General features: G+C 40.8%; 1 protein-coding gene across 1 annotated transcript; it reads left to right on the top strand.

Annotated features, from left to right (window-relative positions):
* The first annotated feature begins 23,049 nt into the window (after positions 1-23,049).
* LOC142099593 (protein Wnt-7a) lies at positions 23,050-70,368 on the top strand. The gene is made up of 4 exons (XM_075183183.1): positions 23,050-23,839; positions 29,842-30,068; positions 42,973-43,244; positions 69,209-70,368. Exons 1-4 carry the CDS (start codon positions 23,769-23,771, stop codon positions 69,686-69,688), a joined length of 1,050 nt encoding a protein of 349 aa, XP_075039284.1. The 5' UTR covers positions 23,050-23,768; the 3' UTR covers positions 69,689-70,368.
* The last annotated feature ends 1,721 nt before the right edge of the window (positions 70,369-72,089 follow it).

The raw sequence follows: 72,089 nt of genomic DNA, 5'->3' as shown, positions 1-72,089 counted from the left end.
CTATTGCAGTTACCTGTTTCTCATCTGCACTTTGAACTGTCTCATGAGTTACCTTGTCATCTCTGTTTATTAATAAACTCATTATAATCACTTATCTCCTCTCCGTGGTCATACCTGAGAAATCCTGACAGTATGATCTGGCCATAAAACCAAGCCTGCTGCTGCACGGCTTTCATCTCTTTTGGAAAGGATTTCCAGGGAAGTGACCTACTCCGTTTTCAACATTAAGACCATGGCTGCTATTTCCTCCGAAAATTCCCTGTTCCAGTTGCTCCAAGTGGACATTCTTCAACTTCGCACTCAAATAGCGCAAGTATCTTCCTTGCTGAACCAAGTGCTTAAGCAACTTCCAGTTTCCACCCCTAATACATCCTGCTGTAAGGAGTCTAACTATGCTGCTAACATTTCATTACCAAATTTGTCTGCCTTTGACTCTCTGCAAGCAGTACCTCCCAATATTCCTGTAACAAATTCCAGGTTTTCAGGTGCTCCACGCCCTCACCTGACCGAAGAGGAGCGATGGCGCAGGAGGACCTACAAACTGTGTCTTTACTGTGCCAGTGATGCACATTTTTTACAGGATTGCCTGCTCCGTAGACTCCGACCATCTTCAACTTCTATCTCTAGCTCTGAGTTACAAGCTTCTGTCTCCATTCCAGACATGTTATCTGCTCCCATGAGAACCCGGGTTCCCCAGTTCAACCCAGAGGGGGCGCTGCCCTTCCAGTCTGCTCCAGAGGGGGCGCTGCCCTTCCAGTCTGCTCCAGAGGGGGCGCTGCCCTTCCAGTCTGCTCCAGAGGGGGCGCTGCCCTTCCAGTCTGCTCCAGAGGGGGCGCTGCCCTTCCAGTCTGCTCCAGAGGGGGCGCTGCCCTTCCAGTCTGCTCCAGAGGGGGCGCTGCCCTTCCAGTCTGCTCTGGAGGGGGCGCTGCCCTTCCAGTCTGCTCCAGAGGGGGCGCTGCCCTTAAAGACTTCTCCAGAGGGGGCGCTGCCCTTAAAGACTTCTCCAGAGGGGGCGCTGCCCTTAAAGACTTCTCCAGAGGGGGCGCTGCCCTTACAGTCTGCTCCAGAGGGGGCGCTGCCCTTCCAGTTTGCTCCAGAGGGGGCGCTGCCCTTCCAGTTTGCTCCAGTGGGGGCGCTGCCCTTCCAGTCTGCTCCAGAGGGGGCGCTGCCCTTCCAGTCTGCTCCAGAGGGGGCGCTGCCCTTCCAGTCTGCTCCAGAGGGGGCGCTGCCCTTCCAGTCTGCTCCAGAGGGGGCGCTGCCCTTCCAGTCTGCTCCAGAGGGGGCGCTGCCTTTCCAGTCTGCTCCAGAGGGGGCGCTGCCCTTACCGTCTGCTCCAGAGGGGGCGCTGCCCTTCCAGTCCGCTCCAGAGGGGGCGCTGCCCTTCCAGTCCGCTCCAGAGGGGGCGCTGCCCTTCCAGTCCGCTCCAGAGGGGGCGCTGCCCTTCCAGTCCGCTCCAGAGGGGGCGCTGCCCTTCCAGTCCGCTCCAGAGGGGGTCCTGTCCCTCCAGTCTGCTCCAGAAGAGTTGCCGGTCCATGCGGTCCAGCCCGAGTTGCCAGTCCATGCGGTCCAGCCCGAGTTGCCAGTCCATGCGGTCCAGCCCGAGTTGCCAGTCCATGCGGTCCAGCCCGAGTTGCCAGTCCATGCGGTCCAGCCCGAGTTGCCAGTCCATGCGGTCCAGCCCGAGTTGCCAGTCCATGCGGTCCAGCCCGAGTTGCCAGTCCATGCGGTCCAGCCCGATTTGCCAGTCCATGCGGTCCAGCCCGAGTTGCCACTTGGTGCTGTCTGCCCTCAGGCTTCTCAAAGTGCTGTCTGCCCTCAGGCTTCTCAAAGTGCTGTCTGCCCTCCGGCTTCTCAAAGTGCTGTCTGCCCTCAGGCTTCTCAAAGTGCTGTCTGCCCTCAGGCTTCTCAAAGTGCTGTCTGCCCTCAGGCTTCTCAAAGTGCTGTCTGCCCTCAGGCTTCTCAAAGTGCTGTCTGCCCTCAGGCTTCTCAAAGTGCTGTCCCTGCCAGGCCTGCCGCCCAGTCCGGGCCTGCTCCCAAGTCTGCGGCCCAGTCCGGGCCTGCTCCCAAGTCTGCGGCCCAGTCCGGGCCTGCTCCCAAGTCTGCGGCCCAGTCCGGGCCTGCTCCCAAGTCTGCGGCCCAGTCCGGGCCTGCTCCCAAGTCTGCGGCCCAGTCCGGGCCTGCTCCCAAGTCTGCGGCCCAGTCCGGGCCTGCTCCCAAGTCTGCGGCCCAGTCCGGGCCTGCTCCCAAGTCTGCGGCCCAGACCGGGCCTGCTCCCAAGTCTGCCGCCCAGTCCGGGCCTGCTCCCAAGTCTGCCGCCCAGTCCGGGCCTGCTCCCAAGTCTGCCGCCCAGTCCGGGCCTGCTCCCAAGTCTGCCGCCCAGTCCGGGCCTGCTCCCAAGTCTGCCGCCCAGTCCGGGCCTGCTCCCAAGTCTGCCGCCCAGTCCGGGCGCCCTGCCAAGTCATCTGCCCAGTATGGATTGTCTTCTGCCAAGGGGGTCCTACCCAAGTCCCCAGGGATGTATGTTCAACCCGAGCTGGCCGAGTCTCATGCTAATTCGAATTCACCTCCTGTTCAAGTCTTCCAACCACCTACCTTCAATGGGGATATTCAGCAATTTCGTGCTCTTATTAAATTCTGTATATCCTATTTTCCCTCTGTATCCAACCTCCTCGATACTCAACGAAAGCAAGTGTTTTACATGTTGGCCAACTTTACAGGGGAAGCTCTGGAATGGGCAGAGCCCTTAGTTGAAACCCAAGATCCCATTCTGTCTGATTTACAGCTTTTTACTGAGGCCGTGATCAAAGAATTTACACCAGCACCTGCTATTCTCACTCCCAGTGCTTCATCTATGCCACATGTTCTATCTCCAGCTACTCCCACTTTGAGATTATCGTTTTCTTCACTCCATTTCCAGCAACCCTCTAAAAACCATAAAAAGAAAGTGAAGAGGAAGAAGAAGGAAGATTCTCCTGGATCTCAACTCCCCTGTGGTGTGGTTTCTATACCCTTCCCGTCCTTGCATGAAGACTTCTCAAATACATGCCCAATTCTGGACTATGACTCTGACTTTTCTGACCATTTCTAGTATTTGGGCGTCTGGAATCCGCCCTTTAAGGAGGGGGTACTGTCACGATTTGCACTCTGCAGCTGCTGTCTACAGTGACTCTATTGGATTTGGTGTGCTTTCCACTTGTAGTACCACTGCCCACCAAAGGGGCCACTGTGCTACTTGATTATTCTCCTTGATCACTGGGAGTGGTTTCAGCTGCATGAGGCCTATTTATACCTGCCTGCTTCAAACAGTCTGGGCCAGATCATCAGGTCATTCTGAGGAGCATTCCCTGTGCTCAGCTTCTATCTGCTATCTGGACTCCTGCATCTTCAACCATTATACCTGGTACTTGTAGTTCTACGCTGCCTGTTGAAATCCACTATTTGCTGTTACCTGTGTCCTGGACTCCTGCATCTTCAACCATTATACCTGGTACTTGTAGTTCTACGCTGCCTGTTGAAATCCACTATTTGCTGTTACCTGTGTCCTGGACTCCTGCATCTTCAACCATTATACCTGGTACTTGTAGTTCTACGCTGCCTGTTGAAATCCACTATTTGCTGTTACCTGTGTCCTGGACTCCTGCATCTTCAACCATTATACCTGGTACTTGTAGTTCTACGCTGCCTGTTGAAATCCACTATTTGCTGTTACCTGTGTCCTGGACTCCTGCATCTTCAACCATTATACCTGGTACTTGTAGTTCTACGCTGCCTGTTGAAATCCACTATTTGCTGTTACCTGTGTCCTGGACTCCTGCATCTTCAACCATTATACCTGGTACTTGTAGTTCTACGCTGCCTGTTGAAATCCACTATTTGCTGTTACCTGTGTCCTGGACTCCTGCATCTTCAACCATTATACCTGGTACTTGTAGTTCTATGCTGCCTGTTGAAATCTACTATTGCAGTTACCTGTTTCTCATCTGCACTTTGAACTGTCTCATGAGTTACCTTGTCATCTCTGTTTATTAATAAACTCATTATAATCACTTATCTCCTCTCCGTGGTCATACCTGAGAAATCCTGACACAAGGGACCTGCAGGTTTCAGCCGAGGAGTCTTATGCTGTGCGCAAATATTGCAGGCAGCTACAAACTGCTTGGTATCAGTGCAGAGGGTTGGCCACCAATAAATCCTGGAGAGTACCTCGATGGTCTTAATAGCTCCAGCATGACCGGTAAAACATGAGGTATGAGCCCATTGGAGTATATTTGTCATGAATCGGGATTCTAGTCCTGTTTACACCACTCGGCGGTACCATATCACCGTACATCTCCCTCCAGGTCGAATGCAGCATTCTATCCTGGGACAAGTGTGACTTCTGTCTGCAGTACTGGAGACTGCTATCTTAGGTGAGTCATTTGCTAAACATCCTGCTGACTCTGAACACCTGATCTCATCCACCAATTGGCTTCCTCTGCAGACTATAAGAGTCTCCTTCTACACTCAGCAAGTGGCCAGTGCAACACTTTCCTAGTTCCTGTTTCCAGACCACCACAGTTGCTGTTGTTTGCTGCTTCACTCCAACTGCTGTATACAGATCTCAACCCTTTATCCTTCGTGTGAATTCAGCTTCATCCTGGTTGCTGCTTCAATCATCCTGCTGCATTCAGATCTCCACCCTTTACTCTCTGAGTGAATTCAGCCTCATCCTGCTTCTTTTTTATGGACTTCAATCATTTACTCTCTGAGTGAGTTCAGCTTTATCTTGCTGGCTGTTATGAACTGCAACCATTAACCCTCTGTGTGAATTCAGCTTCATCTTGTTCCTGTTATATGAACTGCAAACCATTAACCCTTTGTGTGAATTCAGCTTCATTCTGCCTGCTGAAATAAATTATTTGGTTATTTATTCCTCGTGTGGATTTGCCTTCATTCTATCTGCTTGTGTACAGATTCCAGCTGTTATCTTCTATGTGGATCCTCCTTTCATCAATCTATTCCTGTCTCTCCTATTGGGGTAGTAGGTTGTTGTTCTGAGTCATCCACTTTCTATAGCCATTTCTGTGTCTCGAGGTACCAACTTCCAGTTGTCCAGGGCCAGGTCCAGGCTTAGTCTGTTCAGGAGGTTGCCACCCCTGTATATCCTCTGCCTGAGTTCTGAGTCTTCCCAGTCCCAGTTGTGGTACTATATTTGCCTTAATCTCTGAGTTATTGGAGGTACTGAGTCTCTGGTCATGGGATCAGGTCCCCCCTGTTCCTCGTCCAGGTTCCAGTCCATCAGATCCAGATTCCAGGCATTTATTTCAGTACAGAGTTCAGTCCAGCATTCCTCCTCCTAACATCCAGTATACGGGATTAGAGCAAGCTCTATGAGCAAAGCATTCATTAGGCCTCCCAGTTTCCACTACACTTCTGCCACAGCTAGTCCCAGGGGTCCCGAGACGGATCCCAGAAACCCTATTGCCGTGACAATCTTCTTACGAAGAGATGGAGGAATGAAGGTCTTGCCTAGAGGGGGAATAGGAGAGGTGGTAGTAGATGTAAGCTGGAGTGTCACGGGGTCTAGGATTAGATAGGGAGAAGACTCCAAAGGTTCAGTTTTTGGAGGAATGCTCGAGACAGTGCATCTGCTCTTTTGTTCTTGGAGCCAGGTTTAAAGGTAATACGTAAGTTGAACCTGGAGAAATAAGAGACCAATGTGCCTGCCATGGATTTAGACATTGGGCAACACGGTGGCTGCTCACAAATTGACCCTAGTCTATGTCTGTTTGTCTGTGTGTCTCATGTTAGTGTCTCTTGTGTGTGTCTGTGTTAGGGAATTTAGACTGTAAACCCCAATAGGGCAGGGACTGCTGTGAGTGAGTTCTCTGTACAGCGCTGCGGAATTAGTGGCACTATATAAATAAATGGTGATGATGATGATGGGCAGTTTGAAGATAAAGCAGGTTTTTATGATCAGTGATGATGTTAACTGGGAATTGAGAGCCCTCTAGAAGATATCTCCACTCTGAGAGTGCTAATTTCATGGCTAGGAGTTCCTTGTCGCCAATCGCGTAGTTCTTCTCCGTGGGCAAAAATTTACAAGAGAAAAAGCACAGGGGTGAGACTTCCTCTCAGAAGGATCGAACTGGGAGAGTACCGCTCCTACCCCCACTCCTGAGGCATCGACCTCTACGAGGAGAGGTAATGTTAGGTCCAGCTGTCTGAGAATTGGTGCAGAGGAGAAGGCCAATTTAAGGGCTTTAAAGGCTTCAATTGCCTCCAAAGACCAGAGTCTAGTTTCAGCTCCATTTCGAGTAAGTGCTACAATAGGAAAGACTATAGTAGAATACCCTTGGATGAACTCTCTGTAATAGTTGACAAAGCCAAGGAAACGTCCAGATATATCACAACGCAGGAATATAATAGATCTCTGAAAATCTCGTTGAAGAAACTGCAACACCGCGGGAGCATTACAAAGGCCAAAGGGCATGATGAGGTACTCATAGTGACCATCTCTGGTGTTGAAGTCGGTCTTCCATTTGTCTCCCATGCGTATTCTGATTAATTTGTAAGCTCCCCGCAGATCTAATTTGGTGAATATTTGGGCCCCTTTAATTCAGTTAAAAAGTTCTGTCGCAAATGGAATGAGATAACGATTTTTGATCGTAATGGCATTCAAACCCCTGTAATCGATGCATAGGTGCAAGAAACCGTCTTTGTTTTTTTACAAAGAAAAAACCAGCGCCAGCTGGAGAGGTGGAAGGCCGAATAAACAAACGTTGGAGGTTTTCCCGAACGATAGTGTTTCAGAAATAGATAAGGGGTACACCCAACCTCAGGGGGGAATCTTGCCAAGCTGGAGCTCTATAGGACAGTCCCAGGCCTGTTGCGGTGGTAAAGTTTCGGAGCTGGCCTTATCAAAGACATCTGTGAAGGAGGCATAGTGAGGAGGCAGCATGTCTTAGGAGATTCAGAAGAGGAAGATACAACTTGTAGAAGTTTCACTTGAGTGAGACAACAGGAATGGCAGAGAGGACCACAGGCTAATATCTGGGATGTAGACCAGTCCACATAGGGGAATGTTGTCGGAGGCAGGAAAGGCCCAAGATGACCGGATTGGTGACTTGAGGAAGGATGAATAATGAAAGCATCTCGGAATGCAAGACCCCAACCTGAAGAGTTAATGGCTTGGTTTGGGAGTAGATAATTCCATTGGAAATTCTGCTTCCGTCAATAGCTGCGATGACAATTAGCTGAGGTAGAGATTCAGTGGGTAAGGACAGACGCCTCACCAGGGCAGCGGATATGAAATTGCCGGCCACTCCCGAGTCCAGAAGGGCCGAAGAACGGACTAGTCCCGAGGACCCCATAATTATAACGGGGATCAGGCAAATTGAACATTTGTTCAGATTTGGAGTGGGCTTTGATGTCCCCAGCCTGACCTCCCTGAAACAGGTTAGGGCTTGGTGTTTCCCTGATGCTTTGGACAGGAGGCGATGAGGTGACCTGACTCTGCACAATAGATACACAAATTGTTAGAAATCCTTCTGTGCCTCTCCTCGGATGAGAGTTTCGACAGACCAATTTGCATTGGCTCCTCGGTGAAAGTTGGTGGGAGCCAATCTGACGGGAGGGCGACGAGGAGCATCTTTCCCGGAAGACTTCTCTCTCTCTGAAGCAAGTGTCTACTCGGTGACAAAGTGAAATTAATGCATCCAAAGTTGTCGGGAGTTCCTGAGAGGCTAGGACATCCTTTATCCGGTTTGACAGTCCCTGCCAGAAGGTCGGAATAAGAGCCTTGTTGTTACGAAGTTCAGAGGAGAGAGTGCGAAACTGGATCACATATTGAGAAACAGATTGAGAGCCCTGACAAAGTCTGAGTATGCTAGAGGATGCAGAGGAGACACGGACTGGCTCATCGAATAATTCCCGGAAGGATGAGATGAAGGCTGCAGAGTCATGAAGAATGGGGTCATCCAGTTCCCAGAGAGGGGATATCCAAGCCAATGCTTGTCCAGAGAGAAGAGAGATGATATCTTGGCGGCTCCCTAACAGCAGGTCGCGGTCCTCTCAGAGGGTAACGGGCAAAACCTGACGGAGAGCCTGGAGAACAGTGAAACTGGGGAGCAGGAGGAGAAGTCCAGAAGCAAAGACTACTGATGAAATCCTGAGGGCTTGGTAGCGCCCAGAATCAGGAATACATATAGATAAGAGTCTCTGCAGCAGTGGCTGCTGGTAGAATCCTGTGGAGCTGGGTTAGCACCGTTGCATCAGGAACACAAATAGATAAGATGGTCTGCAGCAGCTGTTGCTGGTAGAATCCTGTGGAGTTGGGTAGCGCCGTTGAATCAGGAGCACAAGTAGATAAGCAGGGATACAGGAGTCAGTACTGGGACACGTCTAACCAGGAGGAGAGGCTTGAAGATCTGGCAACTTGGTAAAAAAGCAGGTGCTTTAAATAGGCAGAGCTGACAGGCAATTAGCCAATCAAGAGAATGCAAGAAGTAATGAGCAGACCAGGTGTGTGCATGCTCAGTTCAGCCCAGCAAGTAAATGCAGAGGGAAACAGGTGAAAACAGACCATAATGCAGGTGTAGCTGGTGCAATGTGTGACAGTTTGAGACAGCAAGTTTTATCACCAGCCAGAGCCGTAACTTAAAATTTTAGTGCCTGGAGCGTGAAACAAAAACGCCGCCCCCTTAGCCCTGAATTTTAACCAAATGGACCTGATATATATATAAACTGCGCCCCTCTTCAGCTTTGCGCCCTGGGCGGTCGCCCCTATCGCTAAGCCCTAGTTTACGGCTCTGTCACCAGCTACTTCCAGTGCAGCAAACTATAGACACAATTTATATGGTTGTGGACGACAATTAACAGTTCTTAATGTGAATAATATGTGGGGTAGCCAATAGCCAGAGGACAAAAAATAATAACCAATACTAGTAATATTTATTCTGGTACACCAAATCGAGATTATTTGTATGAATTTCAGCTGCTGCATGTATTACTTTTACAGTGTTTTGCTGTGCCAGTCCTATGCCTACTCCTAAACCAACCACACCATGGTGCAGAATCAATCGATCTTCATTGCCCCAGCTCTATTTATAGATTGTAAATTCTACAAAATATGTATATAAAAATAGTGATAGTGCAGATTGACATTTAAGGAAACGGCAGACCAAAAGTGGAACTTGATTACTGTATAGTCAGAACGTCACACATCTGCGAAGCAGCCTGTAACACAGAAGTGAGTGGAATTTGCACCATTTTCCTTCGTCTCTACTATGGAGGCACTTGTGGTGCCTGTTTGCCTGTATCAGTCATCATCATCATCAGTTATTTAATAGAGTAGTTGAGTATCAATTGAGTATCAGTCCAGTAGAGAAGGACAGACGTAAAAAGATATTAATACTTCTGTTGCTCTTAAACAAGCTAAAAACCCTGTCTCAGTACTGTGCTTCAGTGCTGCTATTTCTCATTTTACACACGTAAATCATAGGATTTTGGATGACTTTTGCAATGTCAAACTAAATTGCAGAAACTTTCCTAATATTGATTGTCAATATAAATATTTTGAAGGCTTTGCTATACTGATAACTACTCTTCCTGCAGCTACTATGTTATCAAGCATGTGGGGGAATACGGTATGTGTGATAATGGTAACAACTGTACAAGTGTCTAGTTTCAATTTCATTAACTTGACAGTTCAAACTAAAAAACAATATGATTAAAAGACAAAAGCAACTGTGTATGGAGTTTGAATCCATGTCTGGAACATAATCCTTGAATTTTACTCATCAATGTCACTTCTGGCTTGGGACCTTTATTAACAAATGCAAAATGAACGTAATGCGCATTTTCCAAAAAAACGCATTTATATCGGGTATACGCCTGTCTGTATTCAACAAGGAGCGGATCTGAAGATACCTCTGTTAATGAATACAGGTCTCGGTCCGCTCTGCTATAACAGACAAGACACTGCAGGATATGTCCAATAAGTAAATGGAATATCAAGTCCCAAATAAACGCACATTAAAAAAATTAATCAATTTATGTCACCTGTTAATAATATAGGGCCTGATTCATTAAGGATCTTAACTTGTGAAACTTCTTATTTCAGTGTCCTGGACAAAAACCATGTTACAATGCAAGGGGTGCATATTAGTATTCTGTTTTGCACATAAGTTAAATACTGACTGTTTTTTCCTAGATGAACTTTAAATTTCAGTGTACAAATAAGCTATCAAGTATTTGTGTGCTACATGAAAAAACAGACAGTATTTTCCCTATGTGCAAAATAATAAACTAATTTGCACCCCTTGCATTGCAACATGGTTTTCTCCAGAAAACTTAGGTAAGAAAAGTTACTCAATTTCTTGCTTAACTTTCCTTAATGAATCAGGCCCAATATTCCTATATGTTGATACTACTATAACTTAAACAACTTGATTACAACTATGCTTCACAGTACTCTGAGTACTTTTTTTTATAACCATCACCTAAACAGTCTAATAATAAAGTAATACAGTTCTAGTCTCTAATATTATAAAAAACGTTCATTTCAAATAATATACCACAAGCAAATGATATCATAGTCTATGAATTCCCTTTAATGAAGTCCATCCTCAGCAGAGCGAATTAGCATAGATGTATTCACTGGCCAGACTGTTGTAAATATACCTGTTACAACCGGACAGGAGGCACTTTTATTACAATGGTGGCACACAATTATAATGGCAGTCTTGTAACTTCAGTACAGCAATCAAAAATAGTAGTTACTGTCTCAAATATGTACTGGAAGGTTGGGTGAGGTAATCCACTTGTTAAGCAAATGTCTCTGTAAATCTAGTTCACAGTTTTTAAAATGTAGGATATACTGGGCAGTGTGTGAGAATACACAGCCAGTTTGATTACACAGACCTGTTTCCTGTTGTGTAGATAGTTGTCAGATCCAATCTGACTCATTGGCATCAGGTGTTGTCTTCAAGTCTTTTTTACATTCAGTATTTTGGCTGGCAACACACCTCAGCCCTCTGCAGCAGTCTGTCTCCCAGCAACAACACTTGTCTCACTTTTCCTCACAACAGCATAGCATAAAAACGTGTCTCTCTTCACAAAATGTCTTCTCAGTCTTCACTCACTCTGATGCTCCTCCTCTCAACAGTCTCTGTCATAAAACCCTGGAACTTTCCAGCAGTCTTACAGACTGGACTTTTTCTGGGTTATAGAGCTTCTCCTGTATTATTCTGTGACACAGTGCTGTCCCACGGGATCCTAGTGCCCAGCAGTTTCTAGGTATCACACAAACAAGTTAGACTGGGTACACACTACAGGAACATTCTAACGATGGAATATTTTTAACAATTTTACCAAGGAAAAAGTCCTGATCAGCATGCCGATTCCTGTGCACACTATTGAATTTTACCATGATTTACCGCCAGACCTGTGCTCTTCATCTGTCATAACCATGAGCTGAAATGATCATGACTCTGCACACTCCATAGAGATCTATGGACACTGCTGTCGTGAGTGCATACACTTTGCAGAATTGGAACGACATTCTTTCTTTGTTGAACAATATTTTTAGTTCAGTTTAAAAATCTCGTTCAACGATATGATGGGCTTTCGAACGATAACCGTTCATCATTGCAGCTTACACACTAATGTGACATCGGGCCAACCGGTCGTTTATAGTCTGATTGACCTGATAATCGGCTAAAAACACTTTAGTTTGTACCCAGTCTTGGAAGACAAAAACACAAACCACAGGCGCTAAAAGACTCAGGGCCTGATTCATTAAGGATCTTAACTTGAGAAACTTCTTATTTCAGCCTCCTGGATAAAACCATGTTACAATGCAAGGGGTGCAAATTAGTATTCTGTTTTGCACATAAGTTAAATACTGACTGTTTTTTCATGTAGCACACAAATACTTGATAGCTTATTTGTGCACTGAAATTTAAAGTTGATAATTGTGTGCTACATGAAAAAACAGTCAGTATTTAACTTATGTGCAAAACAGAACACTCATTTGCAGCCCTTGCATTGTAGCATTGTTTTGTCCAGGAGACTGAAATAAGAAGTTTCTCAAGTTAAGATCCTTAATGAATCAGGCCCTTAGTTTGGAAGAGATTAGGGATTATGGATTGCTAAAAAATATACCTGCATGAATATCACTCACCCTATCTATACATACATATGTTATATAAAATTGGGGGGAAAAATGAAGATATGTAGCAGAAAATACATTTATTTTTGTTTTGTCATGGTCTATCTGTGCCCATTTGAACATGCTTTGAAATGTACTCAGGTTTGTTCATTATTATGGGTGAAGCTTAGCGGATATGCGTAGATCTGGGCGTTGTAAGGAGAGTATGAGCCGGTTGCAATAATGTTCCTAATTCTATGTACAGTAAAAAAAAAATGAATGGGCCTATTTATCAAATACAGAAAAGCCTTAAATTCGGCAAAGACGTGAGTTTAGACTTGGCCGTATTTATGAAGACCTCTCTCAACAGGCGCTGGTAGAACATCATCAGTTTCTTAGGGTCTTGGAAAATAGACGTCTAGATTTCCTTTTTTAGGTCGAGATGTTGAACTTCAAGAGGCGGAGACTCTGTATTTATGGAGTAGTTTCTCTGGGCCGTCAGAGCTCATTTTAGTCAAGAATAATAGCCCTGCCTCCAACAAAACCATTTTGGTTATACAAAACAACCAGATTAACCAGTTAAGTTACCCAGAGTAGTGCATGTACTTTCAACAGCACGAACATGAAAATAGCTGTTTTCCCAAAAAATAATGGCCCGAAAATAAATCCAGGGTTGGAGCTTCTACCTCCTGTGCTGGGTACATTTGTCAGAGGGTAGTTTGAATAAAACAATGTGACAATTTTTCTATGGCAAGGTTAGTAAACTATAATCTGTAAATAATTACCACACAAGGGGACACTGTGAAACTGAAACTATGATTTTCTGAATGGTACAAGCTGATCTGCTTATAGGTTCAGTCATTGTAAGTAAACAAGTGTCCTGGTATATCTAGTCCTTGACAATGACATTTTTGCAGTTAGAGCACCATGTGCTAAAAATAGTTGAAAGTCTATTTTAGGTAGGTCTGTCCAAAACCCACAAAGTATGATATAGAAGTCAAACAGTAACAGAGCATATTGATTGTCATTGTTTCAGCGGAGGGCTGCCAATGTACCTTACCTTTGATCATCGGAAATGAATAACTCTATAACAGTTACATAACTCCCGTCCTGATGTTAGTGGGACTATCCCATTTTTTTTTACCCCTGTCCCAACATTCCTATTGCAGGACCCAAATATCTGTGCTACGTTGTCCCACCTAGTCCCAATTCCAGAAGCTGCATCAAGACTCGGTGCTAACTAAAGTTGTATGAATGCGCAGAAATAATTGCCTGAAATAAGATTTAACCTTATGCATTGTAGCATTAATTGTGATTCAACTGACCCAGAGGCGTGTTAGGATGGTGAGAAAATATTAAAATAGAATATAATATATAAAAGTTTTTAAATATTTTAATACATTGTATCTATTTTTAAACATTTTAGTTTTTTTACATTTTTTTTTTTTTTACTAGAAATTATTGTGTTAGGTTCTAGGGCACATGAAGCTGTGTAATTGCAGGTGTGTTAAAATTAAATGAACTTTAATGTAATAATTATCACAGTAACATCAAAATTATCACTTCTGGCCAGAATAACATACAGAGTTATGACATGCATAAGCAGCAATATTTTGAGATGTTGGTAATATCGCAGGAGGTAGGCTGCGAGACTTAAATTAAAGTAGTTCAAGTCAAGTAATCACATAAAAACAAAATGCAGATATGCAGAAAATAAGTCCGTCCAGTGGATGAGTATCTGAAGATAATTCGTAATGGTTCAATAATGGATAGCAGGGGCGCACGGAGGATTGTCAGGGGGGTTTCTCCCCGTCGATCCCCAAAAAAACCCCAAAAAAACAACAACCCGAGAGAGAGCTGCTGCGCATGCGCCCGCTCCGTTTCGCCAGCGCTGTCCAATACAGCAGTCGCGGCGCTGTCTAAGAAGCGTCTGCGGTGGTGCTGTATACAATACAGCACCGCCGCGGACGCTTCTTTGACAGTGCCGCGGCTGCTGTATAGGACAGTGGCCACTTAGTTAGCGCAGGGGGGGGTTTCTAGAGACTCAGAAACCCCCCCTGCCTGCGCCACTGGATAGTTCCATACATAGACTGCTGAAGTCAAATGTGTCCAGGGGGTAAATGTGTCAAGCTGAGAGTTTTCCAGTGGGTTTGAAAAACCAATCAGATTCTAGCTATCATTTATTTAGTACATTCTTCAAAATGAAAGCTAGAATCTGATTGGTTGCTATAGGCAACATCTCCACTTTTCAAACCCGCCGGAAAACTCTCAGCTTGATACATTTACCCCATGGAGTTTTAAAATAATTGCTTTTTATGTATGTTAGTTCCATGGACACCAACAATCTAAAGAGTAGACGCATGATTACACAAAGCAATCAATACAGGGTGGTTACAAAGCACTTGTGCAACTTTAAACTTTAATAACTTTGAATGTGTGCGTGATAGAAGCAAATACTTCCATATACAAGCCATTTTATTATTTTTATAATAATGTTGTTAATTTTGGGTTAATTAGATTTTATTTCTTTTCTTAAAGAAAAACAAATTTGATATGCCTTTTACAATGTGCTTCTATCATGGGTATATCCAAAGTTATTAAGGTTTAGGGGGCGGTTCAGTTTGGAGCGAGGTGTCTGTAGATGCTTCATTTGTTACTGCACAAGTAGTAGTCAATTAACCCTGGGAGGTGCGAGCATAAATGAACAATGTGCTTTGAGCTCACTGAGTTACTGTGCTTATTGTTTACTGTACTGTTTGTCTCTGTACGGCGCTACGGACACCTAGTGGCGCCCTATAAATAAAAATTAAAAATAATAATAATAATAATAATAATAATAAAATTAAGCATATTTTATCAGTACCGCAAAAATAATGTCAGAGGCAACAACAGATACCTCGCTCCTAAATGAATCGTCCCCTTAAATTTGCACAAGGTGGGTGAGCTTCTATTTTTGGCACTGAAAATAGGACACGGCTTCTTTTAATTTGACACTCTGTGCACTCAGTAGGGGCTAGTTTAAAACATTAATGGACCTTGACTAAGACTCGGGCTAATGATATGTTAAGGGTTAAAATACCAGGATATGTTGTTTATATCATAGTTGCCTACTCTCCCGGAATGTCCGGGAGACTCCTGAATTTTTGTGAGTTCTCCCGGACTCCCGAGAGAGCAGGCAAAAATCCCGGATCCAGCTGTCTCCACTGTTGAAGATGGGTGGGGGCGGGGCTAAATGCAACATCGTGGCACCGCCCCCTGCTGCGATTGGCCGAAATGACATAAGATAGACAGGGCCGGAGCCTAACGGTGCACCACGCCCCTTCGACAGTATTTGGAACTTGGGCTAATGCTAGAGTTATGTAAGAGTTTGGATAAAGACTCTTTTATCCAGACTCCATTACCCGGATGTCTGGTGGGTCCAGGGAAAATGCCCCTTTAAACGGCCCTGCTCTCCTCAGTGATCAGTATCTGTGCATAGTGCATTCGGCTGACTATTCCTTATCTCCAAGGACAATCTATGGTTTGGCAGATTTGTCTCTGTAACTATCCCTATTTTTAATGACCAACAATTCTTCTTACTCTGCCTATTGAATGAACCTCTGTTTTTATTATTATTTACTAGGTTATATAATATTTTTTTGAATAGAAACTTGTAAAGGCATAAAAACATATTCTTAGCAAGTTGTCGTGGTATTTTAGGATTAGCAGTGCATTAAAATATATCTTGATAGTACAACACATGGTGGTGCTTATATGAGGCCCCTAAGAGGCAGGTGTCCCTGGACATTACCTAAAATGTTGGCATCTATGTAGCACCTGTGTTACTCGTCCATACCAGCAGTCATATAGCAGAATTTCCCTCAAGGCTTCAGGAGAGGAAATAGGTACAGCCATAATTATCTGGGAGAAGGACAATAGGGTAAGCTCATCATAGATTCTTACGTCTACATTCCTCTCATAATAACCTGTAATTATAAACATTCATAGTGGTAGTGAAGGACTACAGGCCACTTATTCTGCTTGCCCTGCAGCCACAATTTGTCAGTGTTTATATGGCTATGGATATCCTTAGTGACATCTAATATTCTTATTATCTACAGTGAAGGTAGACATTAATTCCTATAAATGTATTTTTTGTCCAGTCCCTTGTTGTGGGTTTCACAGGTGATGACCTTTGTGACACTCGGCTCTGTGTTCCGTTATAAAGGAAACAGAACAGGATTTTTTTTTACATGGCAAGATTGCTATGAGTTGATAGGAGTCAGGTACTGTATTAGCTTCCACAGCACTGCAGACATCACATCAGTTTTAGCAATAAGGGGTATTTTGCTGGCAATCAGTTGAGTTATGTTAATGTGGGCACTGGAGCAGCCAATCAGAACTCTTGACAGGTAGGTGTGCAGAAACAGGGAGTTTCATTATCCTTCCCAATCTGAAATGCTGCACCTGAGGATTTACATGTTATTAACAGGTAAAAAAAATCACTTTATTTTGATTCTTATCTAGGTTGCCTGTATGTACCTGGCCCTCTTTTTCCTACCACCTCTGCGCTCCTCTCTGAACTCTGATAGCAGGAGTAGGTGCACCTTGTAGCTCTACTCCCTCAACAGTTCCTTCCATTGTCACTGATGCAGGAGGAGGTACATGGAACTCCTTCTTTAATATACGGAAGACAAAAAAGCTAGGAGGTGTCATGTACATACCTATACACACCATAATTACCAACTTTAGAAAGTTGGTTTCCGGGAGCCTGCCGGGGGAGGTGAGAGTGATGGGGGGCGGGCCTCCAAAATGTGCATCATTTTGGACCCGCCCCCGTGACGTAATGACGTCATTTGACAACGGGGGGGGGGGGGGGGGGTTGACGGGGCCAGATGCAGCGATTCACCGGGAATCGCGGCGTTTGGCACCTAATTCTGCCCACTTCACTAGGAAGTGGCCACTTCCTAGTGAAGTGGACAGATTCGGGAGATTGCCACACTCTCCCGGGAGTTCGTGAGACTCTCGCAAAATGCGGGAGTTGGCAAGTATGATACACACACATTTTTGGGCTTGGGTTAATGAATTCACCGGAGAGCCGATTAAAGACTGACTTGGCCCAAAAATATTTTCTGCTACCTGAGGGCAGGTATTCACTTTGCCTCATGGCAGAAACACTGCTGCCTGCAGGGCATTTTTAATACTATCTCTTGAATTCCCTGAGTAGCACTACAGCTGAATTCCCACCTCTGTGTTTATATTGTTACTAAAATAAAGCTTGGTGAAGAATGACGAACAAAATTCTATAACAGCAGCAAGCCATTGCAACCAATCAGAGAATAGATTGGATCATCTAGTGTAAATATACTAATAAAATCAAATGTGTGGTTTTATGTTTGGTTGCTAAGGGATATTGCATTGTTGCACTTATATTGGTAAACCTTCCACTATAAAAGGGGTGGCTTATTAGAACATATGTGGAGGCACAGTGCATAGTTTTTGCACAAATATGACTATGTGCCCTCTCTGCGCCTGCCCTGTTTTCAAGGGCATGTCTATAGATGCTTTGGTGACCACAGGCTGCCATAACTTTAGGACCAGCCCTTTAATAACCGCCATGAGAGTGTGGAGACATGGGGAATGCGTTTATTTGATGTGCCACATATGTAAATTTTTATGTTTTAAAGACATTAATTTATGTATCAATATAAATGCACTTTCCTATATAAAATGCACCTAGGCGGTGCAAAAGTTGTCCCATTGAAATGATGGACCTTCGCATGATCACCAACTACTCACATAAAAAATCAGGACATCACAAAAAGAAAACAAAAACATTATTTATGCTATGTGTGTTCATTTTTTCACATTCATCAATTAAGTCAGCTTGGTTGCAGAGTGGTTAGTATTGCTGTATTAGTATATGTTTGTGTAAGGTTGAATGTCCTCCCAGTGTTTGCATGGGTTTCCTCCAGGAGCTCCAGTCTCCTCAAACATTCAGAAGCCATACATGATAGGTTAATTGGTTTCTGTCTAAACTAACCCTAGTGTCTGTGTTGTAAGGAAAATAGATTGTAAGCTTCACTGGGGCATGGACTGATGTAAATGATTAAATATTCTCTGTAAAGCTTTGTGCAATATAATATGTAGGCGCTATATAAAAATGGTAATAAATACATTTATTAATTTATTACAAATTGCACTTTTTTCATTTTTTCAGAAGTAACCTAACCACCAGTTTCCAGCAGAGGGCGCATTAACAGGGATAAAGCCATCACACTGTCAGGAATTTTAGAATTCAACTCCCTGTCCTACTCACACAATTGCATTCTTTAATTGAAATGGGTGTGTGATATGTCCTTTAAATTATTTCAGAGCACATCCTGCAAAAAGCTGTTTTACAAATCCTGAGATGTCACAAAATTTCATGAGAAGTCCAGACATTTATTTCCTGTTATAATTACCCATTTCCATATCAATACACATCTATATGTAAATAATAGGAACCTAATGCACAGTTGGCTGTTGATTATGTTAGAAAAAGACAGAAGTAAAAATAGTGTATTGACGCCCATATGCTGAGTCGTATGCACCTTAAGATCATACTTGCCAACTCTCCTGGAATTCGGGAGTCTCCCGGGTAGATCTCCCAGACTCCTGGGAGAGTAGGGCATCCTCCCGCATCTGCCCACTTTCTAGTGAAGTGGGCAGGATCAGAGCTGCCATGACGTGATTTTCAGTGAATTGCATCATTTTACCCCCGCACCCCACTGTAAAATGAAGTATAAGCGTCTTTACGTCACGGGGGTGGGGCCAAAATTACATAATTTGTCAAGCTCTGCCCCATCTGTCCATACACCCCACCTCCCCTCTGGAGACTCCAAGAGGGGAACATCGAAAAAGTCGGCAAATATGCTTAAGATCCATGCAGGTCAGCACCAGCAGCATATGTGCCTGAGTTATGTCAGTCACACGTCACAGACACATAAGTTCCACTTGTGCCCATATTTTAACACACTTGCTATTAAACTTCAATATAAGGAAAAAAGGGTAAAAAAAACCTATAAAACAGCAAAAACAACTCTCGTCTCATGTTCAAAACAAAATAAAATGTTCTCTTGAATACACACACAAAAGCATAATACAAGCTGAGCGAAGATGAAATCACCAATCAGCTTCAGTAGTACAAGCACAAGCAGCCAATCACAAGCGGATCACTAGAGCCTGGAGACCATCATCATCATCCGCTATTTACACCTCTCCCCTGCCATTTGCACAAGATACAGCTTTCTCAGGCATATATACGGTCTGAATTAATTCACAATTACATGTATACGCACTTACTATACTTGGCATACGTTAGAATGCCCCATCCCACCCAGCGCTATCTCTCTAGGCGCAGGCTGGCGTAGGTGGCAGAATTACGCACATCTGCATGGGATATATGTGTGCGTCTACTTTCTGGGTGTGTGCAGAGCAATTTCATGCAAGACACGCAATGCAAACTGGACTAGTACTTCACTCTCCATCAGCCTCTGTGTGTGTTAACTACCATTTTATACATTCAAATATCTCCAACTTTAAATGATAACATATTATGAGAGGTTCGTTTTTCTCTGATGTTTGCTTTTTCCATATCTTTGATTGATTGTAGTTATGTTCAAACTATGTTGTGTCTATGGGGTATATTTACTAAACTGCGGGTTTGAAAAGTGGAGATGTTGCCTATAGCAACCAATCAGAATCTAGCTGTCATTTTGTAGAATGTACTAAATAAATGAGAACTAGAATCTGATTGGTTGCTATAGGCAATAGCTCCACTTTTTCAAACCTGCAGTTTAGTAAATATACCCCTATGTCTTCATTATCTGCAATCAGTCACCCTGGGCCTGAGTCAGACATATGTGTATTTCTGTGTCGTAATTGTGCATGTCATGTAAAATTCGTTGTACTGCACATGCGCACTACTTGCTATAGTATGTTGAGCTGCAGATATCTAACAGTTGTGGCCCTTTGTGATTTAAGAGGCTGATCAGGTGTGTCCACGTGCAGATTGAGGGAATGGTGGTCTTACCATGATCTCATTTAAAGAGTACCCGATACCTATGTAAAGTTGGGGAAGTCATTTTGTCGACTGAACCAATGTTCATAACAATGCACTTTACTAATTAACTATGAACTTTTGCCATCACTGAGGCAAGAGGCATTTTGTTCACTATTGAAAATAATTTAAAATTTGTTGCAAGGAGAAAGCAGGAAACTTGGGAGTTACGTCAACAGCTGTAAGTATAACATCTTACAGCCAGGAACTCGGGAGCTGTGTAGTCAGAGAAAGCACGCAGCACAATCATCATCATCATCATCATTTATTTATATAGCGCCACTGATTCTGCAGCGCTGTACAGAGAACTCATTCACATCAGTCCCTGGAGCTTACAGTCTAAATTCCCTAAATTCCAGCACAATATGGAGGATACATCGTACTTATGGGTTCTATCTGGTAATGAAATGAAATATTTAAAGAAAGAAATACCTGGCACATATATCTGTCTATGACGGATCCAGTGTGATGTTTAAATTCACCCGGTACGTGGCTCAGTCTCACCCGGTATTGACATCAGCCCTCTTCACCATTGGCTTTGCTCATATTACATTGACCACACCACAGTCCAGTGTGGATGGGGACAAGGATAGTGAACCCTATAGCCAGCTATAAACAAGTGGGTGAATTAGGCAAGAAGAGTACAATTAAATCAAATGGAGAAACAATAGTCTAAGGCTGGGTACATACTACTGTACAGGTTTATCACCCGATTATCGGGCCAATCTCACGATAAACGATCATTCGGCACGATGTCGCGTTAGTGTGTACACCGCACCGATGAACGATTATCGTTTCAAAGCTCATCATATTGTTTGATTGGATTTTATAAACAAACTAAAAATCGCGTTCAACAATGAAACAATGTTGTGCCAACTCTGCAGTGTGTGTGCACTCATGACCAGATCTCCATAAGGTTTACAGAGTCACAATCTTTTCAGTCGATGGTTATGACAGTTGAAGATCACTGATCTAAAGGTAAATCTTGTAAAACGTGTATAGTGTGTACACAGGAATCGGCGTGCTGACCGGGACTTTCAATCGTTGGTAAAATGGTTAATGATATTGCATCGGGGAGAAATCTTCTATAGTGTGTACCCAGCCTTACTAATCACATTGTAACGATTTCCATGTAATAACTAACTCACATAGATCCAGCCAATGAGATTCAGTAAATACATAGATACACAGCATAACCAGGAGATACAGAGTAGTATAGGTGCTGGCTCTGTGGGTGCTGTGGGTGGCTGAACACCCTCAATATTAGTAATCATAAACATTAGAAACATAACCTACAGAGGTTTTATGGTCTCAACCCTCTATGTCAAGGTATCTACTAACATAGATGGAGAAAGTATATTTCACTTTATTATGGAATATAATTACATACTGTCTGGACAGTGCGTGGAGTCTAGAACCTGACAATTCCGTAAAATGCACTAAGTAAAACAATCAGAAACTATGGAGACTAATCAGCAGTAGCACATGTCCCCAAACTATGGAGACTAATCAGGAGTAGCACATGTCCCCACATACAAATATGGTTTCTGCCTGTAATAAAATAAAATGTTACTCTAGGAGGGGGAAAGGAAAAAACAAGAAATAAAGAAGTGGAGAAAAAAAAGCAAAAAGGAAAAAGTAAGAAATAAAAAAGTGGATAACCCTTTTGAAGTTGTTTCTTATCTATCTACTGTATGTATCAGTTAGTGCTAAAAATAGGTGAATCCTGCTTAAGGACCCTCCTGGAAAATTAAAATAAAAAAAAATAATTCCATTGCTCCTAAGGCCACTATATGACAGCCGCCGAGCTAGACAACAAGTCATTTCCTGGCTTCGCTTGTGTAAAATTAACTATATGTAGAAGTCAGGAAAAGTGTACGTTCTTGCAATATTTGCCTGTACATTGCTGGATCTAACGCCCGCAGCATAAAAAAAAATATATACTGTATATTCTAAAATGCTGCCTAAACCAATGTGTCTGAAAAGTATAAAATTTGCTCTAGTAACTGAGAAATGAAAAAAAGTTATTTCACCCAATGAAGGCAAAGACACAACATTTATTTTGGTCAAGACACAACAGACCTCTGGTCGTGAATGGGTTAAAAAACAAGGTAAATCATTTTCTGATAAGGGAGTGTTCTGTATTCTCAGTTTAAACAACCCCCTAAGAGAAATATTGGGACGTCAGCCGGCAGTCAGTGAATGCTGAAAGTCCAGAAATGATTTAATACAAGTCAATTTAATAAGACCATGGAACACTTTGACACATGTGACTGAATACCTGTTAGGTGAAGATTAAAATAAGTGTTCTTATTTTTAGAACTCATTTTAAAGGACCATCTTTGAAAGACAATGTATAATGATCCCATCTTCCCAAATTCATAAATAAAGATGAACTATCCTCTGTGTACAGATATAGGGTTACCCTGTCAATATGCACCTGACTAACTAGTGGTGCCAGAAACAATACCATAGTTTCCTTTCCCCTTTAAGTCAATCAATCAGAACTAAGTGAGTATGGCATATGTTTCAGACAACAATGGGCTATTTCTTTGTGGGTGCTGTCTAGCTTTTCTTTAATAAATTTTGATAAGATCTAAATAGCTAAGGGTGGCAGGCAGAGGCTGCCTCTTCATCTGCTGGCTCGTCCCTGACTCAGAGAAGGAGGTGGGGGGTGGGCACCGACAGAATCCCCCTGGGCAACGTTATATCCCTGGCATGGCTTTAGGAGGAAGCCACAGGAATAATTAAAACATATCATAAGCCACAGCAGCAGAGTACATAAGGAGGGAGGGGCAGTTATATGAGTGGTAAACAGATATAACCAGCCCCCCTGCAGCATTGTCCCTACTACAGTAGAGGAACACCAATATCTACACACCCAGCTGCATCCCTCCCTGACAGACAGCACTGGCTCAGATTCACAACACAAGAGGAATGTGCACAATGAAACAAGATCCCAGTGTCCTAGCTTCAGGTATTCCTAAGACACTGGCCAAGCTGTCTACCTGTTGACTATCACATGAAGAGACCTCTGGCTGATCACCATGATCGCCACTATCCCACCACACAGATGCTGCAGATCTTTTGGATCAGGGAACAGGTGAATGTCCCGCAGACTTTTTTTGATTTTTTTTTTTTACCCTTTCTTTTCAGCTTCTTGAAGTTTTGCTTTTTCCCACCCCAAATCCACGCCCCAGTGGGAGAGACGACACTCAGATCATCAGACATGCACTGTGTGATGGTGAGGTGTTATCACTAATGTGTGCTTTCCAAACTCGCATCACTCCACTCCACGTGTGACCCGCATACAAATCCCCGGGACCCCTCAGTAAGGAGGCAGAAGAGAGGGGGGGTGGGCTGCGATCTGTGGCTGGACATTGGCTCTCTTCCCTTGGGATTTACAAACACTCACTGCCTGATCATATCACAAAAAAGGGGGTTTGGTTTGGTGTGCTGTGTCTTTGATACTTTGACCTGGGACACCCCTTGTCTGGACCAACAGAACCCCCCCAAACTGTCAGCACTCATCACTTGCGGAACCCTTAATCAAGGAATATGAACAGGAAAACGAGACGTTGGATCTTTCATATCTTTCTCAGTCTGGGGATTGTCTATATTAAGATAGGGTAAGTAGTGTGACAGTAACTAGTGGTCACTAACAACCAGGGACCACTAACTAGTCCCCAGTGTCATCTATCCTGCTCGTCACTGCTGGATCCCGACTTCATTCATTCATCCTTCTGTAACTTGCAGGAAAAGTGTTGGACTAGTTTGAGCTTAGAATGGATCATATTTGTAAGCCTGGGAAACAGTTGGGTTGTTGGGATATGAATGATAAATGAATATCATACGTTTTGGTTGAAAGGTCCAAGATTGTGAATGGACAATTGTATAGTGAAATATATATATATATATATATATATATATATATATATATATGTGTGTGTGTGTGTGTGTGTGTGTGTGTGTGTGTGTTTATATCTATCTATCTATATATCCATGTATATATCTATCTGTATCTATCTATATCTATCTATCTATAATATATATATATATATATATATATATATATATATATATATATATATATATATATATATAGATGTCAATTTTGAATTCAGCTCCATATCTGTACTGTGTGAGTGAATATTTCTTATTCTGTAATATTATAACGTTGTGGACACACTCGTTTATATAAGTACCGGCGTCGCCTACAGTAAATCAATGACTGCTTTCTAGTTAAACAAATATACGTGGTGTCACTTCCCCTGTTAATTAATGACAAAAATGACAGGGCTGGATGAACCTCATAGATCAATAGAGAAAACTTGTCATTGAGGCTCACTGTAATTTATACGGGTCTCTGTTTAAAAACACACGATCTGCCTGTCCGGCCCCTTTCACCCCTCTGTCTAAACTCAGTTGATGGGTGTCACATTACTTACACGGGAGATCCCATACTTCAGTGGACGTGGTCACAGATGATTATTTAGTTCCATCACTTACATACATCACTATGTTCGTGTCCAACTTCTAGAACTGCCAAACTAAGACATGTACTTATCAGGGACACTGCTAAGCAGTCATTTATTTCTCTTCTTACATAGTAGGATGAGTTGTTTTAGCCAACACGTTTCTGACAGTATTATCATATTACAGCATTGCTATAATATTTGTTATAAAAACAACTTTTTTTTTAAGGATACAGATGATTTCTTTATTTCTTCCTGTGCAAAGTGCTAGCTTAGATAACCTGTAGGTCTTCAGTTGCCATGGAGCTACAAGTCCATGTCCTTTTTGCAGAATGGGCATCCTGGGATTTGTAGTTCCACACATGCTGGAGAACAACAAGTTGCATATAGATATGCACAACACAGCTGTTAACGTCTGTTGCTCCCAAATTGTTTGTCATATATGTTATAGAGCTCTGTGTGTCACCATATAAATAAATGTATAATGATATCTGCAACAAAAATTATTATTACTATTATATGCCACTGTGATAGCTGAGACACGTTCCATTGATATACAATAGTTCCCTCTGTTGCTGTACACTTGAACGCTCTTTAATTTATGAGTCAGGAAGTATTGTCACGTTTTGGCACGAGCCACTGGGTTTTTATCTGTGTTATAATTATAGTAAAAGAAAAAACATACACACAAACTGATAGGGAAGAGGCGAGGTTCAGATGGCCACAAAATTTACACAATCTTTCCTTTCAGCGTCATTTGTCGGTGATTACAAGCTATTTTGGAAGGGGAGAAGTTGTTTAATAACAACCTTTGGACTATGCGGAACAAGCTGTGTCTTCTGGGGGCAAATTTATCAAGCTGCGGGTTTGAAAAAGTGGAGATGTTGCCTATAGCAGCCAATCGGATTCTAGCTGTCATTTTGTAGAATGTACTAAATAAATGATAACTAGAATCTGATTGGTTGCTGTAGGCAACATCCCCACTTTTTCAAACCCGCAGCTGGATAAATTTACCCCCTGGAGTGGTAAATCTAGAATGTTCTTCAGCTCTTGATGTGCTGCTGAATGAATTTGTCATTGTTCAGACAGTGAATACAGGAGACAATAAGTTAACCAAACAGGTCTGTTTAACAACAGATAAAACAGGGTGCAATTTACAGAAAAATGGCCCTGAGGGATCATATGAAGTAGCAGAAAGCTTAATTCTATAGACTATAGATGAGCGAAGTGGTAGTAACAGTTTGCCTAAATCAAATTTTGTGGCTGAATAGGCTGTTTCGCTGAGGTGCAAAGTTCCTGCAATACAATCTGTTAGTTTTGCTTTGCAATGATTCTGTAAATTCTGTACTGGGGGGACAATGACGGTGCCAATTCATTCTGTTCAAAAATGAGAGGGGGAATTCTGGGCTGAACATTTAAGGCCGAATTCTGATGGTGGAACGTTCAAAATGAGGCGAATATTCTGTGGGACAGTTTAGAACATTTCTCTCCTCGTTGAAAAAGATGTATGGAATGACCTGGAGGGCAGCGTGTGTAAAAAAAACCCCCACTTCCAAACATTAAATATCACTCTATAGCTTTAGGACTTGAATGTTCCAGTGAGTGTACCATAAACTTCTGTGAGCGTTCAGGAATGACATCACAATGTACTTAAGTCTTCGGCACAGTATAGCTTCTCCTTTTCTGTAGTAGTGTTTCATTCTGAGTCCTTGCTCTCGTTCTGTGTGTAAGGACAATGGCTCAGTACCATGGGCTGGATTTACTAAACTGCGGGTTTGAAAAGTGGGGATGTTGCCTATAGCAACCAATCAGATTCAAGTTTTTTTTATTTATTTAGTACTTTCCACAAAATGACAGCTAGAATCTGATTGGTTGCTATAGGCAACATCCCCACTTTTTCAAACCCGCAGCTTAGTAAATCTAGTAAATGTCTCTTTTTCTGTATAGTGAATGAAGTTCTCAGTATCTCTTGGTATTATATGTGTATGTACAACTGCATAGTATCACTTCTCTTCTTCTATATTCAGGTTGTAGTTATTTTTATCTAATATTGGTACTGCACAGTGCCACTTCTCCTAATCTGTTTGCTGGATGTTTTCTCAGTATCGCCTTATCACCTGTATGCTGCACAAATATTTTTCTGAGACAAGCAGTTGAGAAATACAATAGAATTTTAATATGACCGTGGCAAGTGGTTATGTCATGTTGTAACAAGTGTCATGTAGAGATGCCCCGCCGAGCAGCAAAGTGCCCCCTGGCCATGTTGTGTGTTATGTATACGTACAAAGTTACTCTCTATCTCCTTTCACTGTTTCAGACCTAGCCCTGCTGTAGGGATAAAATCCTTAAATAACAGATACTCTCTGAAACCAGTTATAATATATACATTGGAAATCTCTTGTTCTGCAAGTTTCATTATTCAATAATACCATTTTATTCTCTAACATTCAGTGATTAGTTGCATTTTGTGTACTATTATTACTGGTAATAGTAAGTCTTGACTAATCAATCACAGAATTACTACCCTGTAATAAATGTATGCTGGTGATCTATATAAACGTGTTCATGTAGTTGTGTTTTACAGTGTGTATAGAGAAATACTGGCAGAGGTCCTGGCTATATGTCCCTGTAATATACAATAAATGGTGGCGGTGCCTTCCCAGCTAAACTGCTATTATTGGGAGGGACTTAGTAAATTCATATTTAAAGTGGAAAACCCCTTAAAACTTCTAATTTCCTTTGGTTAAGTAGCCTGAATACAGCCTGTAGAGTCCTATATATAAATATTATATAGATATTAACTTACTGTGCCTTAGTGTTTGCCATATTAACATTATCATCTATTTATTTATATACGCTGAATTGAAATACTGCCACCTGGTGGCCAAATTATCAGTAAAATGGCTGAATTCGTGCATAGTGTGGACCACATCATCATCTTCACCATTTATTTATGTAGCACCACTGATTCTGCAGCGCTGTACAGAGAACTCACTCAAATCAGTCCCTGCCTCATTGGGGCTTACAGTCTAAATTCCTTAACACACACACACACACACACACACACACACAGACTAGGGTCAATTTGTTAGCAGCCAATTAACCTACCAGTATGTTTTTGGAGTGTGGGAGGAAACCGGAGCACCCGGAGGAAACCCACGCAAACACGGGGAGAACATACAAACTCCTCACAGATAAGGCCATGGTCAGGAATTGAACTCATGACCCCAGTGCCGTAAGGCAGAAGTGCTAGCCAGTACTCCACCGTGCTACCCTACACGGTCCATGTTTAAAAAGAATCCTTTTAAATGTGTTGTATATTTAGAAGAGTGTTATTAATAAATGCAGTATACTTCAGGGCAACTTTGTCATCATCTAGAGCTGAGTGGATAAGAATGGGCCTATTTTGACTTGTGGACTGGTTTAATTGGCTGTTTAAACTGATTTCTTATCTTGGGTAGGATCTGATGGGCCTATTTTCACAGAGGATCTTGGAGTCGACACTTCACTAACTTCCTTATTAATTTGGGCCTAGATACTAGGTTACGTTTATGAATAAATAAGTCCCCAAATGGGACAATAAGAAGGAATTTTTTTTATCACCAATTAATATTAAATCCCTTATTTATAATAAAATATCACTGGGGCAGCTGACTGATACTTGGCTCCCAGGACCTGAGCGTAAGCATTAACTTACCACTTTGCTGGGTCTCTGTAGCTGTGCACATGCACTGTGGTACTGTAACCCCAGATTTATGCTTTTATGTCCTCTAATATGTAACATTAGGTATAAAAATAGAAAAATATGTAAAAAAAAATAAAAAAAATTGTAAAAACTTTATTCATAAAAATACAGAAAAATTATTTTAATCTGTTATCACCAACCTAAGATGGTTGGTACTTCTTGACTAGGCTTCCCCTTGCAGGTGGTAGCAGTGTTATCACTGTCAGTAACCCTTTGCTATACAGGGAGAAACGGAAAAAAAAGCCTTTTATGGCCAGAAATAACTGGATTTTTCACCTGCAATAGGCCTTTTGCCCTTTGATAAATCAGTTCACAAATCATTGTAAAAACTACCCAAATATGCATGCATTAATGATAAAGCACTTATGTTTGTTTCACATATAGCCCCCATAACTGGTTTAATTTTGTTTTCGTTTGCAAGGTCGCTGCAGAGAAAAATAAAGTTGCATTATCCCAAGATAATTCTGGGTAAAATGATGTTTAATTGAACATATTTAGTGCTATTTTCTGATGTTTCCTCTCTTTAGTATGCTACTATCTGTGGAAAGATTTTAACATTTGCCACTTCATGGACAGTGATAGCAACAGTGATACCTTTAGTGCTGGAAAACAGACATAACAAAACACCAAAAATGAAGGAACATCATAACAAGTCATTAAATATGGTTAATACGATGACTTGATAAAGTAATTGTGTAGTTAATATATACTTTATTTTACACACTATATTAAAAAATGTATCTTGATGAGATTCCCTTTAAATTGAAATAGCTATATTACAGTTACATGTAAAATTATTTGTAGAGGCATTTAGCTGCGATATATAGTCATGTATAAAATATTGATCAGACAATGCAATTTAGGAGCACATAAGTACAATACATTCTCAATGTAATATGACGATAGGAGATGGTTGTAATCTAATTTTATTGTATTTAAAATACTCCGCTTCCATAAACATATAATACACAGCTGTGTGGAGTTTGTATGTTCTCCCCGTGTTTGCGTAGATTTCCTCCAGGTGCTCTGGTTTCCTCCCACACTCCAAAAACATACTAGTAGGATAATTGGCTGCTATCAAAATTGATTCTAGTCTCTGTCTGTGTATGTTAGGGAATTTAGACTGCAAGCTCCAATGGGGCAGGGACTGATGTGAACGAGTTCTTTGTACAGCGCTGCGGAATCAGTGGCGCTATATAAATAGATGATGAATAGAATTGCATTCAATATGCAGAACAAAAGAAGTGGCTTTGTGCTTTTTATTATTTAAAAAAAAAAAAAATAAGGTCATTGTCACAGACACAAATCCAAATTCCAGGTATAGTACTTATACAGAAAGAGATCTGATTGATTGCTCAGTCGATCTTACTGACGGTGCTAATGTTACTCTTTCTCCTGTCTCCTATAACAGAGGTTTCTCTTCCGTGGTGGCTCTTGGGGCTAGTGTGATCTGCAGTAAGATTCCAGGCTTGGCACCCAGACAGAGAACTATCTGTCTCAACAGACCTGATGCTATCATCGTGATTGGAGAAGGCGCTCAGATGGGGATCAATGAGTGTCAGTTTCAGTTCAGACACGGACGGTGGAACTGTTCCGCCATGGGAGAAAGGACGGTGTTTGGGAAAGAGCTGAAAGTGGGTATGTTACCAATGACTTGATACTGTACGGCTGACGTTTTATTACCGCTGAACAATAAAAGTGTTATCTGTCTCAGCCATCCAGCTGGACAAGTGGGTCACAAACAGGGAGATTTATCAAAGCAGAATTTCTAAAGAATCATTCACCAAAGTCTCCTGTCCGTATAGTGAGGAATCTTCCACAATAAGGTAGTTTGATCATTAATAGGTTCTATTCTTTTTTTGTAAGGATTTTCCTGCATCTTAAGATGCTGCTATGTGAGCAACCAGTTTTCTGCCTTTGCAATCAAAATAATTTAAAATATTTAAATACATTTGAGAAAGAACAGTGAAGACAATAGATGGCTGAAAACAATCTAGTGTAAATAAAATGGTAAGAAATAATAAGTAAAGATGGGATTGTTACGCTCCCGGAAAGTGTCAGACTATCGTTTCTACACAGATCCACATAATGGGCCTGATTCATTAAGGAGAGCAAAGCAAAAAAACTTACACTCAAGTCGTAAGTGTAAATTGCATCCCATAATTTACATAGGATCCTGAGTCGCACAGATCTTTAGAGGGGGAGGGGACAAACAGCGTGGGGTCTCCCTGATTTTACTACTACCAGCACTAAGCTTGCCAGCCAGGACAGGTGGCACTGTCAGGGCCGTCTCTTCCATAGGGCACGATGGGCAGGTGCCCAGGGGCCCTGCAGCCCAGGGGGCCCGTCAGAGGCAGCTAGAAAAAATAAGTTCCTGAAAAAAAGAAGAAGTCAATACTTACCTTGCTCTCAGCTGGCGATCCGGCTCCCTCCCTGGTCTCCTCCTCCGTGTGACGCTCGCAGTGCATGTGGGGAGTGACGTCATCACGCCCGCCCGACATCTTCTTTTTTTCCAGGAACTTTTTTCTCTCGCTGCCCCCTGGGCTGCAGGGCCCATATATATAATCATTTTTTTTTTTTTTAATATATATAGGGGCCCCGGTGCTCTGCTTTGCCCGGGGGCCCCAAATGTTGTTAAGAGGGCCCTGGGCGCTGTAGTACAGAAACCCGCAGCTTGGGGTCACCCTGCCATAATGGCAACTAGCTGCAGGCTGGTCATCACGGTGCTGGATTTCCTAGGGAGATGGGGTCTGCCCAAAAAAATGTGGTCCCCCTAGTTTTAATAGTAAAATTGGGGGGACCCCACGCTTTTTGTCCCCCCCATTTTCCTATTACCTGCCTAGGCGGCTGCCAGCACTAGGGTTGGTTAAGCTCTATGGGAGAGGGATACGCAGTTTTTTTGTTTACTTATTATTTATTCTTGTTTTTGATACATACAGCAGGGTCTGTTGCACTAACAGATACGTCACCTAGAGACCTTATCTGCGGCTGCAGGCAACTCAGCGCTGCATGTGCACAGCGTGAACACAGCTTTACACGCTAGGCTCGCCCACTACCTACCCTGTTTCGCCTCTGTAAGCGTAAAGAGGTGCAAGGGGGCGGATCCTTGGCTCTGTGCATGCGCAGTAGCCAAAAGCGCTTGCCTCCCACTCTACATCAGGCCCTTAGTGTGACCACAAATTTCTCATCTGCTATTTCTATCACTGAATATTATATTAAATGCACCTACTGCTCGATTTTGAGTTAGTAAATCAGGACAGTCGTGTGTTATGAAGTTTTCTTTGTTAATAAAAATATCCCTTTACTTTTGGGGTATATCAGTAGTCTCACTGCTAGAAAACGTGCATTATGACCAGGGCCGGATTAAGGGAATGGAGGCCCCTGAGCTAAGGGTACTGTGAGTGCCCCCCCCTCCCCCCAGCGCTTACCTCCTTCCGTTCTTCTGTCCCTTCCTGTAGTGCTCCCACGGCACGCAGTAATCTCCTTACTGGGGAGATCTCGTGAGAGGGACACTATGAGTTATAGTCTCACTCTCACGAGATCTCCTCACTACACTGACAGCAGGCAGCTAACGGCATAACATTTGCTGTTAGCTGCCTGACATTCTCCAGCTGACAGTCGGAGCCAGGGCAGGGACGTCCCTGACCCGTTGAATGCCGGTGGGCGCTCCAGATGCACTAGGGCCCTGGGCTCTAGCCCAGTTAGACCTCGGGTTAATACGGCCCTGATTATGAGGTTTAGACATCAAGTACCAGGACTGCCTTTGGAAAACTAGCAACCTTTAAAGTACTAAAACCACCCAACAACCACTCCTGTTTTATTGCACTTCTGCAGCCACAGAAGTCAAAGGGCGCTGGCCAAGGATGTTTTTTAATTACAAGACAAATGGTGTTTGTGTTACATATGAGCTGAATCTGCCTGCTGCTGCTGCAGGAAACTAATGTCCAATTTAGCTACACAAGTAGGTGGACAAATTTGACCAGGACTGATCTTTCAACCCCCCAGTACCATTTGTGCCTGTTAGTATTTACACAAGATGACAATACCCATCATTATATGTTTACTAAACTCATACTTGCCTACTTTTGAAGGCAGCTGTCCAGGAAGGGGGTCCGTCAATGGGGGCGTGGCCACGCGTGGTGCGCCGTTAGGCTCCACTCCTGTCTATCTTAGGCAATTTTAGCCAATCGCAGCAGGGGGTGGGGCCACAATGGCGCATTTAGCCCCACCCCCACAGTCTTCAACAACGGCGACAGCTGCATCCAGGATTTTTGCCTGCTCTCTTGGGAGTCCGGGAGAACTCACAAAAATTCGGGAGTCTCCCGGACATTCAGGGAGAGTAGACAACTTGGCTATAAGTTTATTATTTTGTAGTTTTAATGCTCATCGTCAATAAAAATCTTAACTTCTAAAGTCCAGAGAATAATAACAGACAGTGAGTATTGTATTACATATATAGAGTAAGAGGAGATGTAGTGGACAATTGGTGAGCATTTGAAAATCGGAATATTTCCAGGACAAATGTTTTAATTTTTACACAGTCCTGTGATATTGTGGACAGTTAGCGACAAATATGAATGCAAAAAATCATAGAATAATGCTTATAATAAATCAGCTTCATCTATATAATTCATATAAAGTTATTATTGACTGCAAAACAGCACAATGTCAGATAATGCAATAACCCACAACACCTAGTAAACAATATGAGGCGCCTTCTGATGGTAAATCACCGGCTCTTTGTACCTTTCTACCTGCAAAGTGTGAACAGTATCCCTGATAGATACTAAATGATAAACAGAGCACAGAAACAGTTTGGATGTAGGAATTTGCTGGTTTTGAATTGGAGTGAAGTATTGAAGTGTGTATGACATCATAATCACGATCTCCCCACACTGGTTTAATAGGAGTGTCACATCACCACTTTGCGCTGTTATTAACATTTCTATGCTAGTATTGGCTTCCCACTTCAAACTTGCCTGCACATGTGAAGATCCATGAGCTTAAGTACTCTGTGCTGCTGTAAACCATTGTAATGCCCTCATTAGCAACAGCTTGTCATAGCCCTGTCAAGTACACCTCCTGCAGGTCTGTTTCCCCAATATCTCTATGCGACCGCACACAGCAGCAGAAAGGGGGGTAGACAGGGAGGCGGGAATGACACCGCTGGGCAGCAAATTTTGCTATTACTATGGGACACTGGAATGCACGGTTCCAACCCTGCAGACTGTCCTCAACTGTTGCACAAGCAGGTACTGGAGCTTAAAAATAAGTGTCAACAAGTACTGTATATTGGGCAGCACGGTGGGTGGCTTAGTGGTTAGCACTTCTGCCTTAAAGCACTGGGGTCATGAGTTTGATTCCCAACCATGGCCTTATCTGTGTGGAGTTTATGTGTTCTCTCTGTGTTTGCGTGGGTTTCCTCCGGATGCTCCGGTTTCCTCCCACACTCCAAAAACATACTAGTAGGTTATTTGGCTGTTATCAATTTAACCATAGTCTTTCTCTCAGTATCTGTGTGTGTGTGTGTTAGGAAATTTAGACTGTAAGCTCCAATGGGGCTGGTACTGATGTGAATGAGTTCTCTGTACAGCGCTGCGGAATTAGTGGCACTATATAAATAAATGATGATGATGTATATCATTTATCCTGAAATAAAGTGTCTCTAATTAATGTAGTAACAGACTGGTGCAGTACACTACAAATTCTGTAGCACTGCTAATTTTGCATTTTGTGACACAGCATCAATTTTGAAGTACAAAATGTAATCCTTCAACAAGTATTTTCTGTTACACAATGGATTTTCTAGTACTGAAACATTATTCTGTGGCACAAAATGAATTATTTAGTGGTGCAGAATTAATTTTGTAAACAGAGTTAATATTAAAATGTTTCAGTATATATTTGTTGCAGCATACTGTATATTTTGTGGCAAAACCCTCTTTTTTTAATGTCTCAGAATGGAGTTTGTGACACAGATTTTATTTTCTTAACAATTTTTCACTTTATTTTGGTGGTAAAATACACTGTGGATAAACATAACTCTACAAATAAACAATATAGTACTTATGTATGCAATATTTCAATAGAGAATAAAAAAAAGGTGACATTTTCGGTTATTAAGGGACAGCTTGCAAATTTAATTGTTAACATGATATCCATCTATATTCACTTGTTGCGTACCAATCATTATTAATCCACATTTGATTTGATCTTTTACCATGTACTATATGTTTTGTTTAAATCCTTTCAAGTTGAAACCTACAACAGAATGACATATTTTTCACTTTCCTTTCAAGGCAATTTTTCACGCATTTTCTTGCATGTGAATAAGCCTGTCTCAATTGACTTATCTCTATTGAAAGTCTCTGAAAACCATTACAGGTTTCATTATCACTTCTATCCTTTATCACATGTCAGCTCTCACGGTCTAACAAAACCTGATTATCTAAGCATATTATTTAAATATGTTAAGGACAACATAGATCTTTGGGGCCTGATTTTCAGTTAGGAGCAAAGCAAAGAAAAGGAGCAAATTTGCACCTTGGCAAAACCATGTTGCATTGGAGGGGGAGGTAAATTTAAAATGTAGGGACAGATTTATAGTTGGAATATGGCATGTCCTAGATCAACTTTAATTTCAGTGTAAAAATAAAGCTATCAAGTATGTGCTTCATGAAAAAACAGCCAGTATTTTACTTGCTTGCAAAAAAAATAAGTCAATTTGTACCCCTTGCACTGTAACATGGTTTGTCCAGGTGCAAATTTGCTCCTTTTCTTTGCTTCTAAAGCTGGGTACACACTACAGAAATTTCGACCAACTTTTTATGCCGAGCGATTTTACATGCGATCGATGGTCCGATCGCTCGGTCCATGGACTGCATACACACTAGCCTTGTTTAGGACGATAAAGGGAAGAGCGGACGTCCCTTTACCGACTTTTTACAGCCATGTTGTCGTGAGCAATGACTGTAATTTCGTACTCACTGTTGTGGATCGGTCGGAAGTTTATACACACTACACAGCGGAAACGAGATAGAAACGAAAATATTAAACGGTACAAACAACCAAATGAGGCGACAATCGTCCATTTGGGCAGACTTTTGACCATCGTGTCACTGCACACACTGACCCGACTTTTGAACGAGCGGTCGTATGTCAGCTGATTGAGCCGATTATTGGACGAAAACCGTGTAGTATGTACCTAGCTTTACTCAAAAGCAGGCCCTGTATATCTTTAACAACAGAACTACAGTAATGCACTTGTATACGCTATTGTTTACATAAATAAAATAATACATTTAAAATAGAATTTTACTGAGAAATGAACATTTTACATTGTCCATGGTTGTGAATTAGCACAATTTTATGGTAAACTAAACATTTTTATTAGGTGGCTACTGGAAGAGATGAGAATTTTTTTCTGTTTCGAAATTGATAATAGCACACACAGAGGTGTAAAGTAATCTAGTCTCTATTGTATTAAATCAAAGCTGGTAAAAAGAGAAAGCTTCTTGAGAAAAGAAGGGCGGGATCGGCTCATTATATCATTGGTGACCTGGGGTTAGATGACATTCAATAGATACTAAATAAAGCCAGGGTTCAATTGCGAAAAGTAAAATCCCTTGAAAGCGAATTTCTAAATTTGAAATATTCAACAAAAACAGATCAGAGCTGAGTATTCATTCCATTATCACAGTGAACACAAAGACCTATGACAAGGAGGGGTGGTTCATGCTCTTTATGTTATAAAGATGTCTTCTCCTTGCAAAATAAAATTGTGATCCCTTTATTTAAAGAAAGCTGAGCACTTCTGCGTGGACAAGACAGCTTCAAAGCTTTTCGCTAAGAGGGGCCCAGGTGTCAATTTCTCACAAAGTGCAATGAGCAGAACAAATAGCAGAATTCTCAATTCTTAGAGACTCCCCCAAGTCAGAAACCGCATTGGTTCTTCTTTAAGTAAAGTTACAAAGACATCATGAGAAATGAATTGCAGGAACAGAGATCTCATCAGAATAGCCAATGTTGATTGTTTAAAGACAAGAAATAAATTAGGTTCTGGGGCTCTTTTAAGCATGAGCTGCTCTGCAAATGCAATATTCCACACATTTCTAAAGAGCTTGATCTGTAAAATAATTTGTAAACTATTAGTACAGAGTAAAGTAATGGGGGATATATATATATATATATATATATATATATATATATATATATATATATATATATATATATATATAGTAACTCATGAGTCTATTGAGTATGTTAAACAGACTAATATGGCACAGTGGTTAGCATTGCTGGCTCCCAGTAAAATGGCCAAGAGCTCAGTTCTGATCATGAGTTTGAATGGTCTTCCAGGGCCTGCGCTAGCATCTCCAGTGCCCCACTGCTGGAGAATCCCTTTGGGGCTTCATGACTTATGGGCCGCTCCCCCGTACCTCAGTACCTATTCTGGTCACTGCTCTGTTCTGAGTGGGGACTTGGACATTAAGAGGACAGATGCACGCACCGCTAAAAAATTAATTTGCAGCGGGTGGACTGCAGGGTGCCCCGGAGAGAGCGGAGCCCTCCTGACGCGCATAATGGGGTTTGCAAGGGCTTCCTCCAAACACCTATCGGAAAGTTAATTGGTTGCTCTCCAAATTTACAATGAGGCAGGTGTGAATGACTCTATAAAATGATGCTTAATTTGGTGGCACTATATAAATAATTAATAATAAGGACACGCCATTTAATTTTAATATTGGCTGCAGTATTGCAGCATGTGTGGCCAGCCTATATATAATATAGTTCATATGAGCTAGTGGATCAACACACATATCACCATGTCAGTCCTTATTGCTGTGCAAGCCTCATCCTTGTAGATAGACAGCACTCGCACAAACAGTGATTCCAAATCAATAGATGAAAGAAAATTGTTAACAATTTTGAGTAACGTTGTTACAGACCATTACCCTGTATTTAAAAGTACAGGACACAGAAAAACTTCCTTTTCCATGATATCATTTTAGTTGTTTTTTTTTACTTTCATACCTATGTGGTTATAAACATTGTTATCGTTCCATACATAGTTTCCATTGTTCCAGATGAATTTTTCATGTAGTTAATTTTTGCTTTTTTGTTATCGACTTTAATCATAATGTTGTGATTTATGTATATAATTCAGAAAATGTAGAAAGCATGTCATTCCGCATTAATTACTATATTTAAAAATAATAATAATACATATTCAACCTTCAAATAGCACACCTTGTAAAACAATTCTTTTAGGTCAGCATTATCAACAGAATAACATGGAATAAAGATCATTTTGAACAATGGACCTTTAAACAAGTACACAATTTTTCTGATGTGCTCGAGTGAACTTTGGAAAAAAAATCCTCATGTTCAATTCATATTTCTTTTATTTCATATGTTCTAAATTACTGTCACTTTCTCTAAATAAGGAGATGTCAGAAACTTTAAACCTAAGCTGTATGTTCCAAAAAATGTATGTTTTATGTATTATGACTCTTTAACATGCTAATGAGAGAGAATTGTCCCTCATCTATGCATAAACAGTTTTGTGTCCTGGGGATACAGTGTTCTGGATTAGGGACAAATAATTTTATTTCAGCTTTTTTGACCATGAATATTTGTATTCAAAAGTTCATTAAGATATACCCATATGTTCTTCTAGTTAGTTGCGCCAGAAATATTTACTTAATTATTTACCTTTATATGTTTCTGCCTCATATTTTTATGTGGGAATGAGAAGGCAGATTTACCATTCTGGGTATTTTTTAAAAAAAGATGGCGTCTGTCACTGGAACTTTTGGGAGGTGATTAGGAAACTTTACTTTGTTTTTTAACAGACAGAAATGTGCTTTTTTATAGGGATGATCGTTTGACATTAAACATGTTTTCCAGAATAATAAATAATATTTTTTGTCAATGTGTCACCTAGCAAGAAATTTAAGAGATATTACACTAAATATGGGCTGTGGTCTTATTTTTAAAATGTTTATTTTCAGATTTTAACCTACAAAAATTGTAGCATTTAAGCATTAGTTAAAATTCTTATATTTTCCCTTGGATTTCTGATTTGATATCAAACCATGTGTCCTGCATAGTTGTAGCTACATTTATTTGTTACAAATAATAATTTAGCCAACATTTTTAGCAATTTGTTGCCTTAATCAATTTAGCCAGCCACAATTAACAGGACTATAGTATAATTTAAGTTCTGATATAAATCTATTATTTTTTTTGCTTGTATTTATTTAATAAATTAATTTATATTTTGATGACTCCCTTTATTCCGTAAAGAATAACCAATAATTAGGGCTTAAACATTGTATACAATTTTGGCATAATATATGATCGTATATGAAACTTATTTGTGTAATTTCTTTGGGACTAATTTAGTCCCTCTACAAAAAAACACACCACACACTGTTTTAAAAGAGACCTCACAGAGCTAGTCTCGGAAAATTGAGATAAGACTTTCCCTAATCCATGTAGAAAACATCTGGTGCTAGAACAAATGGAGTTTCCATAATACACCTTATTTCAGGATTAGAAGAAGAGATTAAAATAATACAATTACATATAATAATTCCTGATATAAAAACATACGCTTGGGAGTCTCAAAGCTGCATTTGGGGCAGACATGGAGCTCTGGCTATAGGCTATACTAGCAGTATCATCATCATCTATTTATTATTATTATTATTATTATTATCGTTTATTTGTAAGGCGCCACAAGGTTTCCGCATTATTTATATAGCGCCACTAATCTCGCAGCGCTGTACAGGGAGAACTCATTCACACCACTCACTGCCCCATTGGAGCTTACAATCTAAATCCCCTAACATACACACACACACACACACACAGACTGAGAGAGACTGAGGGCAATTTAATTGCAGCCAATTAACCTACTAGTATGTTTTTGGAGTGCGGGAGGAAACCGGAGCACCCAGAGGAAACCCAAGCAAACACGGGGAGAACATACAAACTCCTCACAGATGAGGCCATGGTCAGGAATCGAACTCATGACCCCAGTGCTGTGAGACAGAAGTGCTAACCACTAAGCCACCGTGCTGCCCACAGCACAGATAACATAGATTGTATATGTCTTCTACAACAGTGCGCACATAGATACAGTGAGTAAATGTGCAGTCATGCAAACAGCTAGTCTTAGTAGGAATATAAGGACAAATAAGACCACACCCCTGATTTATCTAAGATAGAAATATATTAGACAAGACCACAAACATTTCGGGTAAAGTCCCTTTGGATGCTGAAACCAGTGACTGTATTGTAAAAATATGGACTGCAAGTATGATACATGCAGCCAATCAGAGAGCACATACAGTAATGACCAAAAGTTTTGAGAATGACACAAATATTGGTTTTCACAAAGTTTGCTGCTTCAGTGTTTTTAGACCTTTTTGTCAGATTGTTGCTATGGTATACTGAAGTAAAATTATAAGCATTTCATAAGTGTCAAAACATCCTCCAAGAGCAACTTCTCCCAACCATCCAAGAACAGTTTGGTGATGAACAATGCCTTTTTCCAGCATGATGGAGCACCTTGCCATAAGACAAAAGAGATAACTAAATAGCTCGGGATGAAAACATTGAAATTTTGAAATTTTGGGTCCATGGCCAGGAAATTCCCCAGACCTTAATCCCATTGAGAACTTGTGGTCTATCCGCAAGAGGCAGGTGGACAAACAAAAACCCACGAATTCTGACAAACTCCAAGCATTGATTAGGCAAGAATGGGCGGCCATCAGTCAGTATGTGGCCCAGAAGTTGATTGACATCATGCCAGGGCGAATTGCAGAGGTCTTCAAAAAGAAGGGTCAACACTGCAAATATTAACTCTTTGCATAAACTTAATGTAATTGTTAATAAAAACCTTTGACACTTGTGAAATGCTTGTTATTTTACATCAGTATACTATAGTAACATCTGACAAAAAGTTCTAAAAACACTGAAGCAGCAAATTTTGCGAAAACCAATACTTGTGTCATTCTCAAAACTTTTTGCCATGACTGTAGAATAAGTTTGAAAAGGGTAACTGGGGTGCTAAAGTTAATTATCCAGCACCTGGGACAGGGATTTTACAGTGTTTCCATCGCCCAGAACAGGACATCCTGAGTATCGCATTCATTACTAGACACATCAACATCATCAGCTATTTATATAGCGCCACTAATTCCGCAGTGCTGTACAGAGAACTCACTCACATTAGTCCCTGTCCCATTGGAGCTTACAGTCTAAATTCCTTAACATACACACACACAGACCGATAGACTAAGGTCAATTTGATAGCAGCCAATTAACCTACCAGTATGCTTTTGGAGTGTGGGAGGAAACCCACGCAAACACAGGGAGAACATACAAACTCCACACAGATAAGGCCAATCGAACTCATGACCCCAGTGCTGAGAGACAGAAGTGCTAACCACTAAGCCACCGTGACACCTGCACTGAAAACATGTGATCAAGATTGCTAAGCAACCGTTTCCCCACCCAAAACTATGCTCTCAGAGGATCCCTCTGGTATAAGAGGAATGGTAAAAATAAATACAAAATCATGCTCTTGCCTCGTTTTGAAAACCCAAAGCCTGAATATAATATTATGAACACTAAAATAACAGCTACTACGGAGGAAATGGATCTAGGAGTCACTATTTTCAAGAGACTTAAAGGTAGGCAATCAATGTACAAATCAATGAGTAAGGCCAGTCGGATGCTAGGTTGCACAGGGAGATTAATTAGTTGTTGAGAGGGATGTAGTAATCTCGGAAAACTAGATGGGCCGAATGATTCTTATTTGCCGTCAAATTCTATGTTTCTATGTTTCTGCTGAACCATGAGACCAAGAAAGTGACTCAGGCTTTCCAGTAGCTAGAGAAGTGTAGACGGAATCATATATGATCATTCAGGTTGTTGAAATAAAGAAGCATCTGAGAATCAAGTACGAAGAATATACCTGTAAAAGGACACGGTGTTCTGTTATAGGTACTGGAAACATTACTTGTGGCTGAGTGACTTAAACCAAGTTGCAGAATTTGTATTTAATGCTCAGTGACAAAATGGTTACTTTGAGCTCGGGGTTGACTTGTCCCAGCTGGTAAAACAACCAAAATTAGTGGACAGTGCACTGTTAAACCCATTCTACGTGCCTGAACTCCACTGCCCTTTATGGTTACTGAAATTTAGGGTAAAGTACACCAGTTGGTGGAACAGGGACAACACTATGCAGTTTAGGGTGTACCCTCACGCGACAACACCTGTGTTCACACTTCACAGACATTGAGACATTGCTGTAAATCCTGTATGAGCAGGGACCAACTGGTCACTTATGCCCACACCCAAGAGCTAGCCAGGACAGAGGAAGCGTTAACCAGGACATACATTACCATCTCCCACACGCAGTGACAGGAGGTTACATGTATATATCATACAAGTACAGTAACTACAACTGACGTTGTTTTAAGGTATTTTCTTTTTAAATTGCGTTATATGCCGGTTCTCCTAATTTTCTTTTAAAATTACGTTTAAGTTTTACTGATCCAGTTTAGTTCCGAAACAATAACTACAAAATATCCCTTGTTTCAATAAACCACACCATTATACTGGCTGTCAGTATTGAACAACTAAATTTGACTTCACAATTTAAATCTCAGTATCTGTTATTATTTTGCCTGTATCAATTGCACAGCATCAATTTCTTTTATTCTGTATGATGCATGTAAATCTTGGTATCTGTTTCTCTTTATTCCTTATGAGCCATTGCACAATATCACTTCTCTTGATATTATACATTCAGAAATGTTTAACATAAGTCGTTACTTGTCTCCTTCAACACCAATATTTTTATCATTGTAGCTGCACCAAATAATTTAAATGGAGTATTCATAGATACAACAATGCAAAATTACAATAGCTTGGAGTATAGGTGGATGTTTTTGATTTGCAGAGACAAAAGAGATCGAACTGTAAATGTGTATGCCTAGACGTAGAGTTTAATACATAATCTTGCAGAGTATCCCCTTCATAGAAACCTAATAGTGCACATTATGGGGGGAATTCAATTGGGTGTGTTACTTGAAAAAGTAACGCGGCCTGCACACCTTTACTGTTATTACGGTAATAGTGCGCGTAAATACCGTTATTACGGTAGTTTTAATGCTGACTTTTTGCTCACACCTCCCTGAGCTGCGAGCAGAAAGCTGGGTTAAACTTACCGTAATAACGGTAATAGCTTTAACGTGGCGGTACTTGGGGGGGGGATTGAATTCCCCCTATGGCTACTAAATTCATGAAAAACTACAGTTGAAACCCCTGTACTTCCTTATAGTGTTTTATATAAAGGATGTTCCTACAATACTGGTACTGCTGAGAGTGTCTCTAACAATTTTATCTAAATGCAAAAGTTGATTATTTTTCTCGCCATGTAATAACCATATGAAATATAACACTAGCTTGCCCTATGGTATGGCATACAATAGAGGTGTTTGACATGTCCTATCTTACCCAACAGGCAGCAGGGAGGCAGCATTCACTTACGCCATCATTGCGGCTGGAGTGGCCCACGCCATCACGTCTGCTTGTACTCAAGGAAACATGAGTGACTGTGGTTGTGATAAGGAAAAACAAGGACAATTTCATAGGGAAGAAGGTTGGAAATGGGGAGGCTGTTCTGCTGACATCCGCTATGGATTAGTGTTTTCCAAGGACTTTGTGGACTCTAGGGAGATCAAGCAGAACGCGAGGACCCTCATGAACTTGCACAACAACGAGGCTGGACGCAAGGTATGAATCTTATCCCAGGCTCTCATTGTTATCCATACACTTAGTACATGACTATGATTATTGTTATATTTATAAAGTGCTTACATGTTCCACAGCGCTTTACAAACACGGAAAAAAATAAATTGAACATAATGACGAGCAAATACTGCAACAATGAATGAAAAGGTCCAACTTTCCTATGTATTATTCTCTCCTGTGTATCTCAATCTACATGTCACCCATGGGTGGAACTACTGCCAGAGCAGCATGAACGGTTACCCGGCCATGCTGATCCATCCGCTGCAGAGGCCCATGCTTTGCTCTTCTGAGCATACGCAGGGGCGTGTGCATGCATAGTGAAGCCTTCTTCGGGCTTTCAGTCCTGTGAGCAGATCAAGGCCGACCCCCCTTTTTTGCTAAGGGTTCCGGAAATTAAGTGTTGCCCACTTGATGTCACCTAAATGATAATCCAAGTTGATGGGTCAACGTCTCGCAGTCCCATTTCCTTTATTCAGAAGATGGTTATATCCATGTGACATGGAGCTTGCTCAGCCTATAATTAGAACATTTATGCTTCAGCGCAGCTGGTATTGTTTTATAATTCCAAGGAAGACGAAAAATGAATAGCAATGAATTGCAAATTATTTTATAGTATATTAATGAAACATTTTGAGGCTATCTCCTCTGTACAGCTTAAACTCATGTTCTTGTTTATTTCTGAATGGTTTTATTTGCTGGCTTGTTCAGGTTTTATCTTTGTGGTATTGATTTTCCACAGTCCTGCTGCCAACTTTTTGTATGTTTTGTTCCATAGGCGGAACTTCTCAGTGTTGTACCAGTTACCAACACTTAGTGGAAACAGCCATTTTGTGGGTTGAAACAATATTGAGCCTATCAGTTCACTAGGAACAAGTGACATCAGTGAGGCATGAAGCTGAGTAACAAATCACTGTCCAGTTTGGTCACATGTAACCCAACCTGCAGCTTTCACAGGGTCCTTATTGTGTGGTTGGAAGATCACACACAGAAATATAGAGGTTATCTTCTGACTGCATTTCCAACATGCCGATAATAACCTGATTGATAAAAATCTGCTCATAATCTTTATATAAGATTTATTAGATGGGAGTATAATATATATTCAGCAGGTATAGAATTTTATAGACCGCAGTTGAGGTCATTAATCAACCACAAAACTAGCAGAGTCCAATGCTGCAGAAAGCCACCTTGGGTTCATGGACCAGATTGTGGAACTGATGACAGCTGCGACTGCAATAGCTAGACCACAGATCACTTGTTGATATTACTGGTGTAAACAAAACAAGAGTTGCAGCTCCAATAGGGCTTGCAGCTAAGTGGGGGATGCTTCCCCTGTCAATGCCCCATGTGTAAATGTGTTTTTTTTTAAACTTTGAGTGGTACATGGGGGCAGGGCCGGTGCTAGGGTCCACGGCGCCCTAGGCATTTTTAAAAAAGCAGCGCCCCCCCCCCTCCCCGCAAAAATCGCCGCCCCCCCCCCCACAAAAATCGCCGCCCTCCTCCCTCCTCTCCTTACCTTGTCTCACCACCGCCGCCTATCTGCTCCGTCTCCTCCCCTCCACTCACTGACACTAGTAAGTGGAGGGGAGGAGACGGAGCAGAGAGGCGGCGGTGGTGACAAAATAGCTTCTTCCCCCCCTCCCCGTCCATCTGAATGCTGTGCGGCGGCCGTGACAGGTGGTCAGCGGTCGCCGCACAGTTTTAAAGTATTTTAGAATACTGTGGCGCCCTCCAGAGCCCGGCGCCCTAGGCAAGTGCCTAACCTTGCCTAATGGGAGCGCCGGGCCTGCATGGGGGCCCTTACAAAACTCTGAGGCATACAAATGTCTAGTTATGCCCCTGGGTGGAAGATGCTGCAGTACCATTGATCACTTACCTCTGCTATTAGTCGCAAGCTCAACAGTAGATATTACTGCTTGAACTCATTTATAAAATTCAATGCACCAAGACAGTTTTTTTTAAAAATGCGGTTATCTGCATTTGTAGGACTTTCGTACATGTTTTAGTTCTGTGTGGGAATAGCTTGCTTTCTATGTAGCCTCCATAAAGACGATATTATTGATTGAAAAATCTATACTTTATTTTGCATAAAAATATACAAAAAACAGACATAATACATTGCATTATAGTGTTGCTGAAACACAATACACTGTGAGACATAAATTAGTCATACTTTATAGCACAATGCAAGACATATGGTGTACGATATAACATCCTACATGATACATCAAGTACTGCACTATTCATTCATTACTTAAATAAAACAACTGTTCCAACAAAGAACAATAGGTGTGAAGAGGGATGTAGGGGGAGAGGGTAAGGGAGAGTAATCACTGCCCAGAAGTTTTACTGATAGACAGACACATAAAAGGCAAAGGTGCATAAATAGGGAAGACAGTCAGTAAGTTCTAGCCAGGGGTTGGCTGGGCTGAGGAGCAGGGGGCCCCTGGGCTAAACATTTCCAGCCCTCCTCTGGTTCTAGTGGTATGATGGGGATAGAAAGGAGGGTAAGGGAGACAAATCACATGTCCAAAACTATACTGAAGTACAGACACATATAGGGAGAAGTGGGGAGAAAGACAAGTGTCTAGTCCTCTTCACTCTTAGGACTGCCCATGATGGAATAGTTCCTTAGCAGGCTGTGTATCAGCCTGTGACAGTCCTGGAAAGGCATCTTCTCCCTATAAAATGCGAGGCGATTCCTGGCAAGCCATAAAGCATCCTTAACACAGTTCATAAGACGCCCGTCCTCCTGAATTGCAGCATAAGTATGATGAGTGCCAGGAAATAGTCCATAAAGTACTGATTTGTATAATATGAAGTTCCTGGGCACACTGTCTCTGAGTTTACGTTCTAGTGTATCCACAATTGCCTGTGCAGAAGCAAATCCCAAAAGTGGTGCTTAGATGTTTCCTAATTGATGAGGCACCAAGCACAATATCTATATCTGCACAGGTTCAGATATTAGGTTTTATACACTGGAGTGCATTAAAGTTCTGAGGGGCAAACCCCCATGGATGGACATCCAGGCAAAGTCTTTATGTCTGTTGAGCACCTTGAAGGCCTCGTTCTGCCATACAAACTTTACTGTAGCAACAAGTAGCCATGGAATAGACTGCATTTTTTCTGTTGCTCTGATGAGCTTGTGAATTGTCTTTGGTTGCCACAAGTCTGACTTAAGTCTGGCTTAAATCCCTCCAGTTGGTTTTCCCTCGCACCTTTGGCTTCATCCAAGTAAAAACAGAGAATACTATACTCTATTCATGGCAGGGGCAATTTTAAGACAAACTTACAAACAGATTGAAGCATCCTTTCCCCCACAGCTTCTGAATCTTGAGTGATGAAACATGTTTAAAAAGTGTCCATGCATAATAGTGGGTGTGGCTATGCAAATAGCACCAAATGTAATATAATCCTGACTATAACATAATTCTTAAACAATAAAGCTCCAGTTTTTCAGCATATTATGCTGTCCCTGAATTGTATAAAATATAATACTGAATGACTGAACAACATAAAATATAGCCCTCCATTCGTAAGAATATAATACTACCCTAGTTTATAGTAGCCCTCTAATTATCAAACATATTATGCCCTGTACATAGTAGTAGAACCACTGTTGCAGGGGGTGCAGTGGCTATGGGGTTTGGAGATTTGGAGGTCATGTAGACGCCACACACCCAGCAACGACAATAGTTCCACCACTGCCTGCAACCACTATCTTCTCAGAGCAGGCACACTGAAGCCGAAAGAAAGCTTCAATGTGCTTGAGCAGAACCACATGAGGATGAACTGTATTGTCTGCTCCCCAATATTTTGCAATGGGGTCCAGCGATGTAGTGTTCTTCCCCTGCTTGTTCCATCCTCTGCCCTGGCCCATTCCTTCACACACCTGCCCTGCACAATGTCCAAATGTCACAAACATAAAACAGACACACATTACTCCTACATTAATGTCCACAATTTACGTTTACCAGCATCATCATCATCATTTATTTATTTATATAGTGCCACTGATTCCGCAGCGCTGTACAGAGAACTCATTCACATCAGTCCCTGCCCCATTGGGGCTTACAGTCTAAATTCCCTAATATAGACACACTCACACACAGACACAGACACAGACAGAGAGGGAGACAGACAGACAGAGATGGAGAGACTAGGGTCAATTTTGATAGCGGCCAATTAACCTACCAGTATGTTTTTGGAGTGTGAGAGGAAACCGGAGCACCCGGAGGAAACCCACGCAAACACAAGGAGAACATACAAACTCCACACAGATAAGACCATGGTCGGGAATTGAACTCATGACCCCAGTGCTGTGAGGCAGAAGTGCTAACCACTGTACTGCCCATAAGTGCTTTTCCACCCCACCCTTTAGTACCACAAATCAATCAATCAATCAATCACATAGCTGCCAACTGACTTTAATTTCAGGGACAGGCCGGGATTATGTATGTGTATCCCTTTAAATTTGTATCCCTGTTTTTCATAATTGACCAGCTACACATTACAATGCACTTTTTCCTGCATACAATTCTTTCCAGTTTCCCTGGGCTTCATACATGTCTAGTTATTGAAGAGGAGTATTTAAAATCCAAGAATTACATTCTAATCAAATTCAGTAAACATGGCACGATGGGGATTGCAGTACTACAAGATCCACTGAGACAGTATCACTAGTGAAAAGCTTAGATGGATTAGCAGCAAAAGTCCATAGAAACGATTTTAAAATGTTGGCAACTATGCAATCACTGCACACAATTTCTTGAACCACTGGCTCTGCATCCAGCCGTTAAAGGAGTGCTGGAATGTGTATATATTAAAACAAGTACATTGTACTTTTTCATAAAGAAACAAAAAACATTGACATTTAGATGTAAGGTTTGTATTAAGGACACTTTATTAAATAAACATGTTCATCTCTACTCAATTATGTCTTTTAATGATAGAGTATTTTTTTCCTGCTGTATTTGTAACATGAAATGATTTAGAATTTGGGAGTTGCCTTTATCTGTAGGTCAGACACAGCATTTCCTGAAGAATGAAGTCAAGGTTTCAACAATGGCAGCTGCGAGAGGCTAATTTTTCATTTTCTGTGGCAGAGTCTTTTGGCCAAGAAAGGGCTGCCTTTACTAGTGAAGCAGGAAGACATTCCCGGCCCTTATTGTGCTTCTGTATTATGTGTCTGTATGAACTCATCTGAAGTGACATGAGCTCTGCAAGGGAAAACACTGTCAGAGACGTCTACCTTTATATGAAATACCACTTTATTTAGCTTTTAGGGAACAAACATTTCATCACATTTGCAATTTAAATAATTTTAATGTTAACTTACTAAACACCAGAACCGTTAAATACTAATAAATAATAGGTATGTATTTTTAGTATTACACAGTGTGAAATGCTTATGTGGTATATGAAACATTATTTTGTAATATGCATACATAAGTATGTACATATATTTATGCAGGGGAGGAACAGTGCACCGCCAGGCTTCATAGCAACATTTGGGTAGGGGCTCAGAGATGCTGCTTTTGCCTCATGAGCCCCCACTCTGCTCTTGCCTCCCAGGCTGCTCTTGCCTCCTGGGCACCCACTTTGCTTTCGAAAAGGCCCATTTCTTATGCGTCGGAACATCAGGGGGGATCAAGGGTCTTGGAGGTGGCATAGAGCACAGGAGTTCTTTTCTCTTCTCAAATTACTCCATCCTGATCATACATTAGATAAAACCCAACCCCTTCCTCAATAAGTAGAACAGCAGGTGGTTAGTGTCTTGGACCTTCACCTTCATCAGATACTCACCTGACTGGCACCTCTGTATTGATTAGTTCTCCTGCCAGAGGAGACAAAACAATTTTGGAGTACAATGCTCCCACACAGCTTGTTTGTGGCCAGCTGCTGTGGTTCTGGTAATTGGGGATGTGACTGTTCACTCTGTAATTTAGAATCAGGGAGAGTACTTAGCGTCTCCTGGATTCTGCATGGCTGTCAATGCCATTTTGTTGTAAAACTATACATATTGGTGCACTATAACAGTATGACAATACTAGAGTGTGCTGAAACCATGCACTTACGAGAAGCCCAGGACATGAGTCGGCACATCCTCGGCACGCCCTTACTGTACATAGCTTACATTCATCTGCCCCTTCCCTCCCCTGTTCCGCTTTTCATGTTGTAGGTAGCCGCAAGTGTCATTTGCATCGGTAGGCCAGCACAGAAGTTGTGATTACATGTGTATGTATAGAGACAAATATTGCACAACCATTTCTAGCATTGCAGAACTACTCGCGTATGTATAGAGATGCTCAAAACTGTTCCAATGTGGTTCTTAAATTGGGCTTAAAGCTTAAAAGTTTTCAGCATACTAGCCCATAGTAAATTATCAATCTTTAGATTAGACTAAAAAGCTGAGAAAAATAGACATATGATTGATCCGGAATACTTGTCAACCTGATGGTCCAACCAGGCAGTCTAGTATGCCCAGATCACTTCCTCTGTGAAGATGGATATACAATTCTGCAGTAAACCATTACTGACCTCATTGCTAATATGTATCTATTTTTTAAGGCCTGTGCCCTGCATAATCGTGTCATGGTCACCAGCTACAGTCCTACGCCCTTCATATACTTGTACACATAGTGCTAAATAAGTTATATGTCTTCCATACACAGCCTTATGATCAGCATACTAGCCCATGGTCAGTATGGTTAGCATATTAGCCTATAGTTACATGTCCATCAAATACAGTCCAGTGTCCATCCTATCAGTCTCATTCCCACCATAACATCATGATGCCTTGTACAGCAAACTCATGCCCATCATCTACTCCCCTGTGCCAAGCATACCATCCTCTTGCCCACCAGTCCTATGCAAGATAAAGTCTTGTACCCAGCCTCATGCACTCAAGATCCATGCTGACCGTACATTTTAGTGATCAGCCTTATACCCACTAATCGCATTCCTACATGACATATCTTTCAGATCCTTAGTCGTACATTTAGGTCAATAAAGTTAACAGCAAAGAAACACATGCACAAACTTCAGACAATTTGGCTTATGTCCAAGCCATTCCCAACAACATTTCATCCATGTAGTTGTGAATAGCCTGTTTATAAGTAGAACAACCTAAAGTCCATGCAGATGCCTGACTATTTCTAACACTACCATTTTTTACGGGTAGTTTATAAAATTCCAAAACCAGCCTCCAAAACAAGTAATTACCAATGTCATTGTCTGGGGAACCATCACTTGGATCTTGCGGTGGGTGTGACCATCTTCAGCATGTGTATCGTTAGTTCTAACAGTGATCTGACTACCAGACTACTGCCCTGCATGTGCACCTTAAGTATATACAGTAAATGCAGGTTCATTAGGTGCATCAAATGAAATCCTTTATAGATAATAATTGGGTTGACCAGAGAAAGGCAAAAAAACACCGACCTGAGCAAAATTTGACAATTAGACCTCACAGAGGGAAACTTATTGCTTCCAAACTCCAAAAACGAATATTGTTTGCAGAGATAAATAACTGCATTTGAGATGCATTGCCGCCAATTTATTAAAGACAGTCCTGATCTGAAAGGAGGTGGAATTTATCGGTCTGTGTGTATGTTAGGGGATTTAGATTGTAAGCTCCAGTGGGGCAGGGACTGATGTGAATGAGTTTTCTGTACAGCGCTGTGGAATTAGTGGCGCTATATAAATAAATAGATGATGATGATGATGACCATTAGGAAAGAGCCTAATTATGTAGGAGCATGGCTTGGGAATTGGGCATGATTTGTGCAAACCAGGAGTGGCCTAAAATGTTCTGGCTTCAAAATCAGTATTTTTGGAAGGATTGGAGATGAGTTAATCTCCTATTGTTTGGTTTGCAAGAAGACATAAAACAATAATAAGGGGCCTGATTCATTAAGGTTCTTAAATGAAGAGGATTCTCATTTCAGTCTCCTGGACAAAACCATGTTACATTGCAAGGGGTGCAAATGTGTGTTCTGTTTTGCATATAAGTAAAATACTGACTGTTTTTTTATGTAACACACAAATACTTGATAGCTTATTTGTACACTGAAATTTAAAGTTGATATTTGTGTGCTACATGAAAAAACAGTCAGTATTTTACTTATATGCAAAACAGAACACACATTTGCACCCCTTGCAATGTAACATGGTTTTGTCCAGGAGACTGAAATGAGAATCCTCTTCATTTAAGAACCTTAATGAATCAGGCCCAAGAATATTATGGAGCTCAATTAGAGGTAGACATGTTTGTGCCCCGAATATAGGTGGGAAAAGGCACACATTAAAAAAAGCATATGTTAACTTGGCCGCATCTCAAGATGATCCAGAAAATGTATCCGATTGCCGAAAAGCAGCATAAGTGCCAGATGCACGTCAAGCGTAACAGGTGCATATACTTACAACCCATGATAGACTAGAGATAGTGTAGAATTCAGTTAAATCCAATGTTAATTTTCTTTTTTGCTATAGACCAAACAGAAATGTCAATTGAGTTGAACAGACAGCTGTGACGTCATACAATACAGCCACAACGCTAATGATTTAATTATTACCAGCACAAGGGCTGTGTCAACACATAATCAGCCAATCAGATAATGTTGCTGATAGTCATCATCAACATTGAATATTGTTTGCACCAGCCCTATGGCACCGGCAAGAGATACGCCTTCTAAAAGGCATATCTGCTGATGTATACGTCTTATTATGTCACAATTGCTTAAACACACCCCTACTGTATTCAGTTTGCACTTGTCCACTATTGTTTCACTTCTCCAGTCAACCATACACAAAAAGACTATATGCAAACATTTACGTACATATTTTTGGTGCATACGAACGGTATGGAAATGATTATCTTATGCAAAAAATGTACATATCTCCAACTTGAAATGATAATGTTTTTAAAGGTAAATAAAAAATCTCTTATAATGGTCATTTGTTACTCTTATGGTTATTTTTGCCTCTATTTTGTTTAATTTATTGTTCAACTTTATATTGTAAAAGAAAATTATGTCCTGAGTTCCACAATTTTATTGTGTGCTCTTTGTTAACTATTTCTCAGTATATCAAACACTGAAATTATTAGAAACTCCAAAAATTGTTTTACTACTATCATTTTTAGAGTAGTGTGTTTTTATTCCTATATATTTATTTATACTGTGTTTTTACTCCTTGGGTAGTTATTTAATTGAGCTGAATGAAAGTTAATAGTTTCCTAGGCTTGCAGAAAATATTTATTCTATGTATATAACATTCCTACTTGGTTAGAAAGTAAATTGTAAAGTAAATGTTTCCTAGCGATGCAATTTTGAAACACTTTCACACTTCCTCCTTATACTCCCCCTCAGATGTAATGCAGATGAATATGCACAATGCTTTACAAATTACTGACACTCCTGGGATTACAGTGTTTCTGTGTTAAGAGATCACTAGGAGAGATTACGACTATTGTGGAACACTTATGTCGTATTATATAGGAAGGTTAGACTTGACACCCAAGTTCTGCATCTTCTCAACTGCAGCTGATAGCAAGACATTAAAGTCCTAAATTATGAGTGAGAATTATAGAGAACAGCAGCCGGAATCCATTACATAAATTTGGCTTTACGGTTGTTTTATCTGTTCCAGTTTATCAAAGAAGTTGTTAAAGATTGACTTAATTTCACTCCTCTATTTTGCTTATTGTGATTAAAAGCTGAATGTTTGCGTGTACAGGATTTGAGGCTGTGAAGTATTCTGGCCTAGATGAAAGTAAATATGTAGTTTACTTTAATGTGTATCAACAGGTGCATTAAAGAGATATTCACCTGAAGTTTAGTGAACATTTTAAAATATTTGCAGTAATTGTCAAACTTTTGTAATATATGTATTATACACGGTGTTTCAAAAATATGGACCCAATTTCATAGCAATATATTCACAATGGCAACATGTTACAATTACACAAAAAGTTACAAACGGTTCAATGAGTTATCAAATTTTACTAAGCATTTTAGAAATGCTCTATGTGCCCTCCACCTGCTGTACGGACAACGTCGAGACTACAATTTAATTAGTTCCAAATGCCTCTCAGAGTGTCTTGTTGTATTGAATTAACCGCTCCTGTGATTTTGTTTTTTATTTCATTCAGATTAGCCGCTAATGGTGGTACAAAAACACGGTTTTCAACATATTCCCACAAGAAAATGTCGCAGGGTATAATGTCTGGGGATCTTGGGGGCCAAGAGTGTAGCTCCAAGTCTTGGGGCCCCGTGCAACCTATCCAACGTTGAGGCAGTGTGCCATTTAGAAAACGTTGAACCTGCAGGTACCAGTCAGTCGTATGAGGGATCAGAAGTTCTCTGCTGGTACGACGAGTGGACTTGTTCGGGCTACGCAGAAAACTCTCTTGAATTCTTCTCACGTTTTCCTCTGAAGTGCGTGGTCGCCCGGTGCTCTTCCCCTTACATAAACAACCTGTCTTCTCAAAGTGTCGGAACCAACGACGAATGTGTTTTGTCATTGATGGATCAATGCCAAAATGCTGTTAAAATGCACGCCTCAGCGCAATTACGGATTCAGTCTTGCCGAACTGCAGAACGTAAAATGCCGTTTTGTTGCAGGGTTGCCATCTTCCAAATGACTGAGGCTAGGGGCTGCTGGTGCGCTGGGAGAGGCATCTAACGTAGTCATGTGAAACTCTATGCCCTGCCCTTACAAGTGGTAAGAGTTTCATCCATGGGCAGTTTGTGGTTGCAGAGATATAGCGATTTTAAATCGGGTCCATCTTTTTAAAACACCCTGTATATTTTATTATTCAGTAACTTAGCAAGTTATTTTTCCAGTTATTTTATCTAGGTAAGCTATGCCTGGCAGAATGTGGCAAACAATGTTCAGCATTAAGTTAGTGTCAAACGAACTGGTTTTTAAGCTGTTTATGCTCCAAATAAAAAATGCAGCTTAACTGTGCTTATGGGCCTGATTCATGTTTGCGGGCTGTATCTTGTGTGAAATAGCTCTGAAACAGACAGTACACCAATGAACATACTTGCATGCAATTCATATCTGAAGGCAAAGGACACTTACAACTGCCTACGACTTGAGAGGCGGAGGGCGGAGGGAAGGGATAAACTAATGTAGATCAGGTACAGCGAGCGCCTGCTGAGGACGTTCCAAAACAGATGCAGTAGATTGAAGTCCTGGGTTTCTCGAAAGTACTCTTGGTTCCACCTGTATAATTTATACCAGCTACAGGGCAGGTATAAATGCCGACTGATAGTGATGACTGACATAGCATAGTCTTTGCTTTAAAAACTACACGTCTGTACATATGTATTATAGCATATAATATAGCATCATTTTTTTATTCATGCTGCTGTGACCTTATATTGCACATATGCTTGTGCATATACTGCAGTATGTTATGACTGTCTATATGCGTCAGGTAACATTTAGGAAGAGCGCACTTATGCCCAGATTCCATTCGAAACGTATCTTGAGAGCCGCTTTGATTTGAATATCGTCGGAACTTTGCTTAAGTTTCATGCTCTTTTTTAAAGCTCTGAAAATGAATTAGGTTCATTAAGTAGTGTCATACAGGATCGTATGATGGCCATGCTGCTCAGTGCAGTGTTTCCTATTAACCATTATATGTCGCTACATGAGCTATGTGCCATGTTTTTTTTACTCATTAAAACACAAAGATCATAAGCACACTTTTCCACGTATGGTATTTAATATTTCCTATACTTAGTAAGAGTGGTGTTTCAAGACTAGCACTCATACCCACCACAAAAGCTGTCAGGTCAACTAATGCTGCTTGTGTCCTTTTGTTCTATCTATATTGAATGAAAGTAGTGCCTGCAGAGCATATTTAAGGTGCACGCCCACGAGGACCGGATTGAGTAAGGGGGGATGCCCAGGGCATGTGACTTGAGGATGCATTTTTTTTCAACACAGCTCAGACCAATAGAAAGCCACATGATTCACCCCTCCTGGACTGACACCACTGCTAGACAGGCTAGTGGGTGTAACAGTGTGGACCATTGACCATTGGCTAATTGAAAGCTGTAAACTCTGCATGTGGCTTCCCATTGATCTGCGAAGTCGCCCCTTTCTTCCCTTCCTTCTTTTTGCTGTTTTGCAAGGTAGAAAAAAACTAGATTGTCTGGGTCCCACCTATAATCCTGAGCAGTAATACTCACTTTGGACATGCCCCCATAAACTTAACCTCTGCCTATTTGCAGGCTGGTAGATTTAGCAGAAAATGCACATGTTGCAAAATAGAAACAACGCATCAAAGTGTAACCTACTTCCATGTAGTACCATACCATTCTTTAACCTACACTTTAATTTAATTTATTTCTCCTCCTAAAATACTGCTCGGTTAGTCTTCTAAATTCCAACTGGAAGTTAGGATGAAACCTGATCTTGGTCACTCCAAAAATGCTAGAGATTGCAAATCATATTGCAAGGAAAGAAAGGCTGTTCACCCTCCTGTAGTCTATGTAAATGCACCTTCTCCACCTATTAGCTCCTCTAAATAATCCAGTCCCAGAAAAAGTCATCTAATTTTTCCTTTTCAGTACAATAGTAAGTGCTCTCATGTGCCTAATCTGCACTTAGTAAACAATGGCCTGATCCTCCCAACTTTTGCACCTCCACAGACACTGCTATCTTGCCCTGCAAAATCTATTTGCTTTAACATGAACACAGGTGGTTTTCTTGTTTGCACTTTCATTAAATTACCTTTATTGAGACACTACAGATAAATTTGCTGATAAATGTTCCAATACATCACTTCAATAGTCCAGCATTGTTCTCCACTCTACCACTAAGGAGGGGCTTTCTCAAACGCATAGTGGTGTTATCGGAGATGGTGGGCCTGTAGCTGCTAGATCTTTGATGGGGGTCATAGTTTGTTTGGTCTCCCCTCATCTGGTTTGGGTACTGGTGACTGGAATGATGAAAGAGATCATATAATTTGCTAAGGCCACATTTGCATGAAGGCCATCCATGATCTACCCAACTCAGGATGCCTTTGTCAACTCCACAATTCACTGGGGGAACCAGTACTGACCAGACAATGGTTATGGATGCTCTGATGCCTCAGAGTCCTTGAACTAGCTTATAAAGGACTTTCACTGTCTGTATTTGTGCATGTTTGGTGGGTTCTGATGCTGAATGACTCTCACAAGATATCCAGCCCTTGGCTGGTTCATTTTCATTCCCCTACTGTCAATAAATATAACAACAAATTGGGATAAATGTAGGTAATTTGTGGTCCAGGGTCAGGTAGCCTTCCTGTGGTACAATTCAATTTCAAATATCCCTGTGGACTGCACTTGTAGCAACTTTGGAGGTCTTTGTTCTCTGTGAGCATTTGTACACTAGGTACAAATGGGGCTGTCTAAGGTGTAACCAAGGCTGAACAGACATGAAATCATTGACCCACTGGCCAGCCTGCTGTAAATTGAGGGAATGTTTATATCTTGAATCACAAGTAGACAATGTGATAAGAACTGCTCCCAAGCTAGTCCAACACATACTCCACAGTCTCAGTTTCAGTCTCAGTCTCATACTCCTTCTCCCACCTCTGGATGTAGTAGTGCAGTTAAATTGCAAATCGAACATGCCTGTTGCCCACTGGGCATTCCTTCTCTAAGAACCAAGTTCAGCAGGACTGTGGGATAATGGTAAAACAAATGAGAAGGGTCTCCTTGGTCATATTTAGTCTAAAAAAGTCTTGGGAGACACTGCATTGTAGGCTTCTAGCACACGTCTAATTAGCCTGGGCCCCAGGAAGCAGCCACTCTGCCCTTGAGACTTTGTTCACAAACAGAATCCTCACCAATAACTGCAGGTGGATGTTAATGTCCTGCTTGGTCTAATCAAATTTGGTCAGCGGCCACAAACGTAGCATGGATGGCCTGAGATCAATCCACTAACTGGTCTGTGTCTATGAGTAGTTGCACCATCACTCCTGTATGCATTTTGGATTACTGATGCTTACTTTTCTTATGAGGCTAGAGGTCCTAGGGCATTCAACATGTCACTGAGGCTGGCCTAAGTGGCACTCTTTCTGTCCCTTACTGTCAGTATTCCAGCTGGTAGGTGATCTCTCACTCCTGAAGGGCTCAAATCAGTCCAGCTAATATCTCTTTGCATTTTGCAATCGACAGAATGCTTCCAATTCAGCCTTTCTCATGTTGGTTTATTAAGTAATTTTATCCTTATTCTTTTTTGACCTGCTACTCAGACATATTTGGGAAAAACATTTTATTTTGTCTCTGGTTATTTGTGACTGGGTTTAAGTATTAGTAAGGGCACTTGTTTTCTTCCCAGCCTTAATTCTTTTAAGGGGTGGGTGAACTAGCCCTCTGCTGCCAGCAGTATATCACAATATTCAAGGGAGATAACTATTCTGGGACTTTCCTGGGAAACAGCTGTCATTCGTAAACCCCTCAGATTTGTCATAAAAGTACCTTTATCTTCCCCAAACTCAATTTAAGGACTAGGAGGCAGTCTATGCTGTTTGGGAATACTAGTTCACACCATGTGGCCTATTTATTAATCAACAGGATTTTGCCAACGATGACAGATGATTTTTCGGAACAATTTATCAAAAATCATCCTGGGACAGCGCATCTCATAGGAGGCTGTCCTGGCGAAGACTTTACTTACCTTAACACTGCGAAAGTCTGTCCCTCTCCTACAGTTACTATCGCAAAGTGATTTTGCACATGCGCGACCTAAGCTCACGGATTTGCAAAGCTGCATTGACCTTTACCAAAATGCTCTCCCCATAGGGTAGAACGTCGAACACCATCTTCAGATGGTGTTAGCCACTGAGACTAAGCTCTGAAACACTACAATTTCTGGAGCTTGTTAAATGGACCCAAGACAACTGTCCCTATTGAAAATTATGGGGACCGTGATCTAATACAAAACTTATCTATAATATAGCTTTTGTTAGATAGAAGGGATAAAAATGCATAAACCATGCGCAAAAAGGTGTTTCCGCATAGTTCATGGCTTAATAAATAGGCCCCCAAGACTGAAAAGCAATAATTCAAATTTGTTATCACCTTCACACGGGTTCATAAAAAGTGTCACGTCTAACAAAGTAATTAATCATAGATCACACTGACTAATAATGTGTAGCTCTGACCCGTCAAGGATTGGACTCCACAAAACCTCTACAGGAGGTCCAGCACATCCCACTGATGCTTGATTGGATTGAGAATTTATAGCCCAAGTCAACACCTTTAACTCTTTGCATGTTCCGTAAACCATCCTCAAATAATTTCCATGACGGAGTGTACCATTGCCGTGAAAGGGTGTACTTGGTGTGCAACAATGTTTTGGTTGGTGGTTCGTATCAAAGTAACATCCACATGAATGCCAAGACCCAAAGTTTCCCAGCAGAGCATTGCCCAGAGCATCACACTGCCTCTGTTGGCTTGCCTTCTTCCCATAGTGCATCCTGGTGCCATCTCTTCCCCAGGTAAATGATGGACATGCACCCGGCTGTCCACACGATGTAAAAGAAAATGGGATTTATCAGACTAGGGCACCTTCGTCAATTGCACCATGGTCCAGCTCTGGTGCTTATGTGCCCATTGTAAGTGTATTCAGCAGTGGACAGGGATCACCATGGGCACTCTCACCGGTCTGCGGCTACGCAGCTCCATAAACAGTAAGCTGCGATGCACTTTTATATCATAGCCAGCATTAACGTATTCAGCAATTTGTGCAACAGTAGCTTTTCTGGGGGATTGGACCAGACAGGCTAGCCTTTGCTCCCCACATGCATGAGCCTTGGGTGCCATGACCTTTCCGCTGGTTCCACAGTTTTCTTTCCTTGGACCACTTTTTGTAGGTACTAACCACTGCATACTGGAACACATCACAAGATCTGCCATCTTGTAGATGTTCTGACCCTGTTATCTAGCCATTACAATTTGGCCCTTGTCAATTATTCACCCTTCGCTTCTTCATAGGATTCTGGGTCCTTATTGGGCTAGAGACTAGTAGAGGGGCCAGGCTGGGCTATAACTGTCATTTGGTCCTTGCCCAGGTGCTCTGTGAAGGAAGCCCCAGCAGGTCGGTTGCTGTGGGTCCCGAAACAAAGGAGCTAATTGAATTTACACCAATGAATTTCTCCAGTGACATGATCAGGTTATCCCTTTCCAGTGTGTTATACATGCGTTTTGTTTCTTGGATGAGTGGGTTGGGGATATCTAGAGTAAACTTGGGTGAATGAGCTAAAATAAAACAGTTGTGAATTGGCACCTAGTGGGAAAGAGGAGTACCAGGTGGGCTTCACCTTTATTGCATGGCTTGGAACCCCTATTCCACAACAACTCATTATAAATAGTCTTATTGATTACCACTCATAGAAATACTTGGCATTCTGAAGAACTTGTGACTCCCTCTTCCTCGCATAAGGTATCTATGACAAGTTTAAAATAGTATGATATGAATGTAAGCATGTAAGGTCCTGCTTAGTGCTCTAGGCTTAGTTGCTGTTTTTTGCATAGTTTGAAAGCCGGTACTTGGTAGTTTTTTCCAACTGTATAAGCTACAGAATGTACGTACACCCACTGTTCTTATCAGAAAGGCATATTTCTCAGATCCTAAAAGTGAAATTATAGGACAATCTGTCTGACAGATACAGTTCCAGTGTCTTCTTGTGTTTACAAAACAAAGAAGGTGTTGATTATAAATGTCTTTGCTTAGTAAAAAACGTTTAGAAAACATTGTACAATTTCAAATAAATTATCATCTCTACTGTTGTTTTCTAACTACAAAGAGTAGTTACCTAATGTGTTTTGTTTTGCTTGTCCCAAAAATATTTTAAGACAGCAGGAACAATATAATTTTATGTTATCCTAGATCATACTGGCAGATATAACATAAATAGGGTGAATTCTAGGATTTACTTTAGGTAAGGTACTTACCTTTAACTGACTATTTGTAGAAAAGTTAATGGAAAAAAAATATGTCTTCCTTTGAAACAGGTGTATAAAACAAATTAACTCCATGAACAAAGTACAGCGTCTTAGTATTACAAATTAGCAACATAGTTGAAAATGTAATTTTGTGTTGATAAAGCATCAGCTTTACATCTTGTAGTTTGCATGATACAGTATGTCAGTATGTGTACTAGGTCCTTTCCTCCATCTAAATAAAGAGGCAAAATGTGAATTTGCCCAAGGTATCCAAGAACAGGAAATCCAGAAATAGATTGCCTGTGATTAGCTAGTTGTAGCTCTATATCTATCAATAAGTATCATCATCATCATCAGCTATTTATATAGCGCCACTAATTTCGCAGCGCTGTACAGAGAACTCACATCAGTCCCTGCCCCATTGGGGCTTACAGTCTAAATTCCCTAATATACACAGACAGAGAGAGAGACTAGGGTCAGTTTTGATAGCAGTCAATTAACCTACCAGTATATTTTTGGAGTGTGGAAGGAAACCAGAGCACCCGGAGGAAACCCACGCATACACGGGGAGAACAGGGCCATCTTTTCCATTGGGCACGATGGGTAGGTGCCCGGGGGCCCCACGGGCAAGAGGGCCCCAGAGGCAGGGCTCTTAATTAGAATAATAATCCTGCAAAAGAAAAAACCTGCAAAAAAAACCGTTCAAGGGTCACTGAACAAGTACATCTATCTATCTCTATCTCTATATATATCTATTACTGTATCTCTATACATATATATATATATATATATATATATATATATATATATATAGGGGCCCCAGTGCACTGCTTTGCCCGGGGGCCCATAATGTTGTTAAGATGGCCCTGGGGGAGAACATACAATAAGACCATGGTCTGGAGTCGAATTCATGTGATGTGAGGCACAAGTGCCAACTACTAAGCCACAGTGCTAAAAGGTGCAGTCTGAAGGAAAATGCCAGCACAGTGGGTGTCATACATGTAGCCAGTGGCATGGGAGATCTGTATATTGTTAGCTTAATAGGGCTTTTATGTATAATATTGTATGTACAATATTGACATGATAAGCACACTTCTAGAATAATGAGGGCTGTACTTTGTAGTACTAACATGATGGTTTCTTTACTGTATACTATTACTATTTACTAGTTTACTATTTACTGTACTACTGTATACTATACTGTATACCATTGGTATAATGGGGTTGCATTGTATACTATTGGCATGGGAGCTATACTGTTGGTATGATGTGACTGTTCTAAATACCATTGGCATAATGGCAGCTGCACTGCATTATTTTAGTCATCCGGTTATATCAATACATTGTGAGTATAGAAGTACAATATACCTCTATACTCTATAGAGTACCATCTACAAAAGTGTACACTGCAAATGTTATATTCCATATTTTATTTTTACCTCTAGAGTGGTTATATTTCTCTTATTTATAGCCATACAATGTAGTGTTGTGATGTATGTGAGTATAGTCATGATTCTTTCATTATTTATATTATTCATGCAGCAGAGAGAAGTAGAAAAGTACAATATCTAAAGTTCTGAAAAACACCTGATTTTATTCATATATACACAAATATATATATATATATATATATATATATATATATATATATATATATAGTTATACATATATATTTGCTTAAAAAAAATGAACATCCATTAAGTTAAAGCTTTTGTTAATTTCTACTAACTTGGCATCTAAAAAATGGTTAGAATAAGATCTGAAAGTCCCGATCAGCTTCCCAATTCATGTGTACATGATTTACTTACAGATCTTCGCTCTGTGATCTGTCATTACTATTTGCTGAAAAGATTGTGGTTCTGTAAACTCTATGGAGATCTGCCCACACTGCTGGTCATCAGAACATACACACTTCCACATTTGTTCGACATCGTTCCATCGTTGATAGTGATTTTTAGTCCGTTTATAAAATCAAATCAAACGATACGATGTGCTTTGGAAAAATAAAACATGATCGTGGGAGCGTACACAGTTATATCGGACCTGACAGTCTTTTATCTTGTGACTGTCCCGATACTTGGCTGGAAAACCTGTAGTGTGTACCCAGCCTAAGCACAATTGCTCACCCTGTGTACATTTTTTTTTGGGGGGGGGGGCTGGTGTTGGCCCTGAAAATATATATATTATATATATGTTATAGAAAAGACCTTGCATTTAGGCTTAGTTGTCCTTTTAAAGTAACATAACACTTAATACAGATTGTAAAGGCATGTATTTTCCAATACGGTTAGCTGTCAGGGAACATTGTTCTTTGATGAGTAATATTGGGAGCGTTATCTATTATATTTTTCCTCTTCATATTCAATTACACTGGCTGGATAGAGCACTCCCTACTATAGGCAACAGTACACACAAAGATAAAAAAATAAAGGAACTATGTGTTCTTGCTATTTATTTGCATTTCACTTATTGCTGATATCACTTGTACATATTTAGATGTAATGCTGTTGTAAACTTACAAGTTATCATCACTGTGCTTTTTAATGGATCTGGATAACTGTGTTTCTGACAAAAAAAAACTATAGTATAGGCCTGGCCAACCTGAGGCTCTCCGGGTTTTGTAAAACTACAAGTCCCAGCATGCCTTGCCAGCTATTGCTTGGCTATCTACTGGCAAAGCATGTTGGGGCTTGGAGTTTCATAACACCTGGAGAGCCACAGGTTAGCCAGGGATGCTATAGTAAGCTCAGGAAAGACTATGGTCATTGTAAGCATGACCTATGATATCTGTATTGAAGTATCTTTATGATATCTGCATTTATACTGTTTCTCTGATTTAATATTAACAAATGGCACTGTTTAATCAACTTGGGCCTGATTCATTAAGGTACTTAAATTAAAAAGTTTCTTATTTCAGTCTCCTGGACAAAACCATCTTACAATTCAAGGGGGGAAAATTAGTTTTCTGTTTTGCACATAAGTTAAATACTGACTGTTTTTTTCATATACCACACAAATATCAACTTTAAATTTCAGTGTACAAATAAGCTGTGAAGTATTTGTGTGCTACATGAAAAAACAGTCAGTAATTAACTTATGTGTAAAACAGAAAACTACTTTTCACCCCTTGAATTGTAAGATGGTTTTGTCCAGGAGACAGAAATAAGAAACTTGTTAATTTAAGTACCTTAATGAATCAGGCCCCTTATTCTGTATATTATTCTTAATATCTGTTTTATTCTGTAAGTGTGGGAGCAGTCCTTGTTCCATCCTTATACACAGGCAAACGCACAGTACCACTTCTCTTGTTCATTTTGTTGTGCACTATATCTTCTATAAACAATTCTCAGTATTTGTGCTTATCCTTTAAGTAATGTATGGATAAAAGCCTCTTTTAAAGGTACATTATCTCTTTTGGGTAAACAGTGCATGATATCATAAGAAACACTGGCCACATAGCTTGTCTGGGTTAAATGTAATGCAAATAGGCAAAGCTGAATTGAGCACATTTACTTAGCTATCAGTTTAGAAAGGACACCAAATCCATACAGTGGTCCCTTGCCAGGTATATGAGACCCAGAATGCTCTCGGCTCCCCAAGCTCCTGACTCAGCTGGCATATTGTGTGATATTGCATAGGGGCTCCACGAGCAGTGGACTCTTTCGCTTGTTGATCCACTTTACAAGCACACTCAGCTTTTTCCAATCAAACCGTTTATTCCCTCAGAGCGGTACCATTGTCTGCAACTTGGCTGCTAATGAAATACGTGGATAGAAAATTTATGCTGTTTGGAAGAGGCGTATTAGGAACACATGGATGGATAGACAATTTATTGACAGTTTAAATTAGCAGCTCAGTTGAGTTCTTAGCTGGATTCTAACCTGGCAACACTAAGATTTTCTTTTTCTTTGTATTCTATTATTTTATACAGTAACAATGCATCTGACAACAGAAATGAAGCCAACATAAAACAGTAGCACAATTTGCTGAAACTGTATATGTGTTTAACGTTTTGGGGATACATCAAATTTGGAATAAATTAATGATAAACAGAAGGCTTGCAATTTTGTTTACATGAAATAGAGCTAGTCAGCAATGTTTTCTTATAGAATTATTTTTTTAATTAGATATCTATCCACATTTTATGCTTTTACCCTCTAAGAAGCATAAAAGGTCCTGACAATAATATCCTAATTATTATTACAATATCACACAAAAGGGGCTAGTAGTGGTGAAATTTTTATATGTAGACATCTGGACGTTGTGCTTGATTTTGCAGAGGTGTTCAGTTTTTTTCTTTCATAGCCTATCTGACCATTATTTTATTATTATTATCTTTAATTTATAAGCCGCCACAAAGGGTCCGCAGCGCCGTACATGACATACAGAAAACAGTGAGCCATGACACAACATGATACAGAAAGAACAAAAATGAACAAAAATATATACACAGACACAGGTAACATGGTAATGCAAATCAAATAATTACTGGGACAATGAGTGAAAGTGATAGTAGAAATCAGCGAGAAGTAGGCCGAAGCTTAAGAAAATAGGGCTAGGGAAGCAGGACAAGAGGTACAGTGGGTGATGGAATAGAAGGAGCACACAAGGAAAGAGGGCCCTGCTCCTGAGAGCTTACATCCTAAAGGAAAGGGGAGATACAAATAGGGTGGTACTAACTGGGGGAGAGAGTTAGGAGGAGGACTGATAGACTTGAATGAAGAAATTAGTCTTAAGGGCACGCTTGAAGCCTTTGAGAGTAGATGCTAACCTAATGGAACGTGGAAGATCGTTCCACAGCTGGGGAGCAGCCCGGGCAAAGTCCTGGAGACGGGAGTGAGAAAAGGTGGTCAGTAAAGCAGTGAGGCTGTGGTCAGATTCAGAGCAGAGGGGCGGCTAGGAGTGTAGGTAGAGATGAGATTGGAGATGTAGGGAGGAGAGGATTGATTAAGAGCTTTAAAGGTGAGGGTGAGGAGTTTAAATTTAATTCTGTAGGCCATGGGGAGCCAATGTAGTGACTGTTGGAGGGAGACAGCAGAGATAGAGCGGCAGGGGAGAAAATTGAGGCGGGCATGCAGCATTGAGGATAGACTTAAGAGGATCAAGGCGAGAATCAGGTAGGCCACAGAGAAGGAGGTTACAGTAGTCAAGGCGAGAGATTTCAAGCGAGTGAACAGGGATTTCATAGCTTCCGTGGTGAGAAAGGGGCGAATTTTGGATATATTCCGAAGGTGGAAGTAGCAAGATTTTGAGAGGGACATAATGTGAGGCTTGAAATAGAGGGAGGAATCAAGGATGACCATTCTGACCAGTCCTACAGGTAGTGGACAAAAAACGGAAACAGAAATATAAAGTCACTTAATAGCTTAAGGTGTTGCACGACCACATGCAGCCAGTAAAGCTTGTATGAAGTGTTGGGTTCAGTATGCACTGTTGCATTAAGTCTGCCAATGTCTGAAATTGTATAGTAGGGATGCAACACCATTCTTCAACAAGACAGACACTAAATGATGCCTGGCTGTTGGTGGTAGTAAATGCTGTCTCAGGTGTCATTCCAGAATATCTCAAAAATGCTCCATTGTTTTCAGGTCTGGTGACAGGTTAACATCTGCATCATACTCATCAAACCATTTGTGCATTTGCAATCCTGGATGACACCTCTCCTGTCAGGACAGAAATGCTCCAACATGGGGTACATATGATCATTTAGTAGTGATTAGCAATGACTTTGCTTTCTAAGCAAAGTACTGAACCTAAACCATGCCAGGAAAAATACACCCCACAATGCAACAGAACCACCACAACCCTTCACAGCTGGAAACAGACAATTAGGGCTCTAGAGTTCTTTAGATTGGTGCCACAAGTGCACTTGTCTGTTTGTCAAGGACATGGTGAAGGATGATTCATATGAGCATAGCACCTTCCTCCACTGCTTGGTAGTCCACTGCCTGTGCCCTTTTTACCACTGAAATGAACAAATATGTATTGCCAAAAGTGATGCAGTTTATGCACTGCAACCCAACTATGATATCCTGTTCTGGGGAATTTGTGTCACCCCATATTGAAGAGGCCAGCTTCAGTTATTTAAGACACCCTCCACTACTAGCTCTATAATAGGATGTTTATTATGAATAGAGCTGTCATTGGGGTTGAAGTTGTTCATTGGTTCGGTATTTATTAGGGGCTATTATGTATCATCTATCATCCCCCTGGTAATGTCTCCCATGTCTTTGAGAACTTCTCTGCCTTCACTGCACTTGATATCCTCTGACCTCCTTTTCCTCATCCTGGGAGACTTCAAAATCCTGATTGACGTTCTCACCAACCTTGCAGCCTCATATCTTCTCTCTCGGTCTCATCCTCATGTGGCCTCTCTCAAAGGACCTCTTCCTCCTCTCACAACACTCCTTTGATTTGTAAAAATCATCTCCCCAACCCTTTACATCTACTAAGGCCACTCTCAATAATTGGAACCTTGATTTTTCTGGACTCTCCTCTCTTTCCCATCACCATCTCTTGACCTGATCAGACTGTCTCTCTTTACAATCGCATCCTTTCATCTGCCCTGGACTCCAGTGTCTCTGCAGTCACTTTCAGCCTACGTCTATCTCCAGCTCAACTGTAGCATCCTATACTGATTCGCTAGCAAAAAAATGCTCTGCTGAGCATCACTGGAAAAAATCACACTCTTGTAGACTTCCTGCACTTCAAATTCACTATCTCCTCCTACAGTTTTGTGCTTTCACTCTCTAAACTGTCCTACTTCAAATCTGATTTGCTCTCAATCATCCAACCCCTGCTACTTCTTTACTACATTCTATTCTCTCCTCTGACCCCCCATCTACATCCACTCCTGTCCCTTTGCACCTGACCTTGCTTCCCACTTTACCCCCACAATTGATTCTGTTTGCTGGGACATCTCTTACAATCAAACTCTTCTCCCCTCATCCCTTACCTCCCCATCTGGCTTACCTATTTTTTATTCCTTTAACCCTGTCTTGGGGCACCTGCCCACATGACCCTATTCCCTCTTACCCACTCCAATCCCCCTATCCCCAGCTTGCTTCTCTTCACCCTCTGCACTTCTTCCCTCTCTGATATTATCAGCTTCTTTGATCTCCAATACCACCTCTATGCCAATGACACTTCTGTTCTTTCATGCGTCACCTGTTGTCTATTAGGCATCTCCTTTTGGATGTCTTAGGGGTTTCTTAATCTGAACATTTGAAACAGAATCCTTGTCTAACCCTCTTCCAAGATCCTGTCACCTTTCTCCCCTCTTCTTTTCCATTGACAATACCACCATGTCCTCTGTCCCTCAAGTCAACTGCCTGGGTGTCATACTTGACTTCTACCTCTCCCTCTCCTTCACACTCAACATTCATTCCCTCTCCTAATGTTGCAGCTTCTACCTTAATAGTATCTCCAGAATCAGGCCTTTTCTCAAATTGGAAGCAATTAAATCTTTCATCCACTCTCTTATTATCTTTCGCCTGGATTACTGTATCCTTCTGCTCTCTGGCCTTCCTTACACTCACTCACTACAATGCATTCTCAGTGTTGCTGCTCATCTCATTTTGCTTTCGTGCCACCCTACCTCTGCTGCCCCCTTCTGCCAGTTGCTACACTAGCTCCCCCCGCCCTCCTCCTAACTCTGCCACCTCCACAACCCCAATCTCTTCCGTCACTCAGCTTTTCACTGGTTGTGTCCATCCACCCCCCTTTAGTGTTTTCTTTACATAAATATGTAATTTTTTGGGCGGTAATTAAGAATTTGTTATTTCTGATGCTTGTAAGTGATGTCATTTTTATTTGTATCTATGTGTTCTTGTATTCTTTTTCACATCTGCTATTAATGTGTTTATTTTGTATGATATGTATAATGAAAATTATACGTATGCTCTGGTGTCCCCACTATCCGACACTGTGGAACCTTGGAAAGGTACAGAATTAAAAATGAAGACTGAGGTGTACCTATATGGCAAACCTTTTGCAAGTAACGGCAAGCCTTGTAACCTTGTCAAGGTGTTTCAATTAAGACCCTACCCATCTGTATGAGACGGCATATTGTGTAATGAGGTGTGTTTGCAGTGTATGGTGCATGGTATAATATATGGATTGAAAGGGTATAGTAGTGCATTACTTGTCAAATGTTATAGCTCCTACCTCCTGTTTCCTTTGTTACTTCATGGACTTTGCTTTATGTTAACTAAACTAGCGCTTACTGAATATCAGTACGCAAGTAACAGGACTGGCTTTATAGAGAACCATAACTGGTGCAGGATTCAATATACAGAGCTATGCATGATATCAAATCTAATGTGCAGAGGTATATCTCGTGCCAAAACTAATGTGCAGAGGTATATCTGGTGCCAAAACTAATGTGCAGAACCTTATCTGGCGTCAAGACTGATGTGCAAAGCCATATCTGCTACCAACTTTAATATGTAGAGTCATGCCAGTTGCCAAGTTTAATATGCAGAGCCATACCTTGTACCAGGTGTAATGTCCAAAATCATATCTAGTGTCAAAGCTAGTGCCAGGAGATATAGCTACTACCAAGGTAATGCGCACAGCTATATCTGATGCCAAGTTTAATATAGAAAGCAATGTATGATGCCACAACTAATGTACAGGGTTATATCTGGGGCCAAGACTAAAGGGTAGAGTCATATTTGGTACCAATACAAAAACATATATTTTGAGTCAGGTATAATATGCCCATCATCACCTGATGTGAAGACTAATGTGCAGACCCATATCTAGCACCAATACTCACGCCCAGAGCCATATCCCGATGCTTCTACTTTTCAGTGGGATAGTCCCGGAATGCTGGAATATTGAGAAAGCTCATCATGTTTCTTACCAGTTTTAACTATTTTTCTCACGTTAGACCAGCAGCGATCATTGTATACATAAGGATGTGTACTGCATTCTAAGGTATATATAATCATGCAAATAATATTTTTGTTTATTCTAATTTTTTTGCAGGTCTTGGAAGAAAACATGAAACTGGAGTGTAAATGTCATGGAGTCTCCGGATCTTGCACCACAAAGACTTGCTGGACCACACTGCCGAAGTTCCGCGAGGTGGGATTTATCCTGAAAGACAAATACAGTGACGCTATTCAAGTTGAACCAGTCAGGGCTAGCAGAAATAAGCGGCCGATGTTCCTCAAAATTAAGAAGCCACTGTCCTACCGCAAACCCATGGACACAGACTTAGTATATATTGAAAAATCTCCAAATTATTGCGATGAAGACCCTGTGTCTGGCAGCGTCGGGACACAGGGCAGAATGTGCAACAAGACTGCTCAACACACTAGTGGCTGTGACTTGATGTGCTGTGGGAGAGGGTACAACACCCACCAGTACTCTCGGATATGGCAGTGTAACTGTAAATTCCACTGGTGCTGCTACGTGAAATGTAACACGTGCAGTGAAAGAACAGAAGTATTCACATGTAAATGAGAGAATAACCCGGATGAGAACGCGTTTCAACCCTGGGAACTTATAACTTACATTTGCACAAGATCTCAAGCCACATGCTGCAGGATTGTGGCCTAGAGTCCCTTTGCCTTTCAGGAAGCCAAGTGAATAGATCCTTGTTGTCCTTTGTTTGAGTACTTCGAGAACACTCATTCAGGCACAGCCTGGCATGTCAGAAATATTTCAGCGTAGATTCGTACGGATTGTCTTCAGTTAGAGAGAGATTAACAAAGGAACTACAAGATAATGATATGAGGTGATCTCCAAATCTAGGAATTGTTTTTAAAACATTCCGTAATGCATTCTGTTATTTTAAACTGAGTGATGTCAAACAAGAAGGCGGAGCCTCTTTTAAGTTTTTTTTTATGGATACACATGAATATGCAGATGAATCAGAGAACTGCTGGTTCACACCTTAAGAGAAAGCAATTATGGATTTTGGAACATAAAATGAATTCTGGAGACAGAAGGGTTATTACAAAAATCTCTGCCACTTCAACAAAGTCAAATTAGGATGGGCTAACCATAAACTTGTGTGCATTTCTGCTTAGAGCATGCATTATGCAGATTAAGGCTGTTAAAGCTCTCAAGTTTTTTACCACCATTTCTTCAAAATTAGAGGGTATTTGCTCCTTGATTGATCTTTTTTGTATTGTTAATAAGGCGCTGTTTTTTATATATATATATATATATATATATATATATATATATATATATATATATATATCTATATACACTTACATATATATATATATATATATATATATATATATATATGTATATATATATATATATATATATATATATATATGTATTTGTGTATATATATATATATATTTGTATATATATATATATATATATATATTTGTATATATATATATATATATATATATATCTATATTTGTATATATATATATATATATATATATGTATATATATATATATATATATATATATATATATATATATATATATATTAATTATTATGTTTTGTTGGCACAGGGACTTTAAATGTTAGTGACAATATTTAACAATATATTTTAGAGTAAACTAATATTAATTTATTTAACAGAAAGAAAACCTACTGCCATTTGCAATAGATCATAAAAATCTTTTTTTTTTTTGTTTTAATTATTTAGAAAACGAGAACCCTCTCTTGGAAAAAATGGAGGTGTAAATAGTATATATTACTCAGATCCCACTTATAGCTGTGCACAAGGGATAATCTCGTTTGTTTTATTTTTCTTATGGTGAAAGCAGACATCTTTTCTTAAATACTTTAATGCTGTTTGCTGCTAGGTGTCTGGAATAATCACTCTCAATATTTAATTGTCTGGTTATGTTATTTTTTTTTTCTAAATGAAACAATTTGGACTTCATTCGTTGGAATATTCCAGACAAAATAATGTCAACCTTATGGAAAATGGACCACGCGGAAAAGAGTATATTTTGTTAGAGACTATTTTTATATGAATATTTTATTTATATTATGTCTGCTTGTATAACTCTATAATCTACAATCTTAAAAATAGAATGCACCCAATATCTCACTTGTGGTGTCTAACAAATAAATTCCAATTTTAGTCCGTTAACATTCAGCTTTCCAGAATAAAAGCTGATTTTTTTTTCTCATTCTGAAATAGCTAATAATAAGAATTCAAGATTTGCATTTTTTTTGGATTAACTGTTAATAGATGTCGTGTGTGTTTTTTTATGATGGGCAATTTGCAGAATACACACAACTGGCAGAGTTCATGTAGCTTTCAACTTATCACACGGCTTAAATTTGTGATTAGCATTAAATACTTGCTCGCTTATCCCGTTCGGAAGAGGAAAAAGAGAAATCTGAATTTGCTTCCCACGTGCATCGGTCATTAAACTGTTGGGTTATTATTAGCAAATGTGCTGTGTATGCTGCCCATTAAATCTCTATATTGTGTTACTGTCAAATTTGATTTTATCAGTGACAGACTGTAGACTATGACTGTACAAACTAACCTGACATACAGTCTCATTCTCACAGATAACGTACAAAGCTTACAGGTTTTAATCCAATTGCTTTGAGTGTTTGCTCACTTTTTTCCCTCTTACAAAAAAAAATTAAAATGATGTGTGATGCTAAATCATAAATAAAATAAATAAAAAAGCAAAAAGCTAAAAAAACACTACCCAATACAATTAACAATTAGAGCAGTATTTTTATAGTCCTTACACCCATTTTTTTTTTGTAAGCAGTGTTAGACCAATGTACATCAGTGTATAAGATGTCAGAATAGAATTTAGGTGAGATTAATTTATTGTCAGACTACTGAACTGATAAAAAAATGAAATACAAATATTTTTATAAAGAATTTTCTTGTTTAATTAACTACTGAAATATAGT

The sequence above is a fragment of the Mixophyes fleayi genome, chromosome 8, assembly GCF_038048845.1.
Source record: "Mixophyes fleayi isolate aMixFle1 chromosome 8, aMixFle1.hap1, whole genome shotgun sequence".
Classification (NCBI taxonomy): Eukaryota; Metazoa; Chordata; class Amphibia; order Anura; family Limnodynastidae; genus Mixophyes; species Mixophyes fleayi.
This window is presented reverse-complemented; position numbering and strand designations above follow the sequence as displayed.

Excerpts from the sequence above, each read along its gene's own strand:
- LOC142099593 (XM_075183183.1), top strand. The coding sequence starts at position 23,769 with ATGAACAGGAAAACGAGACGTTGGATCTTTCATATCTTTCTCAGTCTG. Across the intron at positions 23,840-29,841 it reads ATTGTCTATATTAAGATAGG|AGGTTTCTCTTCCGTGGTGG; the intron begins GTAAGTAGTGTG and ends CTCCTATAACAG. Across the intron at positions 30,069-42,972 it reads TGGGAAAGAGCTGAAAGTGG|GCAGCAGGGAGGCAGCATTC; the intron begins GTATGTTACCAA and ends CTTACCCAACAG.